This window comes from Dendrobates tinctorius, unplaced genomic scaffold, assembly GCF_039654945.1.
Source record: "Dendrobates tinctorius isolate UK_male_01 unplaced genomic scaffold, ASM3965494v1 ptg000294l, whole genome shotgun sequence".
Classification (NCBI taxonomy): domain Eukaryota; kingdom Metazoa; phylum Chordata; class Amphibia; order Anura; family Dendrobatidae; genus Dendrobates; species Dendrobates tinctorius.
This window is the reverse complement of record NW_027361961.1, coordinates 2,470,260-2,542,348: the sequence shown is the minus strand read 5'-3', so window position 1 is coordinate 2,542,348 and position 72,089 is coordinate 2,470,260. Positions and strand designations below refer to the sequence as shown.

The 72,089-nt window shown below is 44.4% G+C and overlaps 1 protein-coding gene across 2 annotated transcripts; it reads right to left on the bottom strand.

Annotated features, from left to right (window-relative positions):
* Positions 1-53,441: 53,441 nt before the first annotated feature.
* LOC141072990 (uncharacterized) lies at positions 53,442-69,773 on the bottom strand. 2 transcript variants are annotated; one of them, XM_073560257.1, is made up of 7 exons: positions 69,665-69,773; positions 68,341-68,490; positions 64,780-64,959; positions 64,573-64,696; positions 64,392-64,489; positions 64,103-64,193; positions 53,442-55,552 (listed from the first exon to the last, which is right to left on the bottom strand). In XM_073560257.1, exons 2-7 carry the CDS (start codon positions 68,416-68,418, stop codon positions 54,051-54,053), a joined length of 2,073 nt encoding a protein of 690 aa, XP_073416358.1. In that variant the 5' UTR covers positions 68,419-68,490; positions 69,665-69,773; the 3' UTR covers positions 53,442-54,050. The 2 variants fall into 2 exon arrangements, with proteins under 2 accessions (XP_073416358.1, XP_073416359.1); XM_073560258.1 differs by having other exon boundaries at positions 64,103-64,197; positions 64,405-64,489.
* Positions 69,774-72,089: the final 2,316 nt, after the last annotated feature.

Below are 72,089 nucleotides of genomic sequence, written 5' to 3'. Positions count from 1 at the left end.
CCCCCTTAGTTAGGGAAAAATAATAAAACTAAAAGAAAATGTATTTATTTCCATTTTCCCGCTAGGGTTAGGGTTAGGGTAGGTTTAGGGCTAGGGTTAGGGTTAGGGCTAGGGTTAGGGCTAGGGTTAGGGCTAGGGCTCAGATTAGGGTTAGGGGTGTGTTGAGGTTCGGGTTGGAGTTATAATTGGGGGTTTCCACTGTTTGGGCACATCAGGTGCTCTCCAAAGGCAACATGGCGTCTGATCTCAATTCCAGCCAATTCTGCGTTGAAAAAGTCAAATGGTGCTCCTTCCCTTCCAAGCTCTGCCATGTGCCCAAACAGTGTTTTACCCCCACATGTAGGGTATCAGCCTACTCAGGACAAATTACAAAACAACTTTTGGGGTCCAATTTCTCCTGTTACCCTTAGGAAAATAAAAAATTGGGGGCAAAAATATAATTTTGCGGAAAAAAATGTTTTTTTTATTTTCACGCCCAGGCGTTATAAACTTCTGTGAAGCACTTGGGGGTTCAAAGTGCTCTCCACACATCTAGATAAGCTCCGTGGGGGGTCTAGTTTCCAAAATGGGGTCACTTGTGGGGAGTTTCAATAGTTTAGGTACATCAGGGGCTCTCCAAACGCATATGACACCCGCATACCTATCCATCAAAGTCTGCATTCCAAAACGTCACTACTTCCCTTCCGAGCCCCGACGTGTGCCCATACAGTAGTTTTCTCCCACATATGAGGTATCAGCGTACTCAGGACAAATTGGACAACAACTTTTGGGGTCCAATTTCTCCTGTTACCCTTGGGAAAATAAAAAAATGGTGACTAAAAGATGATGTTTGTTGAAAAAATACGATATTTTTATTTTCACGCCCGGTCGTTATAAACTTCTGTGAAGCACTGGGGGGTTCAAAGTGCTCACCACACATCTAGATAAGTTCATTAGGGGGTCTAGTTTCCAAAATGGGGTCACTTGTGGGGGGTTTCCACTGTTTAGGTACATCAGGGGCTCTCCAAACGCAACATGACACCCGCAGACCATTCCATCAAAGTCTGCATTCCGAAACGTCACTACTTCCCTTCCGAGCCCCGACGTGTGCCCATACAGTAGTTTTCTCCCACATATGAGGTATCAGCGTACTCAGGACAAATTGGACAACAACTTTTGGGGTCCAATTTCTCCTGTTACCCTTGGGAAAATAAAAAAATGGGGACTAAAAGATCATGTTTGTGGAAAAAATACGATTTTTTTATTTTCACGCCCGGACGTTATAAACTTCAGTGAAGCACTGGGGGGTTCAAAGTGCTCACCACACATCTAGATAAGTTCCTTGGGGGGTCTAGTTTCCAAAATGGTGTCATTTGTGGGGGGTTTCTACTGTTTTGGTACATCAGGGGCTTTCCTAACGCGACATGGTGTCCGATCTCAATTCCAGCCAAAAACGTCAAATGGCGCTGCTTCCCTTCCGAGCTCTGCCATACGCCCAAATAGTGGTTTACCCCCACATGTGGGGTATCAGCGTACTCAGGATAAATTGCACAATATCTTTTAGGGTCCTGTTACTTTTGGAAAAATAAGAATTGAGGGTGAAAAGATCATTTTTGTGGAAAAAATATGATTTTTTAATTGTACTGCTGTACGTTATAAACTTCTGTGAAGCCCTTGGGGGTTCAAAGTTCTCACCACACATCTAGATAAGTTCCTTGGGGGGTCTAGATTCCAAAATGGTGTCATTTGTGGGGGGTTTCCACTGTTTTGGTACATCAGGGGTTTTACAATCGCGACATGGTGTCCGATCTCAATTCTAGCCAAAAACGTCAAATGGCACTGCTTCCCTTCCGAGCTCTGCCATGCGCCCAAATAGTGGTTTACCCCAACATGTGGGGTATCAGCGTACTCAGGACAAATTGCGCAATAACTTTTAGGGTCCTGTTACCCTTGGAAAAATAAAAATTGGGGGTGAAAAGATCATTTTTGTGGAAAAAATATGATTTTTTAATTGTACCGCTGTACGTTATAAACTTCTGTCAAGCCCTTGTGGGTTCAAAGTTCTCACCACATATCTAGATAAGTTCCTTGGGGGGTCTAGTTTCCAAAATGGGGTCACTTGTAGGGGGTTTCCACTGTTTAGGGACATCAGGGGCTCGCCAAACGTGACATGGCATCCGATCTGAATTCCAGCCAATTTTGCATTGAAAAAGTCAAACGGCGCTCCTTCCATTCTGAGCTCTGCCATGCGCCGAAGCAGTGGTTCCCCCCCACATGTCAGGTATCAGCGTACTCAGGACAAATTGCACAATAAGTCTTGCAGTCCAATTTCTCCTGTTACCCTTGGTAAAATAAAGAAAATTGAACCTGAAGTATTTTTTTTGTGAAAAAAAATTAAATGTTCATTTTTTTTTTAATATTCAAAAAATTCCTGTGACGCACCTAAAGGGTTAATAAACTTCTTGAATGTGGTTTTAAGCACCTTAAGGGGTGCAGTTTTTAGAATGGTGTCACTTTTGGGTATTTTCTATCATATAGACCCCTCAAAGTGGCTTCAAATGTGAAGTGGCCCCTAAAAATAAAATGGTGTTGCAAAAATGAGAAATCGCTGGTCAATTTTTAACCCTTATAACTTCCTAACAAAAAAAAATTTTGGTTCCAAAACTGTGCTGATGTAAAGTAAACATGTGGGAAATGTTATGTATTAAGTTTTTTGTGTGCCGTATCGCTGTGATTTAAGGGCATAAAAATTCAAAGTTGGAAAATTGCGAAATTTTCAAAATTTTCGCCAAATTTCCGTTTTTTTCACAAATAAATGCAAGTTATTTGAATGCAATTTTACCACTAACATGAAGTACAATATGTCACGAGAAAACAATGTCAGAATCACCGGGATCCATGAAAGCGTTCCAGAGTTATGACCTCATAAAGGTACAGTGGTCAGAATTGTAAAAATTGGCCCGGTAGTTAACGTGCAAACCACCCTTGGTAGTGAAGGGGTTAAAAAACGTATACGCGAGCACGTATTGGGGATTGAGGCAGCGGTGTCCACTGAGGACCCCACATCGCTAAAAACCATCCCCCGCCATTTCAGGAGTTTCCATGGCTGCAATGGTAGTCTTCTCAGGGTTAGAGGTATTGACATGTTGAATGTTGGTATTCGTGGTGGAAATATGTCTAAGAGGTTGGCCCAGTTGGAATCCAGGTGGATTAGGACATTGGGTACCGTCCATCCATCTGGATTAAGTGAACATATTAGCTTTGCCCCATTCCTTTGATCACACCGTTCTGATTTAGGGAGAACGCTCAGGTTTTGTGTGGTTCATATTTTAATTTTTGATTTTATATTTTAGCTTAATTATCATCATGATGATGGCTCATGTGTGCTGGATGTGTATCGTACTAGCGGCTTTCCTGACAATGTATGAGGAACCACGTCCTATGATCGGCGTTGGAAGCACTGATGAAGAAGTGATTGATATCCATATACATGTCTATTTTGTTAATAAATGTTAGGATTTTGTTAATCCCTCTTCTTTTTCTTGTATATATGTGGTATCTATATTTCTGTGTATTTTTGTATAAGCCTCTATTTATGATACTTCCAGTTTCACATTTTGTCACTTTGATGTATTTTTTAATTGATGGGTCTATTTCTGTGTGACTAGCTTTCCCGACCTGTACGCGCCTGTTTGTCATCGCCTCCTGTGCCCACCTGCTTTCGGCGTCTCCATGCGTTGATGGTTCCCTACAGCTCCTCCTCCAGCATGACGCCGACGCTGGCTGGTGTCGCTGGCGCCTTGACAACGGAGCACGTCACTTCCGGTCCGGGATCGCTACTTCCGGTCGCGCGGTTAAATACCCTTTGACCGGGCAGTATATAAAGACAGGCAGCCATCAATGTAGTTATGCCCCCTGATGAAGGAGGATCGAAACGCGCGTCGGGGCTGACGTGCTCATCCGGGATACTTCACAGTTCCTGCTGCCGCTCTGACCTGCTGGTAATTTAACCACTTATTGGAATGGTAACTCTGGGGTAGTGATTAATACATGGAGGTCACTTACTGCTAGCAGGGTGGAATTTTTATGGACATGGCTAAGGGAAATGATTGTGGTATTTACCCATGTTGTGCACTGTTATGTCCATCATTTTCCCTGTGATATCATTATACATTATAGCGTTTTTTTTCCCCATGCGGGTTAAATCACAATTGTGTGATTAGTATACCTATGCTGTTATATAGTAATCTGGATGTGTACGTCACTTTGCATGTGCTTATGTACCACCACTATGTGTGCGTTCTTCTACATCATTCTCATATGTACCTGTCGATTGGATTTTTATTAGATGCTTTAATAAAATTGTATTTTTTTATATGTTATTTTTGGCCTTGTGTTCACCATTTTTTTGGTTTAGTTTATGTCCTTTTGGTGATAGGTAGTTGAATCCGCAATTAATCCATGGTAGATGTAGAAGTAAAAAACCATGTATATGTGTTTGACCTGTTGGTGCCGGGAGTTAACATGCAAACCACCCTTGGTAGTGAAGGGGTTAAGACTTGGTTCAGGTGATCACCTAATCAGAAGCACATTAAGTGTACTCTGGTTGGAATTCAACTGACACTGGAATGGAATGGCTGTCAGACATGTAGAGAAGCTGATTTTTATAAAACTGTGCAGTGGTCTCTTATTTTTTGCCAGAGCTGTATATTTATACATATAAATGAGATCTCTGAGTTGTCTTTTTTCTTGGCCATACATATATTTATACATATAAATAAGATCTCTTAGGTGTCTTTTTTCTAAGCTCAACAAACCCACCTTTTCCAAGCTTTCATCATTTGAGACTTTATAATCGCAAAGAATTTGCCCAATTTTTTTCCTTTTATCCCCTTACCGGGTGATATACCACAGAACAACCATATCACTTTTGTGGTGACCAAAAAATAAAAAGAATTGGTACTACACAATGGTATATCAATAGTAAAATCTCATCCTTTATTATAACATTAAAACAAGGTACAATAGAAAAGTGCTGGAAAGAAAAGAGGGACTAATAAACCATAGGAAATCCTACTACAACAATACAACTAATGTCATTTAATGTAAAAGACATCCACACAATGTAATACGCAGTAACATAACAGCGTTAGCGGTACATAGAACAGCAAACACACACAATACCCCTAAATGGTGCAATTAACCACCACGGGTATACCTAATTAGAAACTGCCTGGTGTGCAGCTATCTTCCTTAATGTCCTCCTAATATCGCAATGCATATAAATAATATGGGAGCGTGCGATCAATAATGTCTAATACATACCAGTGTCAGGTGGTGGAGATCCCTGGACGTCCCTCTGCCCCGACGCGAATTTCGCACAGCTTTTTCGCTGTGAAGAGGCTCTTTCCAGTTCAGAGATTTCAGCAACTACATCTTGCACATATGTAACCAATGATTATTGTATTTAATGTAAAAGACATCCACACAATGTAATACGCAGTAACATAACAGTGTTAGAGGTACATAGAACAGCAAACACACACAATACCCCTAAATGGTGCAATTAACCACCACGGGTATACCTAATTGGAAACTGCCTGGTGTGCAGCTATCTTCCTTAATGTCCTCCTAATAGCGCAATGCACATAAATAATATGGGAGCGTGCGATCAGTAGTGTCTAATACATACCAGTGTCAGCTGGTGGAGATCCCTGGACGTCCCTCTGCCCCGTCGCGAATTTCGCACAGCTTTTTCACTGTGAAGAGGCTCTTTCCTGTTCAGAGACTTCAGCAACTACATCTTGCACATATGTAACCAATGATTATTGTATTTTGATTGTTCTTTGTATATATATTTGTGTCACTGTATGTTCTTGTATCCTATGACTAAGAGTGCATTTGACGCACTCAAAACGCGTCAGGCTTCTTGTTTTTAATATGGCTTGAATTGCAAAATAAACTTTTTTTATTTTTCTACTTTTGGAGTGCCGTCATTTTTCTCTTATCTCTCTATAGATGACTTTGCTAGCTTGATTTTTTTTTTACATTTTTTACATTTTTTTCGCGGTTTTTCCAGCGGATTTGCCAAAAAATCCGCGGGAAAAACGCGAAAAAGAAGCTTCCCATTCATTTCTATGCATTTAGCACTTTTTGTGCACATTGATGCGTTTTTACCGCGAATAAACCGCATCGCAGTAAAAAAACGCAGCATGCTCATTAATTTCGCGTTTTTTTCTGCGTTTCTTGCTTTTTCCATGTATGTAGAAACCGCGCGGAAAAAACGCAAAGAAAACGCGCAAAAATCACGGTAAAAACACGCAAAAACGCACAGAAAAAGCGTGCGGTTTCTGGGAAGGGAGTCCTGTTTTTCAGCAGAAAATTTCTGCTATGTGTGCACTTAGCCTAATACTCCTGAAATGCTATTTCAGTATTCTCGGCTTTCAAGATTTTGACTGTCCTTTTGTTTTATTAAACTTTGTACTTTCTTTTTTATCCATAATGTTTTCTTTTTATTCCTTGCCATTTCATTACCAGAGGGTATACGTATTCTACTGGATTCTAGTAGTATTTCCTTAAAAATTGCCCATTTATATTCAGTACCCCCAGTTATCAGGATATGGTCCCAGTCTACACGATTAAGCTCTTCCCTTAATTTGTGAAATCCACTTTCCTACAGTTCCAGGTTTTGGCATTTTCCCTTTGAATGTTTGATTGAAAATAACATTGAAACTTACCATGTTATGGTCACTACTTCCCAAATGCTTCCTGACCTGTAGATCTGAAATTATATCTGGTCTAGTTGACAGAACCAGATCCAGCAGATTACCACAATTACTGGAGATAATAAGGGAAACATATGAGGAGATTTATTATTTTACAGTATTTAGTTTTCTTCTTTACATCTACTAATAAAACCTATATATTTAGGCCACAGACAACAAGCAGTTTCTCTCCCGGAGTCGGCAGCTGAATACGTTCCTCATAGACTCATCTTCCATAACGCTAATTCTCGTCTCATTTCCCGACACTGGAATCGGCATTAGCAATACTGCAGGAGATATTCATTACACGGGACAGGAGAAATAACTACTTCATGATGAGGACGACATCTTCATCTTCTACTACGGCTCTAGAAACATATTTGGCCAGAGTCCGTCACTGACTCCATCCCCACCGGCCGTCTATATGAAGGTTTCCCGTCTTCCCCGCACTGTAATCTTCTATCACGTTAGATCTCAGGTCTGAGTCACACACAGAAGTTTGAGGATTTTATAGAAAATTTTTTGTTTGCACAAACACCGAGGACAGAAATGATCTGATCCCAAAGTCTCCATGTACAGTGATTTATTCATATGGTCGGGATATGATGGTTTTTTTTATTTAGCATTTTCCCACAGGCTTCTATATATTATATTAAAAACACCCAAACAAAAAAACAGATGTTAAAATTATACAAAAAAATTACACATTGTGGGGGGATGACTGTAAAGTGAGAACATTATACTGTGTGTGGCAAGAAAGGGGCAACTTACTGCATCAAGAATGAGGATAAGGGAGGATTTATTATCTAGTGGTCTGGGTGGTAACATATTGTATGGAGCATCTTGTAATATCATCCTGTGTATGGAGGAAAGCGGTACGGGGGGAACATTATACTGTGTGGGGGCCAAGAAAGGGGAACTGGACTATGAGAGCAACTCGTTTCCTTCACAAACCCCCTAAATATAACATTATATAACAACCCCACAATCTGTGACTCTTCGGGGTAAATCGCTCTCTCACCATTGGATTAGAGCTGATACTATGGAGCTAAAGTGACTAAACAGACTTTCTGTCCCCTCCATAAAGGGGCACTTTTCAGTGTTTGTCAGAACTGTCCAAGGATTATTAGAGGTGATAGTTTCCCCCAATTAGAAGGGACACCTGTGGGTATTGGGGTCTTTTACAGGGCCGCACCTATAATGAGGCGAGCTGTGTGTGTGTGATACGTGTGAGCTGTGTGTGATATGTGTGAGCTGTGTGTAATACGTGTGAGCTGTGTGTGTGTGATACGTGTGAGCTGTGTGTGATATGTGTGAGCTGTGTGTAATACGTGTGAGCTGTGTGTGTGTGATACGTGTGAGCTGTGTGTGATATGTGTGAGCTGTGTGTAATACGTGTGAGCTGTGTGTGTGTGATACGTGTGAGCTGTGTGTGATATGTGTGAGCTGTGTGTGTGTGATACGTGTGAGCTGTGTGTGTGTGATACGTGTGAGCTGTGTGTGATACGTGTGAGCTGTGTGTGATATGTGTGAGCTGTGTGTGTGTGATACGTGTGAGCTGTGTGTGATATGTGTGAGCTGTGTGTGTGTGATACGTGTGAGCTGTGTGTGTGTGATACGTGTGAGCTGTGTGTGATATGTGTGAGCTGTGTGTGATACGTGTGAGCTGAGTGTGTGATACGTGTGAGCTGTGTGTGTGTGATACGTGTGAGCTGTGTGTGATATGTGTGAGCTGTGTGTGATATGTGTGAGCTGTGTGTGATACGTGTGAGCTGAGTGTGTGATACGTGTGAGCTGTGTGTGTGTGATATGTGTGAGCTGTGTGTGATACGTGTGAGCTGTGTGTGACACGTGTGAGCTGTGTGACACGTGTGAGCTGTGTGTGATTCTTGTGAGCTGTACAGTGTCCATTTTAGGACATGATCATATATCAAAATCAAACATCAGAAATACTCTGTCTGATACCTGATAACTGATAACTGATACCTGATGTCTGATACCTGATAACTGATAACTGATACCTGATAACTGATAACTGATAACTGATACCTGATACCTGATAACTGATAACTGATACCTGATGACTGCTACCTGATGACTGATACCTGATAACTGATACCTGATACCTGATACCTGATAACTGATAACTGATACCTGATACCTGATAACTGATAACTGATAACTGATACCTGATAACTGATACCTGATAACTGATACCTGATAACTGATACCTGATGACTGATACCTGATACCTGATACCTGATAACTGATAACTGATACCTGATGACTGATACCTGATAACTGATACCTGATAACTGATAACTGATACCTGATAACTGATAATTGATACCTGATGACTGATACCTGATGACTGATACCTGATAACTGATACCTGATAACTGATACCTGATAACTGATAATTGATACCTGATGACTGATACCTGATGACTGATACCTGATGACTGATACCTGATAACTGATACCTGATAACTGATAACTGATAACTGATACCTGATAACTGATAACTGATACCTGATAACTGATACCTGATAACTGATAATTGATACCTGATGACTGATACCTGATGACTGATACCTGATGACTGATACCTGATAACTGATAACTGATACCTGATACCTGATAACTGATACCTGATACCTGATACCTGATGACTGATGACTGATACCTGATGACTGATGACTGATACCTGATACCTGATGACTGATACCTGATACCTGATGACTGATACCTGATACCTGATACCTGATGACTGATGACTGATGACTGATACCTGATAACTGATACCTGATACCTGATAACTGATACCTGATACCTGATAACTGATACCTGATAACTGATACCTGATACCTGATAACTGATACCTGATACCTGATGACTGATGACTGATGACTGATACCTGATAACTGATACCTGATACCTGATACCTGATGACTGATGACTGATGACTGATACCTGATGACTGATACCTGATGACTGATCCCTGATGACTGATGACTGATGACTGATGACTGATACCTGATACCTGATAACTGATACCTGATAACTGATAACTGATACCTGATAACTGATACCTGATAACTGATAACTGATAACTGATAACTGATACCTGATAACTGATAACTGATACCTGATGACTGCTACCTGATGACTGATACCTGATAACTGATACCTGATAACTGATACCTGATACCTGATGACTGATGACTGATGACTGATACCTGATAACTGATAACTGATACCTGATACCTGATGACTGATGACTGATGACTGATGACTGATACCTGATACCTGATAACTGATACCTGATAACTGATAACTGATACCTGATAACTGATACCTGATAACTGATAACTGATAACTGATACCTGATAACTGATAACTGATACCTGATGACTGCTACCTGATGACTGATACCTGATAACTGATACCTGATAACTGATAACTGATACCTGATAACTGATACCTGATGACTGCTACCTGATGACTGATACCTGATAACTGATACCTGATAACTGATAACTGATAACTGATACCTGATAACTGATAACTGATACCTGATAACTGATACCTGATAACTGATACCTGATAACTGATACCTGATAACTGATACCTGATGACTGATACCTGATACCTGATAACTGATAACTGATACCTGATGACTGATACCTGATAACTGATACCTGATAACTGATACCTGATAACTGATAATTGATACCTGATGACTGATACCTGATGACTGATACCTGATAACTGATACCTGATAACTGATAATTGATACCTGATGACTGATACCTGATGACTGATACCTGATAACTGATACCTGATAACTGATAACTGATAACTGATACCTGATACCTGATAACTGATAACTGATAACTGATACCTGATAACTGATACCTGATAACTGATAATTGATACCTGATGACTGATACCTGATGACTGATACCTGATGACTGATACCTGATGACTGATAACTGATACCTGATAACTGATACCTGATAACTGATGCCTGATACCTGATACCTGATGACTGATGACTGATGACTGATACCTGATACCTGATGACTGATACCTGATGACTGATGACTGATACCTGATAACTGATACCTGATAACTGATACCTGATACCTGATACCTGATACCTGATACCTGATGACTGATGACTGATGACTGATAACTGATAACTGATACCTGATACCTGATGACTGATGACTGATGACTGATAACTGATAACTGATACCTGATACCTGATGACTGATGACTGATGACTGATGACTGATACCTGATACCTGATGACTGATACCTGATGACTGATGACTGATGACTGATACCTGATAACTGATACCTGATAACTGATACCTGATACCTGATACCTGATACCTGATGACTGATGACTGATGACTGATAACTGATAACTGATAACTGATACCTGATACCTGATGACTGATGACTGATGACTGATGACTGATGACTGATGACTGATACCTGATACCTGATAACTGATACCTGATAACTGATACCTGATACCTGATAACTGATACCTGATAACTGATACCTGATACCTGATACCTGATACCTGATGACTGATACCTGATACCTGATACCTGATGACTGATACCTGATACCTGATACCTGATTCCTGATGACTGATAACTGATACCTGATACCTGATACCTGATACCTGATACCTGATTCCTGATGACTGATAACTGATACCTGATACCTGATACCTGATGACTGATACCTGATACCTGATACCTGATACCTGATACCTGATTCCTGATGACTGATAACTGATACCTGATACCTGATGTCTGATACCTGATACCTGATACCTGATTCCTGATGACTGATAACTGATACCTGATACCTGATACCTGATACCTGATACCTGATACCTGATACCTGATTCCTGATGACTGATAACTGATACCTGATACCTGATACCTGATGACTGATACCTGATACCTGATACCTGATACCTGATACCTGATTCCTGATGACTGATAACTGATACCTGATACCTGATACCTGATGACTGATGACTGATGACTGATGACTGATACCTGATACCTGATGACTGATACCTGATGACTGATGACTGATGACTGATACCTGATAACTGATACCTGATAACTGATACCTGATACCTGATACCTGATACCTGATGACTGATGACTGATAACTGATAACTGATAACTGATACCTGATACCTGATGACTGATGACTGATGACTGATGACTGATGACTGATGACTGATGACTGATACCTGATAACTGATACCTGATAACTGATACCTGATACCTGATAACTGATACCTGATAACTGATACCTGATACCTGATACCTGATGACTGATACCTGATACCTGATACCTGATGACTGATACCTGATACCTGATACCTGATTCCTGATGACTGATAACTGATACCTGATACCTGATACCTGATACCTGATACCTGATACCTGATACCTGATACCTGATACCTGATACCTGATACCTGATTCCTGATGACTGATAACTGATACCTGATACCTGATACCTGATGACTGATACCTGATACCTGATACCTGATACCTGATTCCTGATGACTGATAACTGATACCTGATACCTGATACCTGATGACTGATACCTGATACCTGATACCTGATACCTGATTCCTGATGACTGATAACTGATACCTGATACCTGATGTCTGATACCTGATAATTGATACCTGATAATTGATACCTGATAACTGATACCTGATACCTGATGTCTGAAACTTGATTGCTATCAAAAATCAAGCATCAAAATGCTTTTCAGATAAAGTACTTGAGTGGATCATTTCATAAGGGAAGAAAAAGGATTCTTAAGCAGGCTGGTGAGCTGTTGGCTGACTGGTTAAGCAACTGGTACATGGAATATGAAATTTATGGGTTCTAATCCCACATCAGATTTTTAATTATTTACATATATATATAGTATAGTAATTATTTACATATATATATAGTATATAGTAAGAATGTCAGATATTAAAAGTGAAGCACGATAGGATTTTGTGTGGTAATCTGCTAGTTAAAAATATATATATATTATTTATATATATATATATTTTTAACTAGCAGATTACCACACAAAATCCTATCGTGCTTCACTTTTAATATCTGACATTCTTACTATCTTCCTCTCTTGTAATAAAATAATCTATAGTCTAAGGGTGAACCATCTGCATTCCACTTTTAATATCTGACATTCTTGTTATCCTCCTGATTTCTAGTTAAATAATCTTCTATAGCCTAAGGGTGAAGTATCTGGATGAAAAATAGTTTTGGTGTAAAATAATAAGAAAAATTATAAAAATAAAAAATTAAGTTCCACTGCTAGAATTTGAACTCACAACCCCTTGTTTATAATCCTATACACAGTACACTACCACTACACTATAGTGGCAACTGTGAACTTGTTCAGGATGAGTCTGATACTTGACTTAATTGTTTCAAATCTCAAACATCGAAATATTTTCGCCTGATACTTGATACTTTATCAAACATCAGAATGTTTTTGTCTGAGACCTGACACTTGACCAGTCAAAGATCAAAATCAAAATGTTTTTCAAATACACCTCACTATAGTACTTGCATGGTTCATCTCATAATGAAAGAAATAGCATTCTATCCCAATCTGTTAAGCTGGTGGCTGAGTGGTTAAGCACCTGATTTTTGGAATGGGAAACAAGGGTTCGAATCCCACATGTAGTTTTTTTGTTTTTATACAGCAGATTACCACATAAAATCCAATCGTGCTTCACTTTTAACTTTTTACCACACAAAATCCTATCTTGCTTCACTTTTAATATCTGACATTCTTACTATCTTCCTCTCTTGTAAATTATATAATATATATATATATATATATTAGATAGATAGATAGATAGAAGAAAAGCCGGTAATGCAGCAGTCACGGCAGTGTGACATCACAGCAGGAGCTGCCAGGATAGAAGAGATGGATTACATACAGTAAATACACACAGGATAGGCAGATGTATGGATGTATGTGACATATACAATTAGTACAGCGTGTGTGCAGCTTACTGTACTTGTTTTTAATTAATAAAAGATTATTTTTCTAGCAAAAGTGGCGTGAGCTCCCGTGCAATTTTTGCAACCAGCAGAAGGAAAGCTGATGACTGAGGGCTGTTTTTTATAGCCTGTCAGTGATCTGACATTACATAGTGATGTCCCATACTGGGACAATGTAAAAAAGTTAAAAAAAATTACAAAGCATAAAATTTTTTTTTTACAAATCCTTAAGGCTATGTGCCCACGTAGGGTTTTTCATGCGATTTTTTTCCTGAGCAGAAATGCATGCCCTTGCCAGGGAAAATACATACGCTTTTTGACACACGTTTTTGACGCGATTGTCAAGTGTTTTGACATGCGTTTTCCCATGCGTTCTTGCCCATATAATTGATGGTATGCGGAATCACTGGTGATTCCGCAAAATTAATGAACATGCTGCGTTTTTTACCGCTAAGCGATTCCGCAGCGGTAAAAAACGCACCATTGGAACAACATGTGCGTATTCTATTACAAATGCATGTAATGCTTTTTTTAAGCGTTTCCGCAGCAGAATCGCACGTTTAAAAATGCCGCGGAAATGCTTAAAAATCGCATCATGGACTCACAGCCTAAATAAAGAAAAAAAGTTTCCAATAAATACATTTATTTATGTAAATAATAAAAAGTAAATAAAAGTACGCATATTTGGTATCGCCACGTCCGTAACAATCCACTCTATAAAACAGTCCCATTAGATAACCTCCTAACTGCACACCGTAAAAAAGTAATAATAAGGACTCTATCAGTTAAATGTAACACATTAAATAGAGGTCACCATTGGTAATTTAACCAAATGTAAACAATATAAATCACTCCAAATCAATAAAGTGCCATCAAAAGGGGGAGTTCTTACCCATATAAGTCCCAGTATACCATGCACACAGCAGCCCCAACGCGCATTTTGCGTTGGCTTCCACAGGGGGCTGTGCTCGTACTGTGTGTTTCACTATATATATATATATATATATACAGTATATATATATATACACACACACATACAAACAGCTGTTCCAGTAACGTGGAAGCCCCCCATATTTCCTATGTGTCATCAGGGGAAGATGGGACAAAATCCTTGGAAACCCATGCGTGGTTCATTTTAATGAAGGTTAGATCATCCACATTTTGGGTTGACAGACGGGTCCTTTTTTCTGTCAGGATTGATCCAGCTGCACTGAAGACTCTTTCCGATAGCACACTTGCAGCTGGGCAAGCGAGCTCCTGTAAGGCATATTGTGCCAATTCAGGCCAGGTGTCCAGTTTAGCGGCCCAATAGTCAAAGGGGAATGACCTGTGTGGGAGAACATCGATATGGGAGGAAAAGTACTTTGTAACCATAGTTGACAACTGCTGTCTCCTGTCACTTTCCATCGATGCAGTATTACCAGTTGTATGAGCGGTACTTGAAAAATCAGTCCACAACATTGTCATGAAACCCCTGTCTCCAACGCCACTTCTGCTATGTGCACCACGAACACCTCTGCCAAGCTGCCCCCGGCCCGTACGGCTCGTGTGAGAACCATCACCGCTGCTGTGTGCTGGGAATGCCTCAAGCAACCGATTTACCAGAGTTGCTTGTTTATTAGCCAATATTAGGTCAAGGTTCTCCTGTGGCATGATGTTTTATAATTTGCCTTTATAGCGTGGATCCAGGATGCTGGCCAACCAGTAGTCGTCATCGTTCATCATTTTGGCAATGTGGGGGTCCCTTTTTAGGATCTGCAAGGCATAATCTGACATGTGGGCCAATGTTCCCGGTGTCAATGATGCACTGGTTGGAGGAGCACTTTCTGGCAAATCCACATCCCTCCAGTCACGCACAAACCCTGTACCAGACCTTGCCACGCCAACATTTTCACTTGCCCCACGAGATGCATCCTCCTCCCCTAAGTAATCATCCCCATCATCCTCCTCCTCCTCTTCTTCCTCCACCTCGTCCAGGAGAGGTCCCTGAGCAGACAATGGCTGAATGTCATCAAGGATTCCCTCCTCGTCAACATTGGCTGCAGACGCCTGCTCCTTAAGGTGCGTCAAAGTTTGCATGAGCAGACGCATAAGTGGGATGCTCATGCTTAGGATGGCGTCGTCTGCGCTTACCAGCCGTGTGCATTCCACTAAACATTGAAGGACTTTACAGAGGTCTTTCAGCTTCGACCACTGCACACCTGTTAACTCCATGTCTGCTCTCAAAGTGACGGTCCGTGTATCCTCCCACAAATGCATTATGGCCTGCCTCTGCTCGCACAGCCGCTCAACCATGTGCAGGGTGGAGTTCCACCTTGTTGCAATGTCGATAATGAGGCGGTGGTTGGGAAGGTGGAGCAATCGCTGCAGCTTCTGCATACGAATGGAGTGTACAGGCGACCGGCGGATGTGCGCGCACAGTCTTCGCACCTTCTGGAGCAGGGCTGTTAACTCCGGATAATTATTGAGGAAGCACTGCACCACCAGGTTCAAGGTGTGAGCCAAGCAAGGTATGTGGCTGAGTTTTGAAAGGGCTATGGCTGCCACAAAATTACGGCCATTATCACTAACTACCTTGCCTGCCTCAAGATGTACACTGCCCAGCCATGACTCAGTTTGTCGCTTCAAGTACTCGGCCAGCACCTCGGCGGTGTGTCTGTCGCCCAAACACATCATCTGCAACACAGCCTGCTGACGCTTTCCTCTAGCTGCTCGATAGGGGGACACCTCGTGTGCAACAGTGGCAGCTGCAGATGGAGTGCTTGTACGACTGCACTCTGTGGACGAGCTTTCGCTTCTGGAGGAGGAGGAGGAGGAGGGTCGAACGCCTACAGCCAACTGTTTCCTATACCGTGGGCTAGGCAGCACTGTCCCACCACCGCTGTCCCCTGTGGTCCCTGCATCCACCACATTAACCCAGTGCGCAGTGATGGACACGTAATGGCCCTGGCCATGCCGACTGGACCATACATCAGTTGTGAGGTGCACCTTTCCGCTCACTGACTGCTTGAGTGCATGGACAATGCGGTCTTTCACATGATGGTGGAGGGCTGGGATGGCTTTGCGAGAGAAGAAGTGGCGACTGGGTAGGTCATAGCATGGTACTGCATAGGCCATGAGTTCGCGGAAAGCTGCGCTTTCCACCAACCGATAGGGCATCATCTCAAACGAGATTAGTTTGGCAATGTGGGCGTTCAAACCCAGTGTACACGGATGAGAGACTGAGTACTTTCTTGACCTACTCATAGTGTCTGGGAGGGTGAGCTGGACTTGAGAGCTGCATATGGTGGAAGTAGCGGTGGACAGGGCGGACTGAGAGAGGGTTGATGATGGTGATGGAGTTGGTGTTCTTTCTGATGGCCTAGAATCAGTCTTTCGTTGATATAACAGTGGGATTCCCTGACTGCTGTGGCCTTGCAACGACACCTCAACATTTGCTGCTGTGCTAACCGGTGGGCTTACAGTGGGGGAAACAATGTAGCGTTGCTGACTACCTTCTTTGTGATCAGTTGCACATGTGGCACTTGAGGTTTGGTGTTGTGTCCACGCTTGCAAGTGCATGGTGGTTAAATGTCTAAGCATGCAACTGGTATTCAAATTTTTCAGATTTTTCCCTCGGCTAAATGTCTTTGCGCACTTCTTACAGATAACCTTGGCCTGATCATGAGGATTTTGTTCAAAAAAGTGCCACACTGCACTCTTCCTACTTTGGCAGACATTTTGCGGCCTAGCACGCTGTGATCTTTTGACCCTCTGGACAAGCTGTCCAGCAACTCTTTTGATTTTTGGAACCTGTCTTTGGAGTGCTCCGGGCCTGCCAGATAACAGCTGTTGCGATGTCGATGTCTGCTGTGGATGCTCCTCATCTGAGCTATTGGAAGCAGCACCCTCTTCCCCCAATGGATGCCAATCTGGGTCAACAACTGGGTCATCCATCACCTCCTCTTCAATGTCATGTGCACCTTCCTCTGTGTCACCGTGTATGGTAGTATAGTGTGTGGGAAGGGGCACCTGAGTCTCATCAGGGTCAGAATCTGGCTCTGTACACTGCGAGGACAATGTAGTGCTCTGAGTGAATGTACCAGCAGAATCATCTATCAGCGACTGTGCATCAGTGCACTCCATGTCAGATTCATCTTGGCCTGGGTAATTCACCATTTCACTTGATAATCCAGGCATGGTATGTGAAAACAGCTCCATGGAGTAATCAGTAGTATGGCCTGCGTCATCCTTCAATCTTGGTTGGGGTGAAGGACACAAGGAAAGGTGTGGTTCATGAACATGAGCCTCCAATGACGACTCAGTGCTTTTACTTTTTACAACTTCAGAAGAGGAGGCGATAGAGCTGGAGGCTGAGTCAGCAATGTAAGACAAAACTTTTTCCTGATGCTCTGCCTTTAAAAGCGGTTTGCCAACTCCTAGAAAACTAAGCCTTCGAGGCCTTGTGGAGCCAGACGATGACGCAGGCTCAACACCTCCTGCATTCGGTCCTATTTTGCTCTTGCCACTACCATCAGATCCACCACCAACTCCATCATTACCAGCTGCAAACCCCCGCCCAATTCCACGGCCTCTTCCACCAGCCTTCCTCATTTTTTGTAGAAATGTAGACAAAATCCAACAAACTATATAGTTATGTAAAACAAGGTACAAGGAGTCTATAGGACAGGGGAGATTTTGAATTTCTGCACACACTTGTGGACACTGGACACTTATGGATTGTGTGAGGCCCACTGAATATCAGAGCGCTATGTCACAGGCTCGATGGCACAGGTGTGAAAAAAGTGACTACAGGATCACAGAGATTTTGAATTTCTGCACACACTTGTGGACACTGGACACTTTTGGATTGTGTGAGGCCCACTGAATATCAAAGCGCTATGTCACAGGCTCGATGGCACAGGTGTGAAAAAAGTGACTACAGGATCACAGAGATTTTGAATTTCTGCACACACTAGTGGACACTGGACACTTATGGATTGAATCATAGAATCGTAGAGTTGGAAGGGACCTCCTGGGCCATCTGGTCCAACCCCCTGCTCAAAGCAGGATTCGCTAAATCATCCCAGTCAGATGTCTGTCCAGCCTCTGTTTGAAGACTTCCATTGAAGGAGAACTCACCACTTCTCGTGGCAGCCTGTTCCACTCATTGATCACTCTAACTGTCAAAAAGTTTTTTCTAATATCTAATCTGTGTCTCCTCCCATTCAGTTTCATCCCATTGCTTCTAGTCTTTCCTTGTGCAAATGAGAATAAAGTTGATCCTTCTACAATGTGACAGCCCTTTAGATATTTGTAGACAGCTATTAAGTCTCCTCTCAGTTTTCTCTTTTGCAAACTAAACATTCCCAAATCCTGCAACCTTTCCTCATAAGACAGGGTTTGCAGACCGGTCACCATTCTGGTTGCTCTTTTCTGAACTTGCTCCAGTTTGTTGATGTCTTTTTTAAAATGTGGTGCCCACTGAATATCAAAGCGCTATGTCACAGGCTCGATGGCACAGGTGTGAAAAAAGTGACTACAGGATCACAGAGATTTTGAATTTCTGCACACACTAGTGGACACTGGACACTTATGGATTGTGTGAGGCGCACTGAATATCAAAGCGCTATGTCACAGGCTCGATGGCACAGGTGTGAAAAAAGTGACTAACAGGATAAGGGAGATTTTGAATTTCTGCACACACTAGTGGACACTGGACACTTTTGGATTGTGTGAGGCCCACTGAATATCAGAGCGCTATGTCACAGGCAGAAATTGGCTAGTGTATCACAAACTACAAGGTGTATGTAGAATTGGGCAGAATAGGAATCTCCCTAGAGTGTAGGTCTGTAAGAACGGAACAAGTCCTCCACTTATCCTTCCACAGTGACACACAGATAGCTTCACTGTGGCCGTGATAACAGCTGTTACACTGTACTGAGAGGAGCGTGCATGTACACGGCTGTCCGGTGTACGTAAAATTGTCAAGCTCCGTGTTTTTTAAGTATACGGACTGACACACGCTGTCTCTCTATAGTTTTGAATGTGATCAAACAGCAAATATATTTAACTGTTTGAAAGCTAGACAAAACTAGAAGGTGCAGGTCTGTAAGAACGGAACACGTCCTCGACTTATTCTCACAGAGTGACACACAGATAGCTTCACTGTGGCTGTGATAACAGCCGTTACACGGTACTGAGAGGAGCGTACACCGCTGTATGGTGTGAAAAAATGCACGCTCAGTACCTCAGCAGGACAAAAAAAAAAATTGGGATTGCTTTTAAAAAAGCAGTTTGCAGAGCAGTGGGTAAACAGCAATGCAGCTGTCAGGAAGCCTTAGAAGGCAGCCTAACAACCAACACTGCTGATCCACCACAATATAGCCTCCCCTTGCACTGCACACACAGTGACTGGTGTGTTGTACAGGCAGAATCGCTAGCAGCAGAAGCAGTTTTTTTTTCTACTTCCCTGCCTAACGCTCTCCCTACAGAATCAGCAGCAGCAACCTCTCCCTATGCTAAGATCGGCAGAAGTAAGATGGCGGTCGGCGTGCACGCCCTTTTATACCCCCTGTGATGCCCACCAAAGCAAGCCAATCACTTGCATGCCCTTCTGAAAGATGGTGGTAACCCCTGCCTATGTCATCACGTTGCCCACAGTGTCCGTGGATCTTGATTGGCTGAAAAAGAGCGCAAAACAAACTTCTGAAACGCGACTTTGGCGCGTAAGTCGCCGACCTCGTGGCCGACCTCATACTTGGGTCGGGTTTCGCTTCATGAAACCCGACTTTGCCAAAAGTCGGCGACTTTTGAAATTTTTCGACCCGTTTCGCTCAACTCTACTCACCACACATCTAGATAAGTTCCTTAGGGGGTCTAGTTTCCAAAATGGGGTCACTTGTGGGGGGTTTCCACTGTTTAGGCACATCAGACATGGCGTCCAATCTCAATTCCAGCCAATTTTAGGTTGAAAAAGTCAAACAGGGCTCCTTCCCTTCTGAGCCCTGCCATGTGCCCAAACAGTGGTTCCCCCCCACATATTGGGTATCAGCGTACTCAGGACAAATTTGACAACAATCTTTGGGGTCCAATTTCTCCTGTTACCCTTGGGAAAATAAAAAAATTGTTGCTAAAATATTATTTTTGTGACTAAAAAGTTAAATATTCATTTTTTCCTTCCATGTTGCTTCTGCTCCTGTGAAGCACCTGAAGGGTTAATAATCTTCTTGAATGTAGTTTTGAGTAGCTTAAGGGGTGCAGTTTTTAGAATGGTGTCACTTTTGGGTATTTTCTGCCATATAGACCCCTCAAAGTGACTTCAAATGTGAGGTGGTCCCTAAAAAAAATGGTTTTGTAAGTTTTGTTGTAAAAATTAGAAATCGCTGGTCAAATTTTAACCCTTATAACTTCCTAACAAAAAAAATGTTGTTTCCCAAATTGTGCTGATGTAAAGTAGACATGTGGGAAATTTTATTTAGTAACTATTTTGTGTCACATATTTCTCTGTTTTAAGGGCATACAAAGTTTGAAAATTGCAAAATTTTCAAAATTTTCGCCATATTTCTGTTTTTTTCATAAATAAACGCAAGTTATAGCGAAAAAATTTTACCACTAAAGTGAAGTACAATATGTCACGAGAAAACAATCTCAGAATCGCCTAGATCCGTTGAAGCGTTCCAGAGTTATAACCTCATAAAGGGACAGTGGTCAGAATTGTAAAAATTGGCTCGGTCATGAACGTGCAAACCACCCTTGGGGGTGAAGGGGTTAATCTTCAGGTCAGTGCGATTACAACGATAACTCATTTATGTTTTTTTTATGTTTTGGCGCTTTTACACAAATAAAAAAAAAATTTATAGGAAAAAAAATTATTTTTGCATCACTTTATTCTGAAAGCTGTAACTTTAATATTTTTCTGCTGATCGAGCTGTATGGCGGCTTGTCATTTGCAGGACAAGATGATGTTTTCAGCGGTACCATTTTTTTTTACATCTGTCCTTTTAATCGCTTTTTATTGCACTTTTTTTTTTTTGCTTTTTTACATTGTCCCAGTATGGGACATCACTATGTAATGTCAGATCACTGACAGGCTATAAAAAACAGCCCTCAGTCATCAGCTTTCCTTCTGCTGGTTGCAAAAATTGCACGGGAGCTCACGCCACTTTTGCTAGAAAAATAATCTTTTATTAATTAAAAACAAGTACAGTAAGCTGCACACACGCTGTACTGATTGTATATGTCACATACATCCATACATCTGCCTATCCTGTGTGTATTTACTGTATGTAATCCATCTCTTCTATCCTGGCGGCTCCTGCTGTGATGTCACTCTGCCGTGACTGCTGCATTACCGGCTTTTCTTCTTTCTATCTATCTATCTATCTATCTATCTATCTAATATATATATATATACATATATGTGTGTGTCACTGACAATTTTATATATCTATTCCATCTTTTCTATTGTAACCCGTCAGTGTGATTTTACTGTATGCGGCACATGAATTGCTGTTTTTTCAACGGACACTGGTGCATAGAAATCGGACAGGACTTGCACGGTGCGAGTGCTGTGCGATTTTTTTCTCGCACCCATAGACTTGCATTGGCGAGTCTCATCCGAATCTCGGTGCCAATCGCAGACTGCTGTGATTTTACACGCACGCTGAATACGCCTGATAAAATAAACGCTGATGGGAGCTGCCCCATAGATTAACACTGGGCCGATGTTTTCTCACATAGCACTCGGCCGTATTCTACGGTATTGTGTGACGCCGGCCTTACAGAGAGAGCCGATGCTCCGCAGATCTGTGAGATGGCAATGAACAGACGCACGTCCCCTGCAGAACCAGGCAGTGTAGGACACACCCAGAGCTCCGTTTTTTGCTGCTACAGGAGGACCATGCCTTGTACACAGGGGATTAGTGACACCACCTAGTGCTCATGAGTTTGTAGCCAGTTCTTGGGTGAATGCAAAGAAAAAAATTCTATGAAGTAATTTGATCATTAGACACAGCATGTCCGAAACTGTTTACTAACACATGAGGAGAATAATAGAATGTCAGATGTTAAAAGTGAAGCCCGATTGGATTTTATGTGGTAATCTGCTGTATAAAAACAAAAAAACAACATGTGGGATTCGAATCCTTGTTTCCCATTCCAAAAATCAGTTGCTTAACCACTCAGCCACCAGCTTAACAGATTGGGATAGAATGCTATTTCTTCCCTTATGAGATGAACCATGCAAGTACTATAGTGAGGTGTATTTGAAAAACATTTTGATTTTGATCTTTGACTGGTCAAGTGTCAGGTCTCAGACAAAAACATTCTGATGTTTGATATTTGATAAAGTATCAAGTATCAGGTATCAGACGAAAATATTTCGATGTTTGAGGTTTAAAACAATTAAGTCAAGTATCAGACTCATCCTGAACAAGTTTGCAGTTGCCACTATAGTGTAGTGGTAGTGTACTGTATAGGATTATAAACAAGGGGTTGTGAGTTCAAATTCTAGCAGTAGAACTTAATTTTTTATTTTTATAATTTTTCTTATTATTTTACACCAAAACTATTTTTCATCCAGATACTTCACCCTTAGGCTATAGAAGATTATTTAACTAGAAATCAGGAGGATAACAAGAATGTCAGATATTAAAAGTGGAATGCAGATGGTTCACCCTTAGACTATAAATTATTTTATTACAAGAGAGGAAGATAGTAAGAATGTCAGATATTAAAAGTGAAGCACGATAGGATTTTGTGTGGTAATCTGCTAGTTAAAAAAAAAAATATATGTATATATGTAAATAATTAAAAATCTGATGTGGGATTAGAACCCACAAATTTCATATTCCATGAACCAGTTGCTTAACCAGTCAGCCAACAGCTCACCAACCTGCTTAAAAATCCTTTTTCTTCCCTTATGAAATGATCCACGCAAGTACTGTATCTGAAAAGCATTTTGATGCTTGATTTTTGATAGCAATCAAGTCTCAGTCATCAGTCATCAGTCATCAGTCATCAGGTATCAGACAGAGTATTTCTGATGTTTGATTTTGATATATGATCATGTCCTAAAATGGACACTGTAGAGCTGGGTGTGTGATACGTATGAGCTGTGTGATACGTGTGAGCTGTGTGTGATACGTGTGAGCTATGTGTGTGTGTGATACGTGTGCGCTGGGTGTGTGATACGTGTGAGCTGGGTGTGTGATACGTGTGAGCTGTGTGTGATACATGTGAGCTGGGTGTGTGATACGTGTGAGCTGGGTGTGTGCGATGTGTGTGAGCTGTGTGTGATACGTGTGAGCTGTGTGTGTGCGCGATACGTGTGAGCTGTGTGTGTGTGATACATGTGAGCTGTGTGTGTGAGCTGTGTGTGTGAGCTGTGTGTGTGATACGTGAGCTGTGTGTGATACGTGTGAGCTGTGTGTGTGTATGATACGTGTGAGCTGTGTGTGTGATACATGTGAGCTGTGTGTGATACGTGTGAGCTGTGTGTGTGGTACGTGTGAGCTGGGTGTGTGTGATACGTGTGAGCTGTGTGTGATACGTGTAAGCTGTGTGTGATACGTGTAAGCTGTGTGTGATACGTGTAAGCTGTGTGTGATACATGTGAGCTGTGTGAGATACATGTGAGCTGTGTGAGATACGTGTGAGCTGGGTGTGATACGTGTGAGCTGGGTGTGATACGTGTGAGCTGTGTGTGTGTGATACGTGTGAGCTGTGTGTGCGATACGTGTGAGCTGTGTGTGTGCGATGTGTGTGAGCTGTGTGTGATAAGTGTGAGCTGTGTGTGTGTGTGATACGTGTGAGCTGTGTGTGTGTGATACGTGTGAGCTGGGTGTGTGATACGTGTGAGCTGGGTGTGATACGTGTGAGCTGTGTGTGTGTGATACGTGTGAGCTGTGTGTGTGTGTGCGATACGTGTGAGCTGTGTGTGTGTGTGCGATACGTGTGAGCTGTGTGTGTATGATACGTGTGAGCTGTGTGTGATAGGTGTGAGCTGTGTGTGATAGGTGTGAGCTGTGTGTGTGATATGTGTGAGCTGTGTATGTGCGATACGTGTGAGCTGCGTGTGTGATACGTGTGAGCTGTGTGTGTGTGATACGTGTGAGCTGTGTGTGTGTATGCGATACGTGTGAGGTGTGAGCTGTGTGTGATACGTGTGAGCTGTGTGTGTGCGATACGTGTGAGCTGTGGTGTGTGAACTGTGTGTGATAAGTGTGAGCTGTGTGTGCGATACATGTGAGCGGTGTGTGTGCGATAAATATGAGCTGTGTGTGATACGTGTGAGCTGTGTGTGCGTGACAAGTGTAAGCTGTTTGTGTGTGTATGATACGGGTGAGCTGTGTGTGAGCTACTTGTGTGAGCTGTGTGGTACGTGTGTGTGTGTGAGCTAAAGCAAAAGTTGGCACAACCTGCCAGTGTTCTATGATTTGGGTGAGGACATTCATTGTATGTGGGCTGGTGAATTTTTTTGTGTCAGGGCTACTTTTTGGTCTCAGCCCGGCCCTGTGTAAGAAGCAGAGCCGTGTGTGTACGAGGTGTACAGAGCGGAGCCATGTGTGTGTGAGGTGCAAGGAGCAGAGCCGCGTGTGTACGAGGTGTACAGATCGGAGCCGTGTGTGTGTACGGAGCGGAGCCGTGCGTGTGTACGAGGTGTATGGAGCAGAGCCGTGCGTGTGTATGAGGTGCACGGAGCGGAGCCGTGCGTGTGTATGAGGTGCACGGAGCGGAGCCGTGCGTGTGTACGAGGTGCACGGAGCGGAGCCATGCGTGTGTACGAGGTGCACGGAGCGGAGCCACACGTGTACGGAGCAGAGATGTGTGCGGAGCTGAGCAGCACGTGTGCGAGGGGTAAGGAGCAGAGTCGCACATGTGTGAGGTGTACGGAGCGCGTGTGTGCGAGGTGTACGAAGCGGAAATGCGAGTGTACAAGGTGTATGGAGCAAAGCCGCATGTGTACAAGGTTTACAGAGTGGAGCCATTTGTGTACAATGTTTACAGAGCGTGGCCACGTGTGTACAAGGTGTACGGAGCAGAGCCACATGTGTACGAGGTTTACGGAGTGGAACCATGTGTGTACTGAGTGGAGCCGTGTGTGTGCGAGGTGTACAGAGCAGAGCTGTATGTGTGCGAGGCATAAAAAGCGGAACTGTGTGTTTATGATGTGTGCAGAGCCATACGTGTACAAGGTGTATGGTGGGGAGCATTCATACCTCCCAGCGGGACAGTCTCGATTTTGAGAGAGATTCTGTCCCACTGCCCCGGCTGGGAGCTTACTTTTCCCGCGGACACAGGAGTACACGGCGGACCCCCGCGGAGTACTTTAAAATTCGCACCTGACGTTCTACCGGAAGTGATGTGCTAGAAGCTGAACGAAAATTAGGTAATTTCGGGAGGAGATTATGACGGAACCATGGAGGCACTTCAGGGAATGTTTCAGATCCATCACTGTGTCCTCCTCCAACAGCGCTGACAGCAGGATCGCCTTGGACTTGGGGTTGCCGGCCATGTAAGCGGATCATATGTCCTGCATCGGGAGGCTCAGATGGGCACTACAGTGGAGCCGGGCTGCTATAGTATCTTTATAGAATCTTTCTCTCTCTGTTTCTTTATCTCTCTAATCTTTCTTTTTTTTCTCTCTCTTGGTTCTTTCTTTCTCTCTCTGTTTCTTTCTTTCCCCTCTTTCTTTCTCTCTCTCTCTCGTCTTTCTTTCTTTCCCCTTTCTTTCTCTCTTTGTTCTTTCTTTCTTTCTGTTTTTTTTTCTCTCTGTTCTTTCTTTCTCTCAGTACCAGTCAGTGTGCCCACTGTACCAGTAGAATAAGAGGGGTAGGAAACTAGGTGGCACTGGTCATATTGAGCCTCTCATACTTTTTACTGGTGTATAATCATATGCCCTCAGCACCCCCATAAAGTGGGCCAGCCCCAGACAACAGAGTACAAACAAATCACTATTACTATCAGTCCAAGTGGACAATTATATACGTAAAGTTATTGATGTCCCTGTGCCAAGCAGTGTGGAGGATCAGAATACAGTGAGGAGACCAGAGCAGCGGGGTTTGGGGAGAATTATATGGGGCCTATTATACTGTATGAAGTAATATATGGTGCCCATTATGCTGTATGAAGTTATATATGGGGACCATTATACTGTATGAAGTAATATATGGTGCCCATTATACTGTATGAAGTAATATATGGTGCCCATTATACTGTATGCAATAATATATGGTGCCCATTATCCTGTATTAAGTAATATATGGGGCCCATTATACTGTATGGAGCATTATATGGGGCCCATTATACTGTACAAAGTAATATATGGGGCCCATTATACTGTATGGAGCATTATATGGGGCCCATTATACTGTACGAAGTAATATATGAGGCCCATTATACTGTACGAAGTAATATATGGGGCACATAATACTGTATGGAGCATTATGTGGGGATACGGGATGACTTTCTGTTTGTTGTGGATCTGACCGCTGGGACCCCCATGATCCTGGGAAACATAGCTTTGAAGAGCACCATGTAACTGGAGCTGTGGTCAGCCATACGCACTGCGGTGCCATTCACATGTGGCTCTTCAAATAACTCCTTAAAGAGAGTGATGAGGGGACAACAAAGTATAGCAAAAATTCACTGATCAGGGTGAGGAGTGTTATAGCTTGTGGGCTGGTTGGATTTGTGTAGCAGAGCTGCATTTTTGTCCCAGTCCGGCCCTGTGCCAGGCCTACCATTGCCATTAATGACCCTTGTTCTGGATATGGGTCGCCCTCCCAGGGCTGTGGGGTACTCGGTACCGGGCCTGTGTCAGGGGGAAGTATCACGGCAGCTGTGACCCGGCCCGTGGCCCTGGGCGCCCAATGTCAATGGTGGTGTGTGGTTAATGGAATTGAATAGTTCGTGACGCCACCTGTGGTGTTTGGCAAGGGAGATGTTAAGCCGACGCTGCAGACGGATCCTCTGGGACAGATGGTGGGATGCAGCAATGGTGGTATAGCCCTCCACAGGCAGGGCTGTTGTCCCAGGGCAGTGTAGATGTGGGGACACCTTGATGGTGTAGTGTCCGGCACAGAGAATGTAGCAGTGCTGGCGGACGCTAGAAGGAATGGAGGACACCAGGGCTTGCAGTTTCAACGCTTTACTCACAGTTCTTGGTAACCACTGGTGCCCGCTTCCATGCCGTGTCCTCCGGGGCAGAGACTCAATCAACCTCCCGGGCAAGTTAGGCTTCTCCTCTCCAACACTCCGCCAACATGTACCTTTCCTGAACGACTCCTCTATTGCGCCTTTAAGTGTGAAGAGCTCCAGTACCGTGGTTCTCTGAAGTTCCTCCTGTCAGATGTTCCTAACAACTCTACTTGTATGACAGCTGTAGCCTGATCAGGGACCTCCTGGATCCCGGCTCTCTATCCATGTTGCTGTTGTGTCCCAAGTCTTAGATGGGAGTAGTGCATTTACAGCCAACTACTCCACCGGTGTCTGCTGCAGAACCATAACAGTCCATACAACCTCGGGGATCGGGCCCCAGCCTTGCACTGAGAACCTATAGGCAGGGTCAGGGCTGTGGAGTCGGTAAGCCACAGTTTCGACTCCGACTCCTGGATTTTATCAGGCTCCGACTCCGGCTCAGACTCCTTCATAAATGGCCAATTCATAACAACAAATTTACTGTTGTAAAATATTAAACATCGTGCTTATTCAGTTTCTCACCATCATATAAGTAATCAGACCACTTAGAGCAAAAACTACATTTATTAGAATACAATTAGAATATAGCAAATAACTTTTATAAACTTTTCTAAACTGTAAGTAAATATGCAATAAACACTTTTATGCAGTTAATAAGAAGAAATCTATAAATTTGTCCTCAGAAAAAGTATTGCCTCTGTCAGATCCTCCTTCATGGATGCCCTCAAATCTGATCTAATTATTTTGAGAGCAGAGAACAACCTCTCTACACTAATTTGTGTTGGTGGCAAAGCAGTAACCACTCGGGCAACATCTCTGACAATGTCAGGATACAGAGGAATCGCTTGTTGCACTGTTATTTTTGATGAACGGTGAAATTTCTCAATTTCTTTTAGTGAACATGAAAAATTCTGCTGAAATGTACTGGCTGTGTTCCTTGATGGGGATGACTCTTCTTCTATGCGGGAACGCTTTGCACGGTCCTTGTGATCCAAATATTTTTCGAAATTAAATTCTTCATCAGTTGATGATGAGGGTGAAGATGTGGCAGGACGACCAAATTCTTCTTGTTCCTCCTGACTGTTCTGCAACCCTTTCATCCTTACTCCTATTTCAAACAGAGCTTCTTTTCCTTTACTTAGCTGTTGATCATCTAGAAGAATCCGATGCATTGGGTCTACATAAACAGCTGCCAAAAGAATGTTATTTTGAAATAGTAGCTCCTCTCTCCATTTCATTGATGTAGCAATGCCACTTGCAATTAACCCTCCTCTTTGGGACAGGCGAAACATCAGGTTCTTCCACTCCTTTAAGAAAATACCTGGAGTTAAGTCCTCTGCTTGAAATTTTTTAGTCACTGTAAATGGGTGCTCTAGCAATTTTTCCAGCTCAGTCACCTGATTCCACTGACTTTCATTTAGCGTCAGTTGAGGGTTAGCCATGTCTACAAGAAAGGTTTTCAGTTCAACCAAGCGCTGAATCATTAAGTAAGTACTGCCCCATCGTGTGGCTTGATCAATAATTGCCCCTTTTCCAGCACGTCTCTTCAAAATTGAGTCAACTTTAGGGGTTCTGGCAACAGTAGCCAATTTTCTCACCTTGCCAATCAGTGCAGCAGCATGTCCTTCTTGCAGACTGTCTCTTATAGCCAGCTGTAGCGTATGCACAACACAGCGCATGTGATGAATGAAAGAACATATTGACACAGTTTCAACAAGATCATCTAAACTATCATGTTGCTGTTCATCTGAAGCAACTTCAGTTTGCTCCTCAGTTACAATACTGTGTTCCTCTATTTCAAACATTTCTGTGTCTGTGGACCCAGAATGTTCTTCTAGCTGCTGGTCACCATCATTACTCTCATTCATTAGCTTAATAGTACTTATCATATTTGAAGCATTGTCAGTTACGACAGAAAGAACTTGCTCTTTTTTAAGTTCATAGTCTTGCAGAACCTTTTCCACCACGACCTGGAGAAACTCACTGGTGTGATGAGCTTTGGTGTCTTTTACTGCCAATGTCTTGGTAACTATTTCATTTTTGTCACAAACAAATCGGACATTGATGGCAAAATAGTTCACTCTGTGACGTGTGCAGGCATCCATTTTAAGAAACAGAAAGCGTCCCTTGAGAGTTTTTTTTAAGTTCTCCCTTTTGTTTAAAAGCTTCTTCGATTACTAATTTTCTAATACTCTCTCTCCAGAGAAACACCAAGCTTGCGGGCCATTTCCCCATTCAGACACATAAAAGCTGGTCGTGAAAATAATGAAATAGGCACACTATCCTTTACAACAAGCTCTATGATCTGTTTTTTAAATGTATCTACTGTCATTGTCACAGTAACTTTGTCACTGACAAAATATCTTGCAACTGATGGCTGCAAAGTTCTCTGCTCCTTTGTTTGGCTGGAAGAGCTGGGCACTGGTTCATTGGTTTGGATGCAGTCTTTCTCATCCACTGCTTTCAGTACTTCTGGATGAAAGCGCTGTAAATGTCTCTTTAGATTAGAAGCTCTGGTAGGAGCATTTTTATCTTTGCCTGAATATGCACTCATCTTGGCTTCACAGCATTTGTTTTCGTCTGGATCATTTGTCATACACTGACAGACATAATGTTTTCTATCTTGAGTGATGGTGAAATGTTCAAATACAGCTGATTTAATGTGATGCTTATTGACATTCTCAGGTTTTTAATTCTGCATTCACAATCCAAATGACAATTGTTTTTCCTAAAAACAATTGTACAAAATTATTGCCAGGTCGTACAACTGATATAGTGGTCAGTAATACTGTTATTATTCCTCATGTACTCACAGTTAACTGATGCAAAGTTTGTTGAAAGGATAATACTTCTTACAGTCTTCCTCTTCTGAGTAGCAGGCAGCTGTGAGATGCTTGGAAGACGCACACCTAGTATGATCTAGTCTAGAGGAGGAGCTTTACTACTAAGAATTTGCAACACATTTTCACTTTCAGTTTCATACATTGTAAGTAGGGGGGTTGGGGCAGCATGAGGTTAACCAAGTATAAGATTAGATAAGGGCAGTGGAGAACAGTGACACACAAGAAGTAAGAAATGTCTCTATCTCCAGCAGAACTGCTTATCATTGTTGTTCATAGTTTGATAGAACATATATATTTGAGTAACATTTATAAAATTCATATGAAAGTTCAATTATGAAATATTAATACATTTTTTTTAAAGCTGGAGTCAGAGTCGGTACATTTCTACCGACTCCGACTCCAACCAAAACTAACTCCGACTCCACAGCCCTGGGCAGGGTTCCTCTTCCAACCCACAACTCCTCTCTGTTCTCCTACTCCTTTGTTCCGCACTGTTCCTTCTCTCTCTCTTATGGAAGCTTAGGTTGCAGTTCTACATCTTTCTCCTTCTGTTTCTTTCCCGTGCCGGCTGGCTCAGGTCACTGAGGCAGCTGCAGCACTCCTTCCTCCATCCCTCTTCCAGGGTTCCCCACTCATGCTGAGTGGCTTCCTTCCTCTCTGACCCTCTGTCAGACTGACCTCTAATTCTAAACTTTCCCACTCTTTTATATCTAACTCCACCCACCTCCCAGCACATCTCGTGTTACGAAGCAAGGACCCACGAAAGGTGCTCTGCTATCCTCTAAGCATCGAGCCGCAATAGGGCCCATTGCTGAACTATCCTGTGTGTGGTTGTAGGTGTTGGAGTGAGGGAAGATGTTCCCAACTTACCTAGGCGGTGGGGCACTACACCTTAGGAGAGGGTACAGTACCTCCGTGGCGACTGAGCCTGAGGGGCGCCACAGATACTTCTGTGTTGTTCTTCTATGTGCGTGTGATGCCGCTGACATCCTTGTGTTTGGACACCTTTTTTTTTCTATTTATCTAAATCAAAATGTCCACTACTATACTCAGTTTTACAGGATAGATATGGGAATTTACTTTGTGTGTGGGGGGGCGTCATTTTGCTGTTCGCCATAGGCAGCAGAGAGGCTAGGTTCACCCTTGGGTCTTTACCTGCTCCAGTCCTGGTGTGGAGCCTCCACCCGCAGAGCCGCACTCCATATATGTGGATGCTCTGTGCGCACAGGACCTGTGATGAGGTCACAGGAGGGGAGGAGTCAGGGGTCACATGATCAGGGGCCTCAGTGTATGCAGGACTCTGCTGTGCTGGTTGTCATGGTGCTGGATGAGGAGAAGTTTATGTGTGGGGTCAGGAGGGGTTTACACAGTGTGGATGTAGCAGAGCTGTGTGTGTATGAGGTGAACGGAGCGGAGCCGCGTGTGTACGAGGTGTATGGAGCGGAGCCGCGTGTGTACGAAGTGAGCGGATCCGTGTTTATGATATGTACGGAGTGGAGCCGTGTGTGTACGAGGTGTACGGAGTGGAGCCGTGTGTGTACGAGGTGTACGGAGCGGAGCCGTGTGTGCACGAGGTGTACGGACCGGAACCATGCATGCACAAGGTGTACAGAGCGGAGCCGCACATCTACAAGACGTACAGAGCGGAACGTATACGAGGCGTATGGAGCAGAGTCGTGTGTGCGCGCAGAGCGGAGCCATGTGTATTTAAGGTTTACAGAGCGGAGCCGTGTGTGCACGGAGCGGAGCTTTGTTCCACCATGTTTTAGTTCGTTTAATAAGTAGATTTTTTATAAAACATTGATTGGATCCAATCAATCCATGCCACACGGTATGGTATCACACGGTATGGTATCAGGGGATGGCTCCCTCACGCATCATTGTTTTCAACTGTGTCGGCACTGGGGACCCACGACTTACGACCCCCATAGCATGCCATGTCCCAGATGGCTTTTGGACCCCGGCACTTGTCAACTTGCGCCAAGTGGTGATGTCAGCCCTGATATGTGTCATAACTGAGCACCACCAAATATTAAGCAGTGGGTGAAATGCTTTTGCCCCCCCCCCTAAATCAAAGGGATTTATAAAAAGAAAATAATCAGCACACCAATTAAATAAAAGAAAAGTGGAGGACTCTTTATTAGTCCATTTGGCAACATTTCAATTCCATAGCAGAGAAATGTTCTGTTATAGAACGGAAACGTTGCCACATGGGCTAATAAAGAGTCCTCCACTCTACCCAATTAACTGGAGAGCTTGTTCTTTTCATATACACACACACACTTACAGCAGATACTTATATTTACACCATGTATACAGGACAGCAGGAGTATGTACAATGTACACAACTCCACAATATATACTGTGGTAAGGAATATAGAGTGGAGCTCTGTATATACTACACTGCTCAAAAAAATAAAAGGAACACTTAAACAACAGAATATAACTCCAAGTAAATCAAACTTCTGTGAAATCACTGTCCACTTAGGAAGCAACACTGATTGACAGTCAATTTCACATGCTGTTGTGCAAATAGAATTGACAACAGATCGAAATGATTGGCAATTATGAAGACACACTCAATAAAGGAGTGGTTCTGCAGGTGGGGACCACAGACCACATCTCAGTACCAATGCATTCTGGCTGATGTTTTGGTCACTTTTGAATGTTGGTTGTGCTTTTACACTATGGTAGCATGAGACGGACTCTACAACCTACACAAGTGGCTCAGGTAGTGCAGATCATCCAGGATGGCACATCAATGCGAGCTGTGGCAAGAAGGTTTGCTGTGTCTGTCAGCGTATTGTCCAGAGGCGCTACCAGGAGATAGGCCATTACACTAGGAGACTTGGAGGGGGCCGTAGGAGGGCAACAACCCAGCAGCAGGACCGTTACCTCCGCCTTTGTGCAAGGAGAAACAGGAGGAGCACTGCCAGAGCCCTGCAAAATGACCTCCAACAGGCCACAGATGTGCATGTGTCTGCCCAAACGGTTAGAAACAGACTCCATGAGGATGGTCTGAGGGCCCAACGTCCACAGATGGGGGTTGTGCTCACAGCCCAACACTGTGCTGGACGCTTGGCATTTGTGATTTTGTTGTCAGCACATTCAATTTTGTACAGAACAAAGTATTCAATGAGAATATTTCATTCATTCAGATCTAGGATGTGTTATTTGAGTGTTCCCTTTATTTTTTTGAGCAATGTATATAGTGTAGAGATGTGCCAGTGTATATAGTGTGGATTCTATACTATCTACACAGAAATATACTATATTAACAGCTCTACACTATATACACACACAACTCTACATTATAATTAAGACAGTATTATACTATATTATGATGCACACATCACATAGGAGACACATATATATCATATAGGAGACACCGCAACTGCTGAATATATACACTGCTCAAAAAATAAAGGGAACACTCAAATAACACATCCTAGATCTGAATGAATGAAATATTCTCATTGAATACTTTGTTCTGTACAAAGTTGAATGTGCTGACAACAAAATCACACAAAAATTATCAATGGAAATCAAATTAATTAACCAATGGAGGCCTCGATTTTGGGTCACCCATAAAATTCAAGTGGAATGTAATGTCCTTAAAACAAGTCAAAATGAGGCTCAGTATTGTGTGTGGCCTCTACATGCCTGTATGACCTCCCTACAATTCCTGGGCATGCTCCGGATGAGGTTGCGGATGGTCTCCTGAGGGATCTCCTCCCAGACCAGGACTAAAGCATCCACCAACTCCTGGACAGTCTGTGGTGCAACGTGACATTGGTGGGTAGAGCGAGAAATGATGTCCCAGATGTGCTCAATAGGATTCAGGTCTGGGGAATGGGTGGGCCAGTCCATAGCTTCAATGTCTTCATCTTGTAGGAACTGCTGACACACTCCAGCCACATGAGGTCTGGCATTGTCCTGCATTAAGAGGAACCCAGGGCCAACCGCACCAGCATATGGTCTCACAAGGGGTCTGAGGATTTCATCTCGGTACCTAATGGCAGTCAGGCTACGTCTGGCGAGCACATGGAGGGCTGTGCGGCCCTCCAAAGAAATGCCACCCCACACCATTACTGACCCACTGCCAAATCGGTCATGTTGCAGGAAGCAGATCGCTCTCCACGGCGTCTCCAGACTCTGTCACATGTGCTCAGTGTGAACCTGCTTTCATCTGTGAAGAGCACAGGGCGCCAGTGGCGAATTTGCCAATCCTGGTGTTCTGTAGCAAATGCCAAGCATCCTGCATGGTGTTGGGCTGTGAGCACAACCCCCATCTGTGGACATTGGGCCTAATACTGTACCATCCTCATGGAGTCGGTTTCTACTGTAACTGCTTGTGCAGACACATGCACATTTGTGGCCTGCTGGAGGTCATTTTGCAGGGCTCTGGCAGTGCTCCACCTGTTCCTCCTTGCACGAAGGCGGAGGTAGCGGTCCTGCTGCTAATTTTTACTTTTCATGATTTTGCACTATACTGGTTTGCAATTTATTTCCTTGTATAAGGAACTGATTCTCATGCCATGTTTTTTTTTTTTACAGCGACAATATGACTCTGGCAGCGTCGGAATGTTAGATTTCTGTCTCTATCCACTTTTGATTTATTCCATATCTGTCCTACGGTCTCATTGTTTAAGTGAGATAAACTTTCTACAAATGTTCATCAGGCGTGTGCGGTGATTCACTACTACTTGGCTACGGGGATTCCCATCCCACTTTACCGACACCTCAGAGCTCTTCATACAAAATGCATGTCACTCTACTCTTTCTACATCCGGTCTGTGGAACGCAAATGCGCTCCAAACATTTAGTTCCTATATTGAGGACAGCAAATATTCCTATGTAGCCGAACAAGATAGTCACTGCCTGGGTATCTATCAAAAATATTCAAATAATCAAATTATCTAGGAAAAAAGGTAACCTTTAAGGAATATTCATCTCCAATGATACCAGATTATTTATCTTTCCTTTTTTAATACTGTTACACTTAGATGCAATGGCATTCTTGGAAAAAAATATGGTAAATGAGGGATGATTGTGTTAGGAACGGCGGAACGCACTAAATAAAAATAAATAATAAAGTGCGTTCGCCGCTCGGGGTTCACCGTGCAGTAGATGTTACACCGCTGCTAGGTAATGACAGAGGAGCAATATGGCGGTATAATGCGCATGGGTTCAACTTCACCCGAAATGCACACAACGGGCTCTGTTCACACACAGAGCCACCGCACCATAAACATACCAAAACGCTGAGCCTGTTAGTGTCACAGGCCTCAGGTAAATGCACACACGGTATCTGGTCACAGGAGCAGGACCTAAGACAGAGGAGCTGCATCCCTCTAGACCTACCGTGTGCGCGGCGTCGCTACTGCGAGCGCCAAGAAGGGCTGCAACTGCAGCGCGGTGTAGGACACTGCCGCACAACGACAAAGTTAAAAAGCAAGCGCAATGTCGGACGCTAGCGTAGAGGTGCAGTGTGCACTGTGGCCTAAGGCTTGCCACTGACTGGCGCTAACTGCTGAACTAATTCCCTATCCACATACGTAATATCAGAGGGAAGGGGTTTTATAATGAGTCAGTCACCAGAATCATACATCCATCACCATTCACACATAGCAAGTATAGTCTATAATAGCGCATGGCGGAACGGCCATGCGCGCTTTTTATAGCCGTGCGGGACCTTCCAGATCTCTGAGATGGACCAATGAGATCTGGAACAGGACCTGGGCACATGACTCCCGATCTCCAATGGGAGATCGTCTCATGAGCATGCCCAGTAGGAGCATCGAGGGACTTCTCTTCTCTTCTCTGGAGCGGTCTGCTGAAATGTAATCCACTGCAGTAGAAAGACAGCAGGAGACCGCAGAATGTGAGGCTCTGGATTCCTGCAGAGCAGACGCAGAAACCTGATGCCTAACAGATTAAGAACAGCACTAGTATTATTAATTAAAAATAATTTAATTAAATCATAAAACAAGGAACAGTAGGAAGGCCCACCATATGAGGCAGAATAGTTCAAATACCTCATTAGTAAGCAGCAATACAAGATAAAGAATCCCAAAAAATTGTTAGAACTATTCTCAACACATCAATATGGTCGTGGTAGATGAGGGATATTCCGACAAAGCATACCGAATTAAGTTGGTCATTCATGCCTCCAGGGACAGGGACAACAATTTTGAGGTAAAAGATCCATCTCATTTCCTTTTCCAGGATCAATCTATCCCAGTTACCTCCTCTGAGTGGTTTAGGGACTTTCTCTATATCCGTAAATTTAATACATTTGACGTTGCTACTGTGGAAGTTATTAATATGGCGTGATATCGGTGTATCCGTCTTGTGTTGGATGTCCCCCATGTGGTCACCTATCCTGTGTTTAAATTCCCTGATCGTCTTTCTCACATACTCTATGCCACGGTCACACGTAGCCTTGTATACCTCAACTCTGCTACTGCAGTTGATAAATTCTCTGATACATTGTTTACCTGTGACATCACTTAGACCCCGGACACATGGCAGCTGTCCCAGTGGGGCAAACGGGTAACAGATATAACAGATCTGATGGAGCTGACCAGCAGACACCAGGTATGCATGGTGAAGCTGGCACTGGTGAGGAAGGTCCAGTTCCAGGTAGATGATAGGAAGCTGGCTCCAGTAACCTTGACGTAGTCTTCGGGTTCGGATGGCGATTGGCGGAACGGGATGGCACTTGAATAGATGGATACTGATATCGTCTGAGATAGTAGAACACTGGTCACTGATACTCTGAGGAGACAAACAGTATGAACAAGTGCAAATGGATTGCTAATGTAGTGCAGACAGAACAAAGACAGAACCAGATGTAGCAAGAGTAGATACTCGTTGCTCCGGCACTCTCCCTATGGAGGCGAGGCTAGAAATAGTAATCAGAGCGCTGCCATTGGATAATTACCATTTTCAAAAAATGCGCACTGTCCCTTTAAGAGACCACAGGTAAGCATGCTCGCGTCCTAAGCATTCTCCCTGAAGGTCTGCTAGCAGCATGCCAGGAAGTAGGGGACAGAGAAGCAACAGCAGGACGCTGATAGCCAGACAGAGCACGAGGATCCAGACAGGGACCTCACTGGACAGGAGCAGCGTGGAGACCAGGAGCAGGTGAGGGGACAGAACTGGGGGCAGGGCCAGAACCAGGTGTGACAGTTTCCCCTTATTTACACCCCCTCTTTTTCAGGCCTGCGTGGAATCTTTTAAGAAGGAGAGGCACCTGGATGTTCTCTTTAGGCTCCCAAGACCTCTCCTCAGGATCAAAGCCCTTACAGTCCACCAAGTAATAGGTCTTACCACTTACTTTCTTAGTGGCCAAGATATGCTCTACCTCAAAAACATCATCCTCAGAGACAGGATCTGGAGTGGTACCCGGGTCCTTAAAGAAGGAGCTCAAAACTACTGGTTTGAGGAGGGAAACATGAGTTAGGCACACGTAAGGAAGTAGGCAATTTCAGTTTGTAAGAGATCAGGTTGATTTGTCTCAAGACTTCAAAGGGCCCAATGAACCGGGGACCCAATTTGTAGGACGGCAACTTCAGACGGATGTACTTGGAGGAGAGCCATACCTTGTCTCCGGGGCGAAAGGTAGGAGCATTAAGATGTCTCTTGTCCACATGCCTTTTCGTACGATGAGAGGCTCTCTCCAAGGCAGTTCTGGTGTCTTTCCAAACTTTCGAGAAATCTTTGGAAAAAGTATCGGCTGCCGGAACGCCAGACGGTCCAGAGATGGGAAGAGGAATTCCAGGTTGCAGTCCAAACACAATCTGAAAGGGAGACTTTCCAGAAGATTCACTTACTTGGTTGTTGTAGGAGAATTCCGCCCAGGGCAGTAACTCTACCCAGTCGTCGTAATGCATGTTGACGAAGTGACGCAGGAATCCAGTCACGATTTGATTAGTCCTCTCCACTTGCCCATTGGATTGGGGATGGTATGCCGAAGAATAAACCAGTTCTATTTTTACCAGTTTACAAACCGCTCTCCAGAATTTTGAGTTGAACTGGACGCCTCTGTCGGACACGACGTAGAGAGGAAAACCATGGAGATGGAAGATGTGCTGAATGAAGACATCCGCAAGTTCTGGGGCAGACGGGAGACCGGTAGCGGAATGAAGTGAGCCATCTTAGAGAAGCGGTCCACCACTACCCAAACCACTGAACAGCTGGAAGAGATAGGAAGATCCGTTATGAAGTCCATTAAGATGTGCTGCCAGGGAGCGGATGGAATCAGAAGAGGCTGAAGCCTATCGGCGGGTAGGCGTTTAACAGTCTTGTTACAGGCACACGAAGGACAGGCTGCGACATACTCCTGGATTATCCTTACTCATAATAGGCCACCAGTAGTAACAGGTGATGAGTTGCAAAGTCTTCCTCTGACCGGCGTGACCAGCCAACTTGGAAGAGTGACCCTCCCGAAAGACACGATTACGTTATGAGGCGGTCACAAGAGTTTTCCCTGGGGGAAGTCGGGTAAGATCAGCAGAGGCTACAGAGACTAAGCTTTTTTAATTAAAGTAATTTTTATTAAGATTTTCAGTACAAAAAGGAAAGCCAAACAAAAACCTACAATAGAGGTACATAAACCTCTAACCCCGATCTCCCCTTCCCCCCAGTTTACAATCCCCAAACAATGTTTATATAATAAAATGATACATCTGATTACATATAGTGCTGCTCCCAAAATTGTTACAATAGTACAATGGAAGATTACAAAAGCAGTTTAATGTAAGTCTTATTTAAAGAGTCAAATATCTGTAGTCTCCTTGTTGTATGCCAAGCCAAATTGCAATATAATAATCCCTATCGGAGTCAAATCTTGTTCCACCCCTATGCCATCGTATTAAGATAAACCTAAACGGAACTTAGTCAGTTCTCTTGATGCAAGACCAGAATGATCAATCCAGCATGCCCATATTTTTTCAAATTTGTGAACAGAGTTTCTCTTGCGAAATATACCTTTTTCTAAATTGATTAGCCAGTTAATTTTGGTTACGTATTCTACAATTGTGGGGGTTTGGTGGGAAATCCAATACTGGGCTATCAATTTTCTAGCCATAAAAAGTATTCTAGATATGGCTATCTTCCCAGCCTCTTCTATTGGTAAGTCTTCTATGTATCCTAGGAAACATACAAAAGGGGTTCTGCTCAGTTCGACCGAATATACTCTATTAATTATCCCTATTACTCCTCTCCAGAACACTTCAAGATTTGGACAAGACCATAACATGTGCCGTAGGGTGGCTGTGTTTATTCGACACCTTGGACAAAGAGGATCGAGCCTAACTCCAATATCGAATAAAAACTTGGGAGTGCGAAAGACTTGATGAATTACATATAAATGTGACAGACGATGGACTTCTCCCAGCGAGAGATCGGGAACTCTTTCTAATATTTCTGACCATAAATTGTCCTCAATAGGACCAATATCTCGCTCCCACCTCTCCTTCGCCCGTACAGGATGATTCAGAAGCACCAACTGCAGTATGTCCTAATATAAATAAGAAATCATCCCAGCTGTTCCTGTGGATTTTTCAATACGCTGTATAATCTTATTCTGTTGAATGGATCTTCCTGCAATGAGGCTTTCTGCTTGGTACGCATGTCTAAGTTGTAAATACTTGTAAAATTCTTAATTCTGAATCTCAAATTCCATTCGTAAATAAGTAAAATCTCTAATTCTATCTCCCTCCAATATATGTTCAAATCTACGTATCCCTCTACAGGCCCAACTTTCAAAACCCTCCAAGTGGCTAAGATTAGAAAGGGAAGCGGTATTCCATAGAGAAGTATATTGAGACACCCCATGGATATCCTGCATTTTTTTAACTTTCTCCCATAATTTATGTATTAATAACAGAGTAGGGAATCCATGTTTTTGTGCTAAAACCCCCCGACTCTAATACTTCGTACGGATTTCGTTGTTGCTGGGCACCCCCTCCCACTGATCATCCCAACCGCATATGTGTTGTAGCTGTGCTGCCGTGTAGTAAACCCATGGATTAGGGACAGCCAAACACCCATTGCACTTTTCTCTTTGTAAAATTTCCAATCTAATCCGAGGAGGTCCTTTACCCCATATTAGCTCTCTAAATAGTGAGTTTATCATATGGAAAAATCTCTGCGGAATCCATTGTGGTGAATTGTGTATCATATATAGTAATTGAGGCATCCAAATAATTTTGATTAAATTAGTTCGTCCCACCATCGATAAAGACAAACGTAGCCAGATATCTTTCTTAAGCTTATACCTAGAAAGAATGGGGAGGAGATTGAGGCTCTCAATCACTGACCCGTGGGGTAATCTGTACCCCTAAATCATAAATCGTAGAGTTGGAAGGGACCTCCTGGGCCACCTGGTCCAACCCCCTGCTCAAAGCAGGATTTGCTAAATCATCCCAGTCAGATGTTTGTCCAGCCTCTGTTTGAAGATTTCCATTGAAGAACTCACCACTTTTCGTGGCAGCCTGTTCCACTCATTGATCACTCTAACTGTCAAAAAGTTTTTTCTAATATCTAATCTGTGTCTCCTCCCATTCAGTTTCATCCCATTGCTTCTAGTCTTTCCTTGTGTAAATGAGAATAAAGATGATCCTTCTACAATGTGACAGCCCTTTAGATATTTGTAGACAGCTATTAAGTCTCCTCTCAGTCTTCTCTTTTGCAAACTAAACATTCCCAAATCCTGAAACCTTTCCTCATAAGACAGGGTTTGCAGACCGGTCACCATTCTGGTCGCTCTTTTCTGAACTTGCTCCAGTTTGTTGATGTCTTTTTTAAAATGTGGTGCCCAAAACTGGACACAATATTCCAGATGAGGTCTGACCAAAGAGGAGTAGAGGGCAATAATGACGTGATCTAGACTGTATGCTTCTGTTAATACATCCTAGAATTGCATTTGCCTTTTTTGCTGCTGCATCACACTGTTGACTCATATTCAGTCTGTGATCTATTGGTATACCCAAGTCTTTTTCACATGTGCTGTGGCGTTGCCCTATTCCTCCCATTCTGTATATGCTCTTTTCATTTTTATTGCCCAGATGTAGTACTTTGCATTTTTCCCCATTAAAAACCATTCTGCTAGTTGCTGCCCACTGCTACAGTTTATTTATATCTTTTTGAATCCTCTCTCTCTTCTCTAGTATTAGCTATCCCTCCTAGCTTTGTGTCATCAGCAAATTTAATCAGTTTACCCTCAATTCCTTCATCTAAATCGTTGATAAAGATGTTGAACAATACAGGGCCCAGGACAGAGCCCTGTGGTACCCCACTTGAGTCATTCTTCCAACTGGATGTGCAGCCATTTACGACCACTCTTTGGGTCCGATCACTAAGCCAGTTATGAATCGACCTAACAGTTGCCTTGTCCATTCCATACTTAGTCATTTTTCAATAAGGATTGTATGGGATACTTTGTCAAATGCTTTGCTGAAGTCAAGATATACTATATCTACAGCATTTCCTTGATCCACCCAATCAGTTATTCCGTCATAGAAGGAAATTAAGTTAGTCTGACATGACTTATTAGTTACAAACCCATGCTGACTCTGTTTAATCACTTCATTCTTATCAAGGTACTGACAATACATGTTGCTGAATAATTTGTTCAAAGATCTTTCCTGGTATAGAAGTCAGACTCACCGGCCTATAGTTGCCTCGGTCCACCTTCTTCCTCTTTTTGAAGGTAGGAACAACATTTGCTCTTCTCCAGTCTTCTGGGACTTCTCCTGTTCTCCAAGAATTTTCAAAGATTATGGAGAGGGGTTCAAAAATGTCTTCTGCTATCTCCTTCAGCACTCTGGGGTGTAATTCATCTGGACCTGGAGACTTAAATTCATTTAGGTTAGCTAAGTGTTTCCTCACTATCTTTCTGTTTATAGATATCCTGGATTCTTCTATTCAGTTAAAAGGACAGTGAAGAACAGCTGATGTTACATTTCCTTTCTGAGAGAAAACAGATGCAAAATAGGAATTTAAAAGTTTGGCCTTCTCAACATCCTGTCTTACCATTTCATCATTTTCATCCTGTAAAAATCCTATAGCATCTTTGACTTTTCTTTTACATTTGACATATCCCCAAAATCCTTTTTATTGCTTTTGACATCTCTTGCAAGCCTCAATTCATTGTCAGCTTTAGCTAATCTGATTTGTGCCCTGCAGGTTCTGCAGACAGCATTATATTATTTTTTAGATATGCATCCCTCTTTCCATTTTATAAATATTTAAATTGTGAGACCACCCGCAGGCCTGAAAAATCATAATTGGATGTATTAGCCGCATTATCCACTGGTAGGAGTGCTGATTTGCCCCAATTGATCCTCAACCCTGAATATTGCCCAAATTCCTGAATGGCCTCTGGCAGCACATTAGATGCATTAGCCAGGAAAAGCAATGTGTCATCGGCATATAAGATAATCTTTTCCTCTAGTCCCCCTCGTTGAAACTCCGTTATTTTTGGATTGGATCTAATCATTTCTGCCATGGGTTCAATGGCCATGGCGAATAACAGTGGTGATAAGGGGCATCACTGTCGGGTACCTCTGCTCAAGTGAAATGGTGTAGTGAGACGGCCATTAACTTTAATTCTTGCTTTAGGAGTGCAATATAGGAGCTTTACCCAAGAAATAAGTGGTTCCCCCAGCCCAAAGAAACTCCCACTCAATAGAATCAAAGGCCATAGCGGCATCAAGGGAGCAAACTACTCTATCTCCTGAGTTGTCAGCCGGTAATCGCATATTAAGATATAACCGTCAAATATTTACCGCTGTTGATCTAGAAGGCATAAATCCAGTTTGATCTGTATGGATTAGGGAAAGTATTACTCTGTTCAGTCTGCTGGCTAATACCTTGGCTATAATTTTAATATCTGTAGGCAATAAAGAGATAGGTCTGTAAGAATCAGGCAATAAAGGATCTTTGTCTGGTTTAAGGATAACTACAATTGAGTAAAGAGCCAGTCCCGGCCGCCCCCTGAAAGATCTTAAGGAGCTGGGGAAGTAAGATATTTCCAAACATTTTATAAATTTCGGCAGGTATGCCATCTGAACTTGGTGGTTTATGTTGAGCATAGAGGCAACCGCATCTTGTAATTCTTCCAACTGTAATGGACTATTTAAATAAATCCTGTCCGTGTCTGAAAATGTGGGCAGTGAAATACCATTTATGTATGACATTATTTGTTCTTTATTATACTGTAACTTAAAGCTGTAAATCTCTTTATAAAATTCTGAGAAAATTGTTAAGATTTTGTCTAGACAATTAACTAGTGCTCCATTTTGATCCCCGAGTGCTCCAGTAAATGTATTCCCCCTCTGTGCCCTAGAAATTACTGCTAAGAGGTGACCTGCCTTCTCCCCGTCTTCAAAAAATCTGTGCTGTGAAAATAATCTCTTGTTATTAGCTCTTCCTTTAATGTGAGAGTCATATGCCTTTTGTGCCTCCTTCTACTCCAGAAAATCTTTTGATTCCCCTGTAGATATATATTTATGCTCTGTCACCTGGACTCGTTCCCTATGAAATACTCCAAACTGATTAGATTTAGTCTTGGATCTGCTGACCCCTTGAATTAAAGTCCCCTCAAACAGGCTTTCATAGCATCCCATATCATATTAAGCAATACTTCACCCTACTATTTTCTTGAAAATAATGTTTGAGGGCGAGTGAGATTGGCTCCACATTTACAATCTGTAACCAGAATGGGTTGAACGACCATAAATTACGATCCGGACTTAAACCCAGTAGGAGGTTAAGACTAGTTAGTATGGGAGAGTGGTCAGATAGTACTCTGGGTAAGTATACAATTTTGTCCATTATGTGCAATATTTCTTCTGAACCCAGGGCCAGGTCTATTCTAGATAAAGTGTTATGCGTTTTGGAATAGCAGAACTGCTTAGACTCAGGATATTTAATTCTCCACAGATCTATCAATGAGAGTTCTGCCACCATCTCCCCAAATTTAGAAATAGGATGATGTTTTAAGCTTGAATCCGCATTGTGCTTATTCAGGTATGGGCGAATGATATTATTGAAATCCCCCATGCACATCACCGGGACCCCTGGTGTTTTACCAATAATACCAGCTATTATATTCATGACAGTATTGTTGAAAGGGGGGGAATACTATTATCAATAACAATTCCTTATTGAAAACTTTTTTTTTTTTTTTTTAAACCAGTTATTTTTATTTAGGTTTCAAAAGATTTTAAACAATAAACAGTGGATATCAATATACATGTAACAATTCACATATCTTGTAGTAATACAATCAAAGCCATCCCCCCTCCCCCAATACTCCTTATGCCGGGTATACTTGAGAGTCTTAGCAATCATATCACCGCCATCCAGGCGGACCATATTTTTTCAAAAGTGCTTTCACCATGCCTTCGCCTGTAAATGCTTTCCTCTAAATGCATTACCGTACGTGTCTGAGCAATAAATTCCCTCCTACCTTATTGAAAACTTTACAATGAATACATACATATCTACCCTCTTGGTCTATTGTAGACGCTATCAATTCAAAAGGAATAGACCTTTGGACCAAAATATTGTCTCCTTTAGAATACCCCGTATATGTTGAATGATACCCTTAGCTCATCCATGCACGATTCATGAATGGTATTTTATCTTCTTCTAGATAAGTCTCCTGTAGGCACACAATTGCAGGAAAATGGGGACTAATATATTCTATAACTGCCGCCCTTTTAGTAGCATCCCCCAGACCACGAACGTTCCATGAAAGAATGTTGGTTTTGCCAGTCATTACAGTGAGACAGATAAATGGTATAAGCACTAATAACTGTCAGGTGGATCCCACCTGTTCTTGTCATCTGAGAGCAGCACTAAGATCTGTAGCACATGAAAATTATAAAAAAAAACAAAAAACAGTTAGAATAACAACCACTATACCCCTTAAAACAACTATAGGCCGGTGAGTCTGACTTCTATACCAGGAAAGATCTTTGAGCAAATTATTAAACAACATGTATGTCAATACCTGGATAAGAATGAAGTGATTAAACAGAGTCAGCATGGGTTTGTAACTAATAAGTCATGTCAGACTAACTTAATTTCCTTCTATGACGGTATCACTGATTGGGTGGATCAAGGAAATGCTGTAGAGATAGTATATCTTGACTTCAGCAAAGCATTTGACAAAGTCTCTCATACAATCCTTATTGAAAAAATGACTAAGTATGGAATGGACAAGGCAACTGTTAGGTGGATTCATAACTGGCTTAGTGATCGGACCCAAAGAGTGGTCGTAAATGGCTGCACATCCAGTTGGAAGAATGTCTCAAGTGGGGTACCACAGGGCTCTGTCCTGGGCCCTGTATTGTTCAACATCTTTATCAACGATTTAGATGAAGGAATTGAGGGTAAACTGATTAAATTTGCTGATGACACAAAGCTAGGAGGGATAGCTAATACTATAGAAGAGAGAGAGAGGATTCAAAAAGATTTAAATAAACTGGAGAAGTGGGCAGCAACTAACAGAATGGTTTTTAACAGGGAGAAATGCAAAGTACTACATCTGGGCAATAAAAATGGAAAAAGCATATATAGAATGGGAGGAATAGGGCTAAGTGACAGCACATGTGAAAAAGACTTGGGTATACTAATAGATCACAGACTGAATATGAGTCAACAGTGTGATGCAGCAGCAAAAAAGGCAAATGCAATTCTAGCATGTATTAACAGAAGCATACAGTCTAGATCACGTGAAGTCATTATTTCCCTCTACTCCTCTTTGGTCAGACCTCATCTGGAATATTGTGTCCAGTTTTGGGCACCACATTTTAAAAAAGACATCAACAAACTGGAGCAAGTTCAGAAAAGAGCGACCAGAATGGTGACCGGTCTGCAAACCCTGTCTTATGAGGAAAGGTTGCAGGATTTGGGAATGTTTAGTTTGCAAAAGAGAAGACTGAGAGGAGACTTAATAGCTGTCTACAAATATCTAAAGGGCTGTCACATTGTAGAAGGATCAACTTTATTCTCATTTGCACAAGGAAAGACTAGAAGCAATGGGATGAAACTGAATGGGAGGAGACACAGATTAGATATTAGAAAAAACTTTTTGACAGTTAGAGTGATCAATGAGTGGAACAGGCTGCCACGAGAAGTGGTGAGTTCTCCTTCAATGGAAGTCTTCAAACAGAGGCTGGACAGACATCTGACTGGGATGATTTAGCGAATCCTGCTTTGAGCAGGGGGTTGGACCAGATGGCCCAGGAGGTCCCTTCCAACTCTACGATTCTATGATTCCCACCCCTACCCACATTACAAACTGCAACCGCAACATGACAAAAAAGTCAAAGTGAGAGCACCAGTCCATCCTGAAGCCGCAGAACGGAGCCGAGCCTAAAGCTCTGAAAACAGGAAATGAAGCAGTATGAATTTAAAGTGATCCACCGGGACCGAACAATGAATAGCAAAGTAGACAGTCCACTGGGCCATAGTGGTTATGTTTAGAAAGAACACCGTGAGCACAACTCAAGATGGTGCTAAGGTTAGGTTCCCAAACCATTAAAGCAACAAATATGAACCTAGCACTCAACTTAAAGGTATTTGTAAGGCGGTTTACTGTAGTACACGAAAAAAGACGTTTCGGTCAATGTGACCTTCTTCAGTTACGTGTGGTATATAGATTGTGTAGAGCTTATAGGCATCTATCAGAAAGGACGATGGTGCTTTAGGCATTGAGGAGAATGATCTCTCTAAGGTAATGAGCTTGTCAGTATATAAGAGAGGGGCAAACGTGCCTCCTCAATGCCTAAAGCACCATCGTCCTTTCTGATAGATGCCTATAAGCTCTACACAATCTATATACCACACGTAACTGAAGGTCACATTGACCGAAACGTCTTTTTTCGTGTACTACAATAAACCGCCTTACAAATACCTTTAAGTTGAGTGCTAGGTTTATATTTGTTGCTATAGTGGTTATGTTATGATGCTAATGGCCAAGCTGATGATCCAAGATGACGTATGCCATATCAAATATATTTCAGTGTCGCTGTTCTTGTCTAAGCCATTGTTGATTCATGTCCAGCCAATGTAGAGCATCTTTAGGATTTAAAAAAAAAAAAGTTTCATCCAAGCTGCCACTCCGAGCTTAGCCGGATACAACATAGAGTATGAAACTTGCATGCTCCTCAGGCACCTTTTTAAATTGGGCTCTCCTTTTTGATATTTCAACTGAGTAATCAGGAAAAAATTATATTCTGTGGCCATCTACCATTATAGATTCTTTATTTATGGCAGGATGGCATCTCGGTCTTTGTAGTGGAGTAATTTCAGTAAAACTGGCAGTGGGGGAGCTCCTGGCGGGAGGGGTCTGGTAGGAACCCTATGGGCTCGCTCCACAGCATAGAGTGGGGACACGACTTCAGCACCAAAAATTTAGTATATCCATTTCTCAAAGAATTCAGTCAGATTAGTTCCTTCTGATTTCTCTGGCACTCCAATGACTCTTACATTATTTCTTCTTAGCCTGTTTTCCAGGTCATCTGTCTTGTTAAACAGAGCTGACAGTTGCTGCTCGCGTCTACAGGAAACTTGCGACATCTGTGGCACTTTATCTTCAAGGTCACTAATCCTCCCTTCTGAGGCTGCCATGCGATCATTAACTTTCTGGAGGCCCTGCCTCATGCCAGAGATTTCCTCTTTAATTTGGCCCATTTGAGTACTGAGGGATGACATGACTGTTCCATAATGATTTACAGCAGATAGGATGTCCTTCAGAGTAGGCTCTGTACTCTGTGGGATTGTGGCTGGGGTTACAAGATTATCCTGTGTACAAGAATACGGTGGATGGGAGCTAGCACTACTCCCCCCATTCTTCCTTATGGCATCTTGGGAGTTAATCTGTGTGGAATCAGATACCTCCTGCAGCTGTTTATATGGGGCTTGGAAGCTCCTCTCTGATCCCCGGGCGTACTCTGCCAGCTTCTCCGCTGCATGTATGGCCACCGCCCTCTCTGTCTGGGTACCTGGAGTGGACGCCGCAACGCCATCTTGGAAGTCTCCTGGTTTTCCCGCTGCTGCCACTTTTGGCTTTTTATTTGCTCTCCCCACCATGAGACCGCGTTCCGTGAGTACCGATGCAAGCAGGATAAACTCCGGAGGTAATGTGGCTGGAAATTAACTCCGTTACGGCCCAGTGGAGCTCAGGATAAATTACAGGTCCCGGAGCGCTCTCTCTCTGCTTCTGCTCACATCCTCGGCCAGGCCACACCCCCACAGAGACTAACCTTGAAGGTTCAATGATGTGCTGAAGTTCTTCCTGATCACGAGGCAAAAAGGCTCTGGAGAGTGCATCTGCCTTGATGTTTTTGTCAGCTGGACGAAAATGAAGGACAAAATTAAATCGAGCAAAAAACAGGGCCCAGTGGGCTTGACAGGGTTCAGCCTCTGTGCGGTTTGAAGGTAGGCAAGCAATTTGTAATCGGCGAATATGACTACCTGATGAAGAGCTCCTTCAAGAAGATGCCTCCATTCTTGCAGGGCTAATTTGATAACCAACAATTCCTGATCTCCAACGGAATAGTTCCTTTCTGAGGGGGATAAAACCTTGGAAAAAAAACCCACAAGAGATCATTCGACCAGTAGATGATTTCTGGGTAAGAACTGCTCCAGCAACTATGGAAGAAGCATCGACCTCAAGAAAAAATTGCTCATTAGAATTTGGACAATGGAGAATGGGTGCGGCAGCAAAGGCTTTTTTGAAAGAAACAAAGGCCTCCTCTGCCTCGGAGGCCAATCCTTGGGATTTGTACCTTTCTGGGTTAAAGCTGAGATGGGTACCACTCGGGTGGAAAAGTGTGGAATGAATTGCCTGTAATAGTTGGCGAACCCCAGCAACTGCTGTATGGCTTTCAGCCCAGATGGACAAGGCCACTTGAGGACCGCTGACAACTTCTCTGGATCCATTCTTAATCCTGTGGAGGATACAATGTAACTGAGGAAAGGCAAAGAGTATTGTTCAAAGAGGCATTTCTCAAACTTGGCATAGTCTGTTCTCTCTGAGTCTCTGCTAGACCACACGCACTTGTTTCCAGTGCAAAGCCAAGTCGGCCGAGATTAGAATGTCGTCCAGGTTGACAACAACACAAGTATAGAGCAGATCCCTGAAAATGTCATTGACAAATTCCATCACGGGTGTTGAAGGCTGTTTTCCATTCGTCTCCTTCTCGGATTCGGATCAAGTTGTAGGCCCCACTGAGATCCAATTTGGAGAAGATGTTGGCCCCTCGTAGACGATCAAACAGCTCTGAAATAAGAGGTAATGGATACCTGTTTTTTACCGTGATCTGGTTTAGGCCCCGGTAGTCGATACAGGGCCGCAGGGATCCGTCTTTCTTCTTCACAAAGAAGAATCCTGCTCCTGCCAGTGAAGATGACTTTTGGATAAATCCTCTGGCCAGGTTCTCCTGGATGTAGTCCAGCTTGGGAAAGGGGATAAACTCTCCCACAGGGAGATGTTCCGGGAAGATCAATCGGGCAGTCATACGACCTGTGTGGGGGAAGTCTTTTTGCCTCCTTTTTCCCAAAGACATCCGAGAAGGACAAGTAAGAAGAAGGTAAACCTGGCAACGTAACAGGTTGGACAGGAGACAAAACTGGTTGAATCTGGGTTAAGCATTGGTCCACGCAGTAATTCCCCCAGCACAGAACTTTTCCTGTTCTCCAATTAAGGATCAGTTCATGCATCTGGAACCATGGTAAACCTAAAAGCAAGGGGTGAGACAAACCAGGGTACACATAAAAACGGATTCTTTCAGAGTGAATTAGACCATCCCAGGAGTTCCAAAGGCTCGGACGGGCTCGGTCAGTGGCTTGCCATCTACGGCGGTCACCCGCAACGGGTCAGGAAGATGCTGGACTGGTAAGCGGTAGTGATCCACAAGCCTCTGCTGGATAAAGTTCCCAGCGGCTCCGGAATCCAGCAGACAAAGTCCAGAAAATTTTATTGCTCCGAATGACACGGAGACCGAGATCTGCAATGAGGGATAGGAATGTTCTCTACCTAGAGAGGCCTCTCCTACTGAACCTAGGCACTGGAGTTTTCCAACCTCTTTGGACAGGTACGAATCGGGTGCTCGGGGCTACCACAGTAGAGGAAGCTTCCCTCTTTGCGACATGTCTCCTGGCGGTGGCTGGCCAAACTTAATTGATCAACCTCCATGGCCTCAGGGGAGGGAGGCAAGGTAGCCATCTTAGGAGAACTAGGTAGGGCCTTTTGTCTCGTTTGATCTCCTTGGATCGTTCCTGAAAACGCATGTCAATCTGGGTTGACAACGATATCAGATCATCCAAGGTTGTAGGCCTGTCCCGTCCCACCAGCTCATCCTTGATTCTTCCCGATAGGCCCTCCCAGAAGGTAGCCACCAAGGCCTCGCTGTTCCAGGATAACTCGGACGCGAGAGTATGGAACCGAACAGCATACTGAGCCACTGTGAGAGTTCCTTGACGTAAGCGGAGCAAAACTGAAGCTGTCTACGTGGCACAACCGGGTTCATCGAAGGTCCTGCGAAAAGCTTCTAGGAAAAATTGAAGATCATTAACCAGAGGGTCCCCTCTCTCCCATAGAGGGTTCAGCCAGGCGAGAGTCTCTCCAGCAAGATGTGACATTATGAAGCCCACCCTGGCTCGGTCAGAAGCAAACATAGGCCCCAGGATTTCGAAGTGCAGAGTGCACTGAATGATTAAACCCCGACACTGAGTGGGGTCGCCGTGGAAACGGGTGGGAGCTGCCAGGCGAGGGCCTTGCCATGCCCATGCAGCCGGGTACCTGGGTGTTGGTAGACGAGTCAGGTGCAGTTGAGGTCAGCAGGGAATCCATGCATGTAGACAAGCTGCAAAGATAAGTCGTGATCTTGTCCTGTTGATCCCTTAAATGGGTCACCTCTTGGCACAGTTCCATAGTCGGAGGCCTCTGGGGTCCAGCGGGTTACATGGCCGGAGCAATCTGTAACGAATGGAAGCAGAGGCACAGATGGTGAAGTTCACATTCGGTTTTTATTTTTAGAGTGGAACCTCGGGACCACGGTCCGGGGGGCTCCGAAGGGGGGCGTGACTAGTGAGCCCCAGGTATCCGTAATAAAGTCCCTCGAACAGGACCAGAGTGGAATACCTGGGGACACAGGTGCTACCTCCAGTTAGACCCCAGACACATGGCAGCTTTCCCAGCGGGACAAACGGGTAACAGATGCAACAGATCTGATGGAGCTGACCAGCAGACACCGGGAATGCATGGTGAAGCTGGCACTGGTGAGGAAGGTCCAGTTCCAGATAGACTATAGGAAGCTGGCTCCAGTAACCTTGACGTAGTCCTCGGGTTCAGATGGCGATTGGCGGAACGAGATGGCACTTGAATAGATGGATACTGATGTCATCTGAGATAGTAGAACACTGGTCATTGATACTCTGCGGAGACAAACAATATGAGCAAGTGCAAACAGATTGCTAACGTAGCGCAGACAGAACAGAGACTGAACCGGATGTAGCAATAGTAGATACTCGTTGCTCCGGCACTCTCCTATGGAGGAGAGGCCAGAAATAGTAATCAGTGTGCTACCATTGGACAATTGCTATTTTAAAAAAAAAATGAACGCTGTCCCTTTAAGAGACCAGAGGAAAGCGCGCTCACGTCCTAAGCACTCTCCCTTGAAGGCCTGCTAAGCAGCATGCCAGGAAGTGGGGTAGAGAGAAGCAACAGCAGGACGCTGAGAGCCAGACAGAGCACGAGGATCCAGACAGGGACCTCGCTGAGGTACGGGGCAGCGTGGAGACCAGGAGCAGGTGAGGGACCAGAACTGGGAGCAGCACCAGAACCAGGACCGGGTGTAACACTGTTCCTGCCTACCAGCTGTGCCTGCCAGTAGCTGCTGTTTCTGCCTACCAGCCGTACCTGTATACCAGCCATGCCTGCCAGTACCTGTATACCAGTCGTTCCTTCCCATTTCTCACCGTTCCAGTATCCTGCCCCTTTGGAGATCAACTGCCATGTCAGAGGTCTGTCCTGGAGTAGCATCTAGAAACCATCTGGAGCCAAATCTTACCACAACATCAGAGCCTACAAAGAAGAAACAGGTGTTCGCTTAATCACACCCTTCCAAGCTCCCCTCGGTCCATGGCAGTGGTTCCACTACCACGTATGTTACACACACACTTACATACACACAGACCACTACATATGCACATTTGGATACACATGCACTGTATATACATAACCTCATTTTGCAGTTCTTTCCAGGTCATGTGATTCATTACATGATCTGAAAGGTCCTTGAGCAGGTCCCTCAATGATCAGAATCTGCGTCTCCGCGTTTTCCTTTGTCACATGAAGCTGCCTCCTGTCTATAAGATGCGCTCATTTATAGAGCTAAATGTTTTCTCACTAAACGTGTTATTATCATTATTTACATAGCACCATTAATTCCATAGTGCTGTACATGAGACGGGGTTACATCAAAATACAAATATCATTTACAGTAAACACTAACAATGACAGACTGGTGTGTCTTATAATCAAAAAATACAATAAATTCTAAAGTAATTTCCTTTACTCATTTAATTATACGACTGTCTGTGATATGTTTTTGTACAATTTGTCAATAACATATAGTTTCTCCCCATCTGAGTTATTTTTGATGGTCAACAAAAAATGATTTTCCAGTAATTTATTTTTAAAATGTAAGTATAATAATGGCTTTTCCCTGGATGGGATTTTTGATCTTTAAAGGGGTTGTGCATTACTTGGACAAACTCTTCTCATTCCTTGGTGCAGTTAAAATAAAAACACTCAAATCTTCCATACTGGTGCTGTTCCAGTGATGTCTGCACTTCCTTTCAGTGTATCACTATCCCCACATTTGGACACATTGAACAATAAGAAAAAGTCAGAAAGCATATGTCCGGAGGCGGCGGGGAAAGTGAAGTGGGTGCCGACTGGGTGCAGGGCTCTTGTGATGTAACAACCTCTCATGAGCCCTGAGAAAGCGAATGCAGACACCGCTGCAACGACCCTTTAACAAGATAACATTTTTGGTTAAATCATTTCCAACATTCTGAACATGTAAAAGGCTTCTCCCCTGTGTGACTGTTTATATAGAGTTGATTTCCTTGTAAAACATTTCCCACATCAAGAACATGAAAAAGGCTTCTACCCTGTGTGACTGCTCTGGTGACTAAGAAGAGATGATTTCTTCACAAAATTTTTTCCACATTCTGAACATGAAAAAGGCTTCTCCCCTGTGTGGGTTCTCTGATGTTTAATAAGCAGAGATTTCTCCGCAAAACAGTTCTCACATTCTGAACATGAAAAAGGCTTCTCCCCTGTGTGGCTCAACTGATGTCTATTAAGATGTGATTTCTGGCTAAAACATTTCCCACATTCTGAGCAGGAAAAAGGCTTCTCCCCTGTGTGGGTTTTATGGTGCTTAACCAAACCTGATTTATGGTTAAAACATTTCCCACATTCTAAACATGAAAAAGGCTTCTCCCCTGTGTGGGTTCTTTTGTGTATAATAAGGTTAAATTTATGGTTAAAACATTTCCCACATTCTGAGCATGAAAATGGCTTCTCCCCTGTGTGAATTCTCTGGTGCTTAACAAAATCTGATTTATGGTTAAAACATTTTCCACATTCTGAACATGAAAAAGGCTTCTCTTCTGTGTGGGTTCTCTGGTGGCTATCAAGATGCACTTTCCGGTTAAAACATTTTCCACATTGTAAACAGGAAAAAGGCTTCTCCCCTGTATGAATTTTCTGGTGGCTAACTAAAGCTGATTTCTGGATGAAACATTTCCCACAATCTGAACACAAAAAAGGCTTCACCCCTGTGTGTGTTCTCTGGTGCTTAACCAAAACGCATTTCCGGTTAAACTGTTTCGCACATTCTGAGCATGAAAAAGGCTTTTCCCCTGTGTGAGTTCTCTGGTGGTCATCACGATGAGCTTTTTGATTAAAACATATCCCACATTCTGAACATGAAAAAGGCTTCTCCCCTGTATGAGTTCTTTGGTGTTTAATAAGATTCCCTTTCTGTTTAAAATATTTCCCACATTCTGAACATGAAAAAGGCTGCTCCCCTGTGTGAATTCCTTGGTGCCTAACAAAAGCTGATTTATGGATAAAACATTTTGCACATTCTGAACATGAAAATCGCTTCTCCCCTGTGTGAATTCTCTGATGACTGACAAGATTTGATTTCTGGTTAAAACATTTTTCACATTCTGTACATGAAAATGGCTTCTCCCCTGTGTGAGTTCTCTGGTGCCTGCCAAGATCTGATTTATGATTAAAACATTTCCCACACTTGGAACAAGAAAATCTATTCTCTGCTGCGTGAATTTTTTCATGTTTAAGAAAATACTTTTCGAGACAAAAGCTATTTCCATATTCTGAAAGTGAAAATGACTTCTTTGCTTTAGGATCAGCCCGTTTTTTAATGCTTATTTTGTGACTTGGATTTTCCTTTGCAGTCGGTAATGAATTAGAAAACAGGACCTGTTTCATAGGATCAGATGACAGGTCTTTGCTGTGAAGAGATGATGGTATAGCTGAAGTAATGGCATTCACTTCAATTGTATCCTGTGCGATCTCAAAATTATCTGATTTAAAAATTGAAGATGTCAGCTGTCCCTCTGATCTGGTACATTCATCTGCCAAAAACAAAAACAATTATTTTTAAATAAAATATCCTTGAATATGTTATTTTTGAACATTTCTGCTTAAACTGTCAGTAAAAATGGAAAGTTAAGGAAAAAAATGGAATTATTCATCAAGACAATGACAGTTCATAGACTAATAGAAAACTGCAAAGCATGAAACAGGGGAGCGTGGTGTTCAACTGCTGGTCTATTCTGTCTCCCAAATATGGAATAAAAAGCCACCAATGTTAGGTAGGTGAAAATAATATCAATAAAAACTTCAATTCCTAGGGAATGTGGGTGCTAACCAGGTCCCTAGAACTAGGGGTGACCTGCCCCCCAGATTACTCCTGAAGGTGGAGATGCTGGATTCATGTATCTTACTAGGCACCTAAATTAACCCTTTTCTGTCTCTTCTTCCCCCAGGGAGGGTGGAAATGTAACTGTATAGGAATGCACCAAACAGACAAACAAGGGGAAGACGGACAGGGATAAATGGAAATAACAATCATACAAAACACACTCACAAAACAACACAGTCTAACAAGGGAGTTAAAGGGAATCTGTCACCGGAAGTTGCAGGCCTATGTAAATGGCCTGAGTCCGGTCCGATGGGCGCTGTTTCTTCTTTTTTCTCCACCCCATCCGTGGCCCCCATCCACAATCTTCTCCGTTATTCTTCTCCATCATTCGCGTGTGCACAAAGCAATCATGCTTCGCGCACGCGCAGTATGCTTTGCCCAACTGCGGGCAAAGCCGAAAATCATTACTGCGCATGCGCCGGTACACTATGTCCCGGAACACAGCGAAATACTTCTGGGACATAGTGTACCGGCGCATGCGCAGTAATGATTTTCGCCTTTACCAGCAGTTGTGCAAAGCATACTGCGCGAAGCAAGATTGTTTTGCGAACGATGGAGAAAAATACCGGAGAAGAGTGAGGACGGGGGCCACGGATGGGGTGGAGAAAAAAGCTGCAGTAATCTGCTCCCTACTTCAGCCAATTGGAAAGCATCACACTCTATTAAAGCTTGAACCATATTGCCAGAAGCTGCCAGATACAGCTTTGTTCTCCTCTGGTATTTTCCTCTGTGCACAGCTCCCGGCTTGTAAATCGTCTCCTGTTGTGAAGACGGCTTGTTTACTGACTACTCTTGTGTATTCTGATTTTGTATTTTCTCAGCCCTGCTGGTTGTGACCCGGCTACCTGACTACTCCTCCCATTTTACTCCTTATAACTGCAAGTAAACCACGACCCAAGCCTAGGTGTTAGGGCTGGCGGAACGCACCAAATAATATAATAATAGTAAGGTGCGTTCGCAGCCCGGGGTCCACCGTGCAGGGATGGTAAACTGCTGCTTAGTAATGGTGGAAGTATAAAGCAGTATACAGAAGGTCACACGTGGGTTAACGCTACCCAGTGTGAACAGGACGAACTCTGTTACCTCACAGAGTCGCACTACTGCAGAACATAAATGCCGGAACCTGTTTAGCTCACAGAGCTCGGCAACGGAATGCACAGAATGCGGTCACAGAACTCTGCCCCAAGGACATGGGGTCAGAGTCCATCTAGACCTTCTGAGAGTGCGACGTCGCACCTGCGGACGCCACTATAGATGCTGACTATGGTGGAGTATCGAGCACGTGCACCGTGGCGTGCAGACCCACTGGTGGACACTGATGCCAGTCTCAGACTCTACCTCTATCTAAGCCTGGGTGCTTATCAGTCTAGGCTGCACAACACATGCGTACCAAGAGTAGGGGTTTCTTAATGAGTCACTCAACAGAGACATTCATACATGCATACAACACTCCTCATAGTCTGATAATGCAGTCTATACTAGCGCATGGCCGAGCAGCGTCCTTCCGGGACCTTCCTGCCCTTCCTGATGGTCCAATCCAAGCTGGAGAAGGACCTGAGCATGTGACCTCTGATCTCCAATGAGAGATCGTCCCACGGGCATGCTCAGTGGACCGAAAGGATGACTTAGTCCCTGGAGTAGCTCGCTGCTGATCAGCATGCGCTGCTGTAGCTGGACCAGAGGTGCCAGCAGCAACCAAACCTACAGAATGCTGGTGTGAGCAGAGCGCTGGGATCAATGAGTCTGCTGAGCAGACTCCACTGCGGCCGGAGAGGAATGGGAGACAGAAGAAGGCAAAGCTCGGGATTCCCGCTGTGCAGTGCCCGGAACCCGACGCCTAACATTACCCCCCCTCCTAGGGCCCCCTCCTCTCTGAGCCTCGCTACGCTCAAATGCTGCAATAAGAAGCGGAGTGCGGATGTTCTCCACTGGCTCCCAGGTCCGCACCTCTGGACCATGACCCTTCCAATCCACCAAATAAAACTTTTTACCACGCACCACCCTGCATCCCACGATGGCGTTGACCTCAAACTCGTCCGAAGACAGGTCGGATATCCCGGCGGATGACTCGGAAAACCGGGACAAGTGGAAGGTGTCGGAGATGGCCAAGTGTGGGGGAAGGGCCAGGCGATAGACCACTGGGTTGATCTGCTCTAGAACCTTGAAGGGGCCAATGTAGTGCGGTGCAAACTTAGTGGACTCTACCCGCAGCCTGACATTATGGGCAGAGAGCCACACTAAGTCGCCAAGGGCAAAAGTCGGAGCTGGACGCCGGTGCGTGTCGGCGGACCCCTCATTCTCTCCTTAGAGGCCCAGATGGCATCCTGAGTGCGATCCCAAATGTCCCGAGCCTCCACTGCCCAGTCTGCCACCCTGGAACCAGTGGACAACACTGGCATCGGGACAGGAACGCGCGGATGCTGGCCGTAGTTAAGGAGGAATGGGGTCTGACCGGTGGAATCGGCAACAGCGTTGTTCAGGGCAAATTCTCCTCACGGTAGTAAGGATGCCCAGTCATCCTGCCTGGCCGAGACAAAATGTCGCAGGTATATGACCAGAGTTTGGTTAGCTCTCTCAACCAACCCGTTCGTCTCGGGGTGATACACAGAAGACAAATTTAGCTCAGTACTGAGCAGACTGCAGAGCTCCCTCCAAAACCGGGACGTGAACTGGGGACCCCGGTCACTAACTATATTGTCCGGCATACCGTGCAAGCGAAACACGTGTTTTATGAACAACGCCGCCAGGCCTCGGGCAGAAGGCAGCCGCAAGAGTGGCACCAGGTGCACCATTTTAGAAAAATGATCTGTGACCACCCAGATGACCGTGCTGCCACTGGACTTGGGCAGACCGACCACGAAATCCATGCCGACCATCTCCCAAGGTCTGTCCGCCACCGGTAGGGGGTAAAGTAGTCAGGCCTGTCTCTGCCTAGAGGACCTGTTTTGGGCACAGGAGACACATGCCCGAATGTACTCTCCCACCTCCCGAGCCATATGCGGCCACCAATATGTCCTTGCTAGGAGTTCTGTGGTCCGCTTCGTCCCAAAGTGACCGGCCACCCTAGACGCGTGAGCCCACGAGAGGACCTCTGGCCGCAGGCGGGTAGGGACAAAAGTCTTGCCCGGCGGCACTGACTCGAGAGCGACCGGAGCCACGATCCTCAGACTCTCGGAGGTGACGATTAGCTGAGGCTCAGCCTCCTCCTCATCCGCTGACACCACGAAGCGAGAGTGGGCATCAGCCCGGACGTTCTTCTCACCGGACAGAAAATGCAGGTTGAAACGGAAACGGGAGCAGAAAAGTAACCATCTGGCCTGGCGAGAGTTCAGACGCTGGGCCGTTTGCAAGTACACCAGATTTTTATGGTCGGTGTACACCTGAAAGGGGAACCGAGCTCCCTCCAGATGTCTCCACTCAGAGAAGGCCAATTTCATTGCCAGCAGCTCCCTGTCCCCGATGGAGTAGTTTCTCTCCGCCGGTGAAAAGGTCCTGGAGAAGAAGCAGGGATGCTTCCGACCTTGAGCATCCTTCTGAAAAAGGACTGCTTCAGCACCGATGGACGAGGCATCTACCTCTAGGATGAAGGGTTTATCCACATTGGGACGGTGGAGGATAGGAGCGCCAGCAAAGTGGGTCTTGATGGCGGAGAAGGTCTCGGAGACTTGTTCTGACCATACCTTGGGATTGGCTCCCTTTTTGGCGAGGGCGACCAAGGGAGCCACTAAGGTGAAGAAGTGGGAAATTAATTAACAAACCCCAAAAAGCGCTGCACCGCCTTAAGGGAGTGGGGTTCTTGCCACTCCATTACCGCCTGCAATTTGGCAGGATCCATAGCCAAACCCTGGGCCAAGATGATATAGCCTAGGAACGGCAAGGACTCCTGCTCAAACTGGCACTTCTCCAACTTGGCGTAGAGAGAGTTCGCTCACAGGTGGTCGAAGACCTTGCAAACGTCTCTCCGGTGGGAGGCCAAATCTGGAGAAAAGATAAGAATGTCATCCAGATAGACCACCACTGAGGTGGAGAGCACATCCCGGAAGACATCATTCACAAAGTCTTGGAAGATGGCTGGGGCTTTACAGAGGCCGAAGGGCATGACCAAATACTCATAGTAGCCATCCATGGTGTTAAAGGTAGTCTTCCATTCGTCCCCTTTGCGAATACGTATCAGGTTGTAAGCCCCTCGTAGATCTAGCTTGGAGAAGATCCTCGCCCCACACAACCTGTCGAACAACTAAGATATCAGGGGCAGAGGGTATTTGTTCTTAACGGTTATAGCGTTAAGACCCCTGTAATTGATACAAGGACGCAGCTCTCCACTCTTCTTCTGCACAAAGAAGAATCCCACCCCCGCTGGTGACACCGACTTCCTAATAAACTCTCTTGCTAGGTTCTCTCTGATATATTGTGACATGGCCTCCATCTCCGGGAGAGACAGGGGATACACGCGACCTCGAGGAGGCTCCGCACCTGGCAAAAGGTCTATAGGACAGTCGTAGGGGTGATGGGACGGAAGGGTCTCTGACGCCTTTTTAGAGAATACATCCGCGCACTGTTGGTAGTGCCATAGGAGTGCGGAAAGATCCGCAGGGACCTCGGTAGAGACTACCTGAACGCACTCCCTCACGCATTTACCCTCGCAGGACTTGCTCCAGGCAAGTATTCTCCCCAAGGACCACTCTATGTGCGGAGAGTGGCAACGTAACCAGGGAACTACTAGGAGAACCTGATCGATGCCCTCGGGTATAATGAGGAGAGACAAGGTCTCGTGGTGGGACGGCGACAACGATAGCCTAAGGGGAGCAGTCTGGTGTGTAATTTGGGAGGGCAGAGTCGAGCCGTTCACCACCCTGATGGTAACGGGGTGAGGTAGCAGCACCAAAGGAACTGCATGCCGTTGGGCGAAGGCAGAAGACATAAAATTGCCCTCCGCCCCAGAGTCCACGCAGACCTCTACGTCCAGGGTGGACGCTCCACTCTCTAACGTCCCTTTAAAGGACAGCTTGGAGGAGAAAGTTCCCGTGTCTAGTAGGCCTCCTCCAATTACCACTAGACGCAGGCATTTCCCGACCGCTGTGGGCACCTGTTGGCCAGGTGACCAGGCTGTTGACACTGGAAACAGAGGATGGGAGTACGCACCAAGCCGGACTTGGTGCCCGTGCGAGACACCTCCATGGCCTCAGGAGGCATGATCCCCTGATCAAGAGGTTCCAGGGGTTTAGAAAAGATGGGAGCTAACTTAACCCTCAATCTGGACTGGGAGCGCTCCATGCCGCGCTCCATGAAACGGAGATATATGCGGGTGGGGATGGTAATGAGCTCCTCGAGATTAACGGGGACCTCCCTGGTAGCCTAGGAGCATCCTTGATGTGCTCCGCCAAACCCCTCCAGAAAACTGGTATGAGCACCTTGTCAGGCCATTCCAATTCGGAAGCCAGTGTCTGGACGGCGTAATGGCTAACCGAAAAGGAACCCTGTGTTAGTGCTAACAACAGCAGCGCGGTGTCATGTGTGACCCGTGGCCCCAGAAAAACCTGTTTCAGGGAGACCAGGAACTGGGAGGCACTCTGTACCACGGGGTCACCACGCTCCCACAGTGGGGTGGCCCATTTCAGAGCCCTGCCCGACAGGAGGGAGATGACGAATCCCACCTTAGCCCTTTCTGAGGGGAATCGTGTGGCCAACAGCTCAAGCTGGATAGAGCACTGGCTTACGAAACCCCTGCAGGAAGTGCTGTCACCAGAGAACTTGTCGGGCAGCGGGAGACGGGACAAAGTCTGAGCAGGTATGGACGTAGAGGCGCAGGAGACAGCTTCTGCAGCTGCCTGAACAGCGACTGCAGTGACATCCGCAGCTGAGGCTGACCGCTCGAGAGCTGACAACCTGCCCTCCAGCTGCTGGGCATATCTTTGCAGACGCTGCTCGTCCGTCATTACTAGCCAGACCCTGGCGCTAGTATAATGTTAGGGCTGGCAGAACGCACCAAATAATATAATAATAGTAAGGTGCGTTCGCAGCCCGGGATCCACAGAACAGGGGTGGTAAACTGCTGCTTAGTAATGGCGGAAGTATAAAGCGGTATACAGAAGGTCACACGTGGGTTAACGTCAGCCAGTGTGAACAGGACGAACTCTGTTACCTCACAGAGCCGCACTACCGCAGAACATCAATACTGGAACCTGTTTAGCTCACAGAGCTCAGCAACGGAACACACAGAATGTGGTCACAGAACTCTGCCCGAAGGACATGGGGTCAGAGTTCCTCTAGACCTTCTGAGCGCGCGGTGTCGCACCTGCGGAAGCCACTATAGACGCTGACTATGGTGGAGTATCGAGCACGTGCACCATGACGTGCAGACCCACCGGTGGACACTGATGCCAGTCTCAGACTCTACCTCTACCTACACCTAAGCCTGGGCGCTTAACAGGCTAGGCTGCACAACACATGCGTACCAAGGGTAGGGGTTTCTTAATGAGTCATTCACCAGAGACATTCATACATGCATACAATACTCCTCATAGTCCGATAATGCAGTCTATACTAGCGCATGGCCGAGCGGCCATGCGAACCTTTTATAGCAGCGTCCTTCCGGGACCTTCCTGATGGTCCAAATCCAAGCTGGAGACGGACCTGAGCATGTGACCTCCGATCTCCAATGAGAGATCGTCCCACGGGCATGCTCAGTGGACCGAAAGGAGGACTTAGTCCCTGGAGTAGCTCGCTGCTGAACAGCATGCGTTGCTATAGCTGGACCAGAGGTGGCAGCAACAACCAAACCTACAGAATGCTGGTGTGAGCAGAGCGCTGGGATCGATGAGTCTGCAGAGCAGGCTCCACTGCGGCCGGAGAGGAACGGGAGACCGAGGAAGGCAAAGCTCGGGATTCCCGCTGTGCAGCGCCCGGAAACCGACGCCTAACACTAGGGATCTCTGTGTAAGTCTAGATCCATGTAGAGGGGTTAAAGGATGATGAGCAAAAACTGTCTGTCTATTTTAGTGAAATCTCTCTAAGGTAAATAGAGTGTGTGGCTCAGATGAGTTTCAAGGAGAAATATTAGACATTCAAAGAGAACTTTGAGTGCAGAGCTGAGGTGTCCTAAATTTAGCTCTTGGGTATTTGGAAGAGGTAATGGAGACCCTTTTTTAAAGACAATCAGGGAGTTACAGACGAACATAACTGAAGTAGGCCAATCCCACCACAATCAAACTATCATACGTAATGAACCCATAACAAAGGACATAGAATTAAAAAAAAAGTTACATCCCCAAAAACAACGTATCTATGACGTTAAAACTTCAACACTAAACCGGAGTTGCACTCATTTATGGTGGAATATTGGAGCTACTATGAGTCCTGACCAGAACAGTAGAGAAAGTATTTGTGCTTCTCATTTGTGCAGTAATCTGAATTCCTTATGATCAAAGACACAATGTAATTTATGATGTGTAGTGAATCCATGAAAACAGGGCTCGAGCCATGCCAACACATCTCATGAAAGCATGAATTAACTTATATGACATCCATCAGCCACACACAGCTTAGAGATATATCATATCACAGATGTAAAGTTTTTTTTTTGTATGTAGTTTATCACAATCCTGTTTAACATTAGTACGTTTTAAAAGAAACTGAAAAGTTAGGATAAAGGAACTCTGTTGTTATTGTACAGAAATTCACACTTGGCCTCACTGCACATTTAATTTTGTCGATCATAAAAGTGAAGTTTGGCCAGAAAGACTGGACCTGGTCTTGTAGGGACCATATGATCACATTCATCAGCACAGAAGGGAGATTCATCCAGTAAGATATCAGGGATCTAGGAAGCCAGTAGCATCATTACCCTCCGCTTTCTCTTATAGGTCCATCATATCTTTCTTCAAGTGATTTTCTAACTTGTCAGCACATTCTATGTACGCTGTCATTTGGCTTTGTAGTTTACAGATCTGGGCAGGCAAGGGTCAGCATCTTCTAATCCCAGGGGGTAGATGGATACTCCAGGTTGTAAGTTCTACAGAAAAGGGCTTTCAATGCCCAAAGGCATTTGAACAGTTTTGGGTGGAGGAGAATGTTGTGGTCTAGAGGCAAAATGGTGATTACTTGATTGTGATATGAACTACAGTATAACATCGATAAAGCAGCAACAGCCGATGACTGAGAAGAATCTGTGACTTCTCTGCATTTAGTGGTTACTACTCACCTGGGTAGTCATATGTAGGAAACTCCTCTTTACACCGCTCTTCACCCCTCACATATGTCTTTGTAGTATTGACATTGGTCAGATCTTCACCCTGAAACAAATATTGTAAAAGTCACAGACAGATGGAGAAGTCACATCTATGATCAGCTCTAATCCTGCCATCTCCACCGTTCTCATTACACAAGTATAAAACATATAATACTGGTGGATAAAACAAGACTGAGCACAAGACCTTCACAGCCGTCTACACATCATAGGGGAGATCTCATGACACCTTCTCTCCATCTACCTGAGGATCCTGAGGAAAATTGGGATCTTCTTGTTTACAGTCCTGTGGAAGAAGAGGACGGGGACATCTCCCTGGTGTTGTCCTCTTACTGGATAGATCTGGAGGAAACACATACAGGGACTGAATTCATTCATTACATACAGATAATTATAGGCCGTGTGTATTTAGTCCTGTCTATTACCTGGTGATGTGAGGGGCTGGGGAACCTCCATCATGAAGTCCTTGTACAATTCTTTGTGTCCTTCTAAATACTCCCACTCCTCCATGGAGAAATAGACGGCGAAATCCTGACACCTTATAGGAACCTGACACATAGAATGATACCGTCATCCCTCCGATCCCTTCATAGTGTTACTGTATAATGTCCCAGCATTCCCAGCAGTGTCACCTCTCCAGTCAGCAGCTCAATCATCTTGTAGGTGATTTCTAGGATCTTCTGGTCATTGATGTCCTCATGTATCAGGGGGTGAGGTGGAGGCCCTGTGATTGGACTCAGGGTTCTTCCCCATCCCTCAGACACAGGGTCCTGACAGCGCTCACTAGAGGTTATCTTCACTACTGTGTAATCCTGGTTATGGAGAGACACATTAATAAATCTCACTACAGACATTTTCAGAGTCCTCACCTCTCCAGTTCTGTCCATCTGTTATTCCCATAAATAAGAATTACTAATTATATGAGGATGTCCAGTAATCAAAAGGGGCAGGCACTGCACAACAGATAAACCAACAAAATCGGACTCACATATCTCAAAATGCCGAATGAACAGATCCAGAAAGTAGCTAATATTAAAAATTGCAATACTTTATTTATAATAAGATTAAAAACCTAAAACATGATAAAATCATAAGAATGAGTATATGGTATCAGAGCGCCCTAACTAGGGAGGACATTGAACTGCATGCTGAACATCCGACAATACAAACAGCAATATTAAACTCTGGCCAATAAAATAAAAGTCAGTGACATGTAAGAGCTCAGATAATGCACAGCGAATCAAGCTGCCATGTTAGAGCAAGATATAAAAAATTTTGTTTTATTATATTCTTTTCTATTAGATTTTATGTGTATCACTTAGTGGTGCTAATATATAATTCTGAGACACTTTAGTTTATTCATGTCCCCCATATATTTACAGGTTGAGAATTTATTGCAGTTTCAGCCTGTCATATTAGGATTATTATCATGCTAGCACTGTCACTTTATCCTCACATTAGGATTGTGGGAATCATGGTTGTTTTACTAAACTATTCTAATAATTGAGCTGTCACTGTTGAATAATAGAAGTAGTTTTTCATAATAAATCTTTAATAGCTATTTTCTTTACTAATAACAGTGGCTATTTCTATAGATTATTTTTATTATCTTTTTGTAAGGGTTAATAATAGATAAGAAGCACAGTCACTTTTATTTCTTTTTATTCACAATACTTTATTACTTTTTCACCATTCATTATGCACCAATACTGACACTGGTTAAAATGGCTGTTGTATACAGTCTGCTCCATACACATATATACAGTGTCTTGTGAAAGTATTCGGCCCTCTGGAACTTTTCAACCTTTTCCCACATATCATGCTTCAAACATAAAGATACCAAATATTAATTTTTGGTGAATAATCAACAACAAGTGGGACACAATTGTGAAGTTGAACGAAAATTATTGGTTATTTTAAATTTTTGTGGAAAGTCAAAAACTGAAAAGTGGGGCGTGCAATATTATTCGGCATCTTTAACTTAATACTTTGTTGCGCCACCTTTTGCTGCGATTACAGCTGCAGTCGCTTGGGATATGTCTCTATCAGTTTTGTACATCGAGAGACTGAAATTCTTGCCCATTCTTCCTTGGCAAACAGCTCGGGCTCAGTGAGGTTGGATGGAGATCGTTTGTGAACAGCAGTTTTCAGCTCTTTCCACAGATCCTCGATTGGATTCAGGTCTGGACTTTGACTTGGCCATTCTAACACCTCGATACGTTTATTTGTGAACCATTCCATTGTAGATTTTGCTTTATGTTTGGGATCATTGTCTTGTTGGAAGACAAATCTCCGTCGCTGTCTCAGGTCTTTTGCAGACTCCAACAGGTTTTCTTCAAGAATGATCCTGTATTTGGCTCCATCCATCTTCCCATCAATTTTAACCATCTTCCCTGTCCCTGCTGAAGAAAAGCAGGCCCAAACCATGATGCTGCCTCCACCATGTTTGACAGTGGGGATGGTGTTTTCAGGGTGATGAGCTGTGTTGTCTTTACGCCAAACATATCGTTTGGCATTGTTGCCAAAAGTTCGATTTTGGTTTCATCTGACCAGAGCACCTTCTTCCACATGTTTGGTGTGCCTCCCAGGTGGCTTGTTGCAAACTTTAAACAACACTTTTTATGGATATCTTTGAGAAATGGCTTTCTTCTTGCCACTCTTCCATAAAGGCCAGATTTGTGCACTGTATGACTGATTGTTGTCCTATGGACAGACTGTCCCAGCTCAGCTGTAGATCTCTGCAGTTCATCCAGAGTGATCATGGACCTCTTGCTGCACCTCTGATCAGTCTTCTCTTTGTTTGAGATGAAAGTTTAGAGGGACGGCCAGGTCTTGGTAGATTTGCAGTGGTATGATACTCCTTCCATTTCAATATGATCGCTTGCACATTGCTCCTTGGGATGTTTAAAGTTTTGGAAATCATTTTGTATCCAAATCCGTCTTTAAACTTTTCCACAACAGTATCACGGACCTGCCTGTTTTCCTTGGTCTTCAAGATGCTCTCTGTGCTTCAAACAGAACTCTGAGACTATAACAGAGCAGGTGCATTTATACGGAGACTTGATTACACACAGGTGGATTATATTTATCATCATTAGTCATTTAGGACAACATTGGATCATTCAGAGATCCACAATGAACTTCTGGAGTGAGTTTGCTGCACTGAAAGTAAAGGGGCCGAATAATATTGCACGCCCCACTATTCAGTTTTTGAATTTCCACAAAAAATTTAAAATAACCAATAAATTTCATTCAACTTCACAATTGTGTTCCACTTGTTGTTGATTCTTCACCAAAAATTTACATTTGGTATCTTAGGTTTGAAGCATGATATGTGGGAAAAGGCTGAAAAGTTCCAGTGGGCTGAATACTTTCACAAGGCACTGTATATATGGCCTTTTGTCTATCTCTCCCTACCTAGTGTGTCTGCGGCTCTTTTCTTGGCCTCCGCACTGTGTCCATGCGCTCAACCCTTCTCCTGCACACTTCCGGATGCGTCTTCACACCGGACCGCTTGTGTTCCAACATGCGTTCCGGTGGGCGCATGTCCGGAAGTGAAGTGTATACAGGGGAGTTGGGAAGGGTTTTCATGTGCCGCAATGTCCGGTAAGACAATCATCTTAATGTTTGCGGTCACATTTCTTCACTTGGTTTTGTTACTGGTGCCTACTTACTATATAATCCCCACGTCTGCCCACCCCAGACACCCCCCCCCCCCCCCCCCTGGAAGAAGCTGGATGCAAAACGTGCGTTGGGGTGAGGAGGGACACTGAGGTTTCTGTGTGGCTGCAATCTTCACCACTTTACCTGCTGTCCTGGTAATATGTACTGCTTATTTTTTATACATTCTTGTTCTAACATGGCAGCTTGATTCGCTGTGCATTATCTGAGCTCTTACATGTCACTGACTTTCATTTTATTGACCAGAGTTTAATATTGCTGTTTGTATTGTCGGATGTTCAGCACGCAGTTCAATGTCCCCCCTAGTTAGGGCGCTCTGATACCATATACTCATTCTTATTGATATTATCATGTGTTAGGTCTTTAATCTTATTATAAATAAAGCATTGTAATTTTTAATATTAGCTACTTTCTGGATCTCTTCATTCAGCATTTTGAGATATGTGAGTCCGATTTTGTTGGTTTAACAATAGATAAGAATGATGTAATGTGACGTCATCAGGATCTCTCACCTCTCCAGTAAGCCGGAAGAGGATCTCTAGGGTGAGGTGTAATATCCCCTCCGTCATCTTGTCTCTGTCCATATCCATCCTTGATGGGTAAATCAGGAAAATTCTCTTATATAGAAGATCTTCACTGAGAGGATCCGATATTGTAGAGAACTGAATGAGAAGAAGATGAGCCGATGTAACATGATAAAAATCCTGTGTAATAATACAATTACTGGAGATAATAAGGGAAACATACGAGGAGATTTATTATTTTACAGTATTTAGTTTCCTTCTTTACATCTACTAATAAAACCTATATATTTAGGCCACAGACAACAAGCAGTTTCTTCCTCGGAGTCGGCAGCTGAATACGTTCCTCATAGACTCATCTTCCATAACGCTAATTCTCGTCTCATTTCCCGACACTGGAATCGGCATTAGCAATACTGCAGGAGATATTCATTACACGGGACAGGAGAAATAACTACTTCATGGTGAGGACGACATCTTCATCTCCTACTACGGCTCTAGAAACATATTTGGCCAGAGTCCGTCACTGACTCCATCCCCACCGGCCGTCTATATGAAGGTTTCCCGTCTTCCCCGCACTGTAATCTTCTATCACGTTAGATCTCAGGTCTGAGTCACACACAGAAGTTTGAGGCTTTTAGAAAAGATTTTTTGTTTCCACAAACACCGAGGACAGAAATGATCTGATCCCAAAGTCTCCATGTACAGGGGTTTATTCATATGGTCGGGATATGATGGGTTTTTTTTATTTAGCATTTCCCCACAGGCTTCTATATATTATATTAAAAACACCCAAACAAAAAACAGATGTTAAAATGTTAAAAAAAATGTACACATTGTGGGGGGATGACTGTAAAGTGAGAACATTATACTGTGTGTGGCAAGAAAGGGGCAACTTACTGCATCAAGAATGAGGATAAGGGAGGATTTATTATCTAGTGGTCTGGGTGGTAACATATTGTATGGGGCATCTTGTAATATCATCCCGTGTATGGAGGAAAGCGGTACGGGGGGAACATTATACTGTGTGGGGGCCAAGAAAGGGGAACTGTACTATGAGAGCAACTCGTTTCCTTCACAAACCCCCTAAATATAACATTTCTCTACCAACCTCCCAATCTGTGACTCTTCGGGGTAAATCGCTCTCTCACCATTGGATTAGAGCTGATACTATGGAGCTAAAGTGACTAAACAGACTTTCTGTCCCCTCCATAAAGGGGCACTTTCCCGTGTTTGCCAGAACTGTCCAAGGATTATTAGAGGGGATAGTTTCCCCCCAATTAGAAGGGACACCTGTGGATATTGGGGTCTTTACCTGCTACAGTCCTGGTGTGGAGCCTCCACCCGCAGAGCCGCACTCCACATATATGGCTGCTCTGTGCGCACAGGACCTGTGATGAGGTCACAGGAGGGGAGGAGTCAGGGGTCACATGATCAGGGGCCTCAGTGTATACAGGACTGTGCTGTGCTGGTTGTCATGGTGCTGGATAAGGGGAAGTTTATGTGTGGGGTCAGGAGGGGTTTACAGGGTGGATGTAGCAGAGCCGTGTGTGTACGAGGTGTACGGAGCTGAGTCGTGTGTGTACGAGGTGCACGGAGCGGAGCCGTGTGTGTACGAGGTGTACGGAGCGGAGCCGTGTGTGTACGAGGTGTACGGAGCGGAGCCGCGTGTGTACGAGGTGTACGGAGCGGAGCCGTGTGTGTACGAGGTGTATGGAGCGGAGCCGTGTGTGTACGAGGTGCACGGAGCGGAGCCGTGTGTGTACGAGGTGTACGGAGCGGAGCCGCGTGTGTACGAGGTGTACGGAGCGGAGCCGTGTGTGTACGAGGTGTATGGAGCGGAGCCGTGTGTGTACGAGGTGCACGGAGCGGAGCCGTGTGTGTACGAGGTGTACGGAGCGGAGCCGCGTGTGTACGAGGTGTACAGAGCGGAGCCGTGTGTGTACGAGGTGTATGGAGCGGAGCCGTGTGTGTACGAGGTGTACGGAGCGGAGCCGCGTGTGTACGAGGTGTACGGAGCGGAGCCGTGTGTGTACGGAGCGGAGCCGTGTGTGTACGAGGTGTACGGAGCGGAGCCGTGTGTACGAGGTGTACGGAGCGGAGCCGTGTGTGTACGAGGTGTACGGAGCGGAGCCGTGTGTGTACGAGGTGTACGGAGCGGAGCCGTGTGTGTACGAGGTGTAGGGAGCGGAGCCGTGTGTGTACGAGGTGTACGGAGCGGAGCCGCGTGTGTACGAGGTGTACGGAGCGGAGCCGTGTGTGTACGGAGCGGAGCCGTGTGTGTACGAAGTGTACGGAGCGGAGCCGTGTGTGTACGAGGTGTACGGAGCGGAGCCGTGTGTGTACGAGGTGTACGGAGCGGAGCCGTGTGTGTACGAGGTGTACGGAGCGGAGCCGTGTGTGTACGAGGTGTACGGAGCGGAGCCGTGTGTGTACGAGGTGTACGGAGCGGAGCCGTGTGTGTACGAGGTGTACGGAGCGGAGCCGTGTGTACGAGGTGTACGGAGCGGAGCCGTGTGTGTACGAGGTGTACGGAGCGTAGCCATGTGTACGAGGTGTACGGAGCAGAGCCGTGTGTGTATGAGGTGTACGGAGCGGAGCCGTGTGTGTACGAGGTGTACGGAGCGGAGCCGCATGTGTACGAGGTGTACGGAGCGGAGCCGTGTGTGTACGAGGTGTACGGAGCGGAGCCGCATGTGTACGAGGTGTACGGAGCGGAGCCGCATGTGTACGAGGTGTACGGAGCGGAGCCGTGTGTGTACGAGGTGTACGGAGCGTAGCCATGTGTACGAGGTGTACGGAGCAGAGCCGTGTGTGTATGAGGTGTACGGAGCGGAGCCGTGTGTGTACGAGGTGTACGGAGCGGAGCCGCATGTGTACGAGGTGTACGGAGCGGAGCCGTGTGTGTACGAGGTGTACGGAGCGGAGCCGCATGTGTACGAGGTGTACGGAGCGGAGCCGTGTGTGTACGAGGTGTACGGAGCGTAGCCGTGTGTACGAGGTGTACGGAGCGGAGCCGCATGTGTATGAGGTGTACGGAGCGTAGCCGCACGAGACGTACAGAGCGGAGCGTATGCGAGGCGTACGGAGCAGAGCCATGTGCGCGCGCAGAGCGGAGCTGTGTGTGCAGGGCCAGTTTTAGGCAAAGTGGGGCCCTAGGCAAAGTTTAAAATGGGGCCCCAAATGCTAACATATTGCACATCACACAGAAGCATTTCAATTGTATTTACATGTGCTGAGTTCAGGCCGCTAAATGAGTGTGATCGACAATATTTATGTTGTTCAACACTAGTTTCCTGGTCTCTTTCCACCGTCTGAGAAAGAATGATGGGGACAGAAAGATCACTAATGGATCAATCTGTCCCCATACAGTATCATGTTATCAGCAGCACATCTACAGTTTACACCCCATAGTCCTCTATATAGTATAATACACTCCTCAGTCCTCCATATAGTATAATACACTCCTCATAGTGCTCCATATAGTATAATACACCGCCAGTCATCCATGTAGTGTTATTGCCTGGCGGAACGCACCAAATAATAAAGATGGTATTTAGGTGCATTTGCAGCCCGGGGTCCACTGTGCAGAGGTATTAACTGCTGCTCGGTAATGGCGGACGTTATATGGCGGTATAATAGGGAAACACACAAGGTTAACCTCACCCAGTGTGAACGGAAGTGGACTCTTACCTCACAAAGCTGCACAACTGCCAAATATAAATGCCGTAGCCTGTTTA

Excerpts from the sequence above, each read along its gene's own strand:
- LOC141072990 (XM_073560257.1), bottom strand. The coding sequence starts at position 68,418 with ATGGATATGGACAGAGACAAGATGACGGAGGGGATATTACACCTCACC. Across the intron at positions 64,697-64,779 it reads TTGAGCTGCTGACTGGAGAG|GTTCCTATAAGGTGTCAGGA; the intron begins GTGACACTGCTG and ends TCTATGTGTCAG. Across the intron at positions 55,553-64,102 it reads TCCTACATATGACTACCCAG|ATGAATGTACCAGATCAGAG; the intron begins GTGAGTAGTAAC and ends TGTTTTTGGCAG.